This window comes from Salvia splendens, chromosome 5, assembly GCF_004379255.2.
Source record: "Salvia splendens isolate huo1 chromosome 5, SspV2, whole genome shotgun sequence".
Classification (NCBI taxonomy): Eukaryota; Viridiplantae; Streptophyta; class Magnoliopsida; order Lamiales; family Lamiaceae; genus Salvia; species Salvia splendens.
The window spans coordinates 16485701-16557789 of record NC_056036.1 but is presented as its reverse complement, the minus strand read 5'-3'; the positions used below and the strand labels follow the sequence as shown (position 1 = coordinate 16557789).

The 72089-nt window shown below is 37.1% G+C and overlaps 3 protein-coding genes and 2 pseudogenes across 3 annotated transcripts in view; 4 read left to right on the top strand and 1 right to left on the bottom strand.

Annotated features, from left to right (window-relative positions):
• LOC121803401 (putative clathrin assembly protein At5g35200) overlaps window positions 1-12 on the top strand; it is a 3495-nt gene extending 3483 nt beyond the window's left edge. The window contains exon 16 of the mRNA XM_042203069.1: window positions 1-12. This exon is cut by the window's left edge and continues 645 nt beyond it. The gene's annotated coding sequence lies outside the window, so the exon portion shown is untranslated.
• Window positions 13-32298: 32286 nt separating this feature from the next.
• LOC121802573 (transcription factor IBH1-like 1) lies at window positions 32299-33499 on the top strand. Its single transcript, XM_042202261.1, has 2 exons — window positions 32299-32462; window positions 32802-33499. The coding sequence occupies exons 1-2, from the start codon at window positions 32452-32454 to the stop codon at window positions 33343-33345; spliced, it is 555 nt and encodes a 184-aa protein (XP_042058195.1). The 5' UTR covers window positions 32299-32451; the 3' UTR covers window positions 33346-33499.
• A 9156-nt stretch (window positions 33500-42655) lies between these two features.
• On the top strand, window positions 42656-46217 carry LOC121805080 (mannosyltransferase APTG1-like). Its single transcript, XM_042204849.1, has 9 exons — window positions 42656-42983; window positions 43064-43181; window positions 43598-43702; window positions 43792-44078; window positions 44811-45092; window positions 45181-45370; window positions 45436-45587; window positions 45674-45836; window positions 45940-46217. Exons 1-9 carry the CDS (start codon window positions 42745-42747, stop codon window positions 46021-46023), a joined length of 1620 nt encoding a protein of 539 aa, XP_042060783.1. The 5' UTR covers window positions 42656-42744; the 3' UTR covers window positions 46024-46217.
• An 11758-nt stretch (window positions 46218-57975) lies between these two features.
• On the top strand, window positions 57976-60030 carry LOC121803908 (annotated as a pseudogene).
• A 7123-nt stretch (window positions 60031-67153) lies between these two features.
• Window positions 67154-68750, bottom strand: LOC121801999 (annotated as a pseudogene).
• Between the last annotated feature and the right edge of the window lie 3339 nt (window positions 68751-72089).

Genomic DNA, 72089 nt, shown 5'->3' with positions numbered 1-72089 from the left:
CATTCCAAATCACAATAGATCCTAACCTCATAATGGGATTTTTATTGTTGTTGATGATTTAATACGGACTAGGAAAATTGTTGTGATTTTAAGCTAAATTGAAATTGAAATTATTTATTTTTGATGTACTAATTTTTTTATGTTTTTTGTTGATTATTGTATGGATTTATTAAATGAAATTAGGTTTAGTAATGTGGAATTAGTTTGTTTGTATTGTCAAATGGCTAGGATGCTTTGTGGTGCGGAAGATCTTCCATATTATATTTACAAGGGTCGATTGTGGGAAGAAATTGTAGTTGAGTTTGCCCTAGGGAAGATATTCACAACAAGGCTCATCGGCCATTCTTCGAAGAAGAACACAAACAATTAAAATAAGAGGATGTGTATCACTTGCTCGAAACCACTTCATGTTTGGTTGACGGGAAAGTAAAGTTAGTAAGAAAAAATGATTCTTGGAAAAATGAATCCCGGGAATATAATTCCTAACAACTTTACTTTCATGTGTTTAAAAAATATCAAGATTTTAAATTTTATATTTGATTTAAATACCAAAATAAAAATGTACTTATTATTATTTTATTTATTAAAAAGAATAATAATATAAAATTTTTAATAAGTTAATAGTTATAAATGATACTAGTAATAATTATATTATTATATTTTTTATTACGATGGATAGTTTAAATATGGATCATCCATCATACTAATATGCAACAATATAATTGTAATTATAGTTATATGGAGTATTAAATCATATATAATTATAATAATAAATATGATTATTATTATTATAATTATAATAATTATAGATATTATAATTAAATAAATTTTATAATTTAAAATTTCACTAGGATTTATTGATTAATTATTAATTTATGAAATAATAATTATTATATGATTTATATTATATAATTATATTTTAATAATTTAATAAATTATTGTTATGATAATAAAAATTATAGATAAATATAATAATATAGTTATAATTATGATAATTTTAATTATAGTTATTTATTATACTGAAATTAAGTGTGATTTATAATTTTAAATTATTTTTTAAACATTGTAATTAATAATAATATTATTATTACTATATTGCATTAAATATGTAAGAATCCTAAAACTGAGAAAAAGAATATCTAAGAAAAGTTAGGATTCAGAATCCTGGAAAGTTTACTAACTTTCCTTATTCTCGAAAATCTGATTACTTTCTCAGTTTGATTAAAAACCAAAACAAACACAGGAATTTAAAATTTAAGGAATCAGATTACTTTCGCAGACAGAATCCTAGTAACCAAACATGACCTTAAATTTTCCGATGGTGCTGAATTAGGCGACAACCCCAAGAGAACGAAGATCAACGAGTCAAACATCCACACCAATAGCATCAGTCCCACTGGTGCACTTTTTATTGGCATATAATTTTTTTGCAAGTGTACTATGCAACTATATATAGTATATCCATCCCATAGACTAGGGGACTGATTAATTGCTAACTCAACTTTTAATTGCTAACTACAACAAATTTAAAATCATAAGATATGTAGAGATCTAGTGGTCTACAAATTTCCATGTGTAATTTCGTTTTATTATTATTTAAATTTAAAAAGATTAGAAAACTACAAGAATTAGAGTTTTTGATCAAAATGTCAATATATTGTATTAAATATATCAATACGATTCATTGAATATGTCAACACAATTTAGCATTGACATTTTTATATGTATTACATTGATATTTTATGATTAAACATATCAATACGATTCCTTGAATATGTCAACACAATTTAGCATTGACATTTTATATGTATTACATTGATATTTTATGATAGTTATATTGACATAAAGCTGATACTTGAAAAATACGAAAATTGAAAAAAAAAATCAAATTTTAACATCGGAACATGTGCAAGTGAGATCTCGTTAGAATCCTTATAAAATTATCTTTAATTTGATGTATGTTGTGTAAAAAATAATTTAAATTGGGATAGATGTACTCATTTAAAGTTTTGGGACATTTTTTAAAAAGTTAGTTATAACTAACTTTTTTTTAATTGAACTTAATACCCATAATTAACAGTTTTTGTACACTATATTGATATCCATGACAAAATGATCTTGTATCTTGATTTGATCCAATGCATATCATTTAGTTGTAGTTAGTAATTTAAGAATTAGTTAGCAATATAACACATCCCTAATACTAATTATCTAATCTAATTACTTGAATATGATCAACATCTCGTATAGGGATGGCAACGGGTGGAAATCCATCGGGTTTACCCTCTTCGGACCCTGATCCTTTAGAAAAAATTTCCACCCGTTGGATAACCCAACAACTGTCACGGGTGGAGTTTTTCACCCAGATCCAGACCCACCGGGTAAAATATACCCGTCGGGTACCTATACCCTCTAACCATCTTAAATTTTCAGCAGCATAACAATAGTAAATATGACAAAATACAGGAAAACAACAAACATATTTAGCAATTCAGCAGCACCACCATTCATCACTTAACATCAAGTACTACCATCAGTCTAATACATGATCAGAGAAGTTCAAACTAAATCATCAAGTCACAGCCACATGCCTCATGGCGCACAAAGACAAGTTATGCATAAGTTTTACAACCAACAGGTTACAAAAATGGTGCAATATGTGAACTAGCACATAGCAGATTGCACTTGCATCTTGCAAACAGCGCACAAGCATGGCCCCTTGCTGCAACAACAGTAAAAAAAAATTTAGAGGAGGAAGAAGGATCATCGGCCGTTGTCGCTGGTGGATCCGGAGAGCAACGCCATGCCGAAGTCCTAGGTCCTACCTCTCTCGTCGTCGCCTCGTCGGTGTCGGATGATAGGAGACCGAGAGAGCGAGCTGAGGGAGAGTGAGGCGGTTGGGATTGGGACTGGAACGCATGGGGCTAGGGTTTGGAGATGATTTTATATAATGTAAAGTTGGGCTATGTTGGGCTGGGCCTAAAGCAAAATGGGCTATCAGTGTATTTTGGACCGGGTCTCCACGGGTGACGGGTTCGGGTTGTGCTGAACCGGATACTGACCCGGCCCACCCGATGGGTGAGACTTTTCACCCATTAGTAGACACATGGATACAAGTTTTCACCCAAATCCTCCTCCTAATAGGAGAAAAATCTGTCGGGTCGCGGGTAATGGGCATCCGTTGCCATCCCTAATCTCGTACTATCTAAACTACCGAAAAAGATGGGTGATTATTAACTAATAAACTGGGATAAATATTAAACCAAAAAAATAATTAAATACGATAAAAAATCAGATACATATCATAATTGATTTGATCAACAATACAACAATTGTAATCACTAGTTCAATGTTCATCTCACTTGATTCCAATTCTGAATAATGATTCAATGAATCGATTTGAACAAACTGAGGATACGTAGAATTGAAGAAAAATCATAACATAAAACATAAATGAAAGTACATAACAATAACAATAACAATAACAATAACAATAACAATAACAACAACACTAACATAAACCATATATGATCCCATGATCGTTACTAGCTTATGATTTTACTTTTACTTTTCCACTCACATAACAAACCCTTCATCAACGGTTGTCACCCGATCCGGCCGTTGACCCAGTTGAGGAACCGGCTTCCTCGCCCGCACCTCCCCCTCCACTTGAGCTCGAACTCGAGCTTGTGCTTCCACCTCTTCAAATGGATATCGGACATGGTTAGGAAAATAGAGGAGAATAAGAGTATTTATTGTGTATTCCTTGATGATTTTAGTTCTACATAGACTGCCCCTTTTATAGGTATTACACAAGGTACATATATGGAATACTATTAATGGTATCAATCTAATTTTAATGCCATCAATCTACTCCTCTAATTATGTTCAACTATTTCTGCAGTATCATTGTGATTGATCCTCCTCAATCTTCCCCTGTTTAACACTCCCCCTCAAGTTGAGTGGTGGGATTTTCAAAACTCAACTTGCACAACACGTTCGTGAGACTTCTCGAGTTAACAGCCTTGGTGAGAATATCAGCCAGTTGATCTTCAGATCGAACAAATGGTAGCTCTACTGCTCCACTTTCAATGTTTTCCTTGATGAAGTGTCTGTCGACTTCGACATGTTTCGCCCTATCGTGCTGTACTTGATTTTCGGATATGCTGATGGCTGCTTTGTTATCACAGAAGAGTTGACTCTTTTCTAAAGTGAGTCCAATCTCCTTCATTAGTCTTCTTAGCCACAATATTTCCATTAGCCCACTTTTGATCCCTCTGAATTCTGCTTCGGCGCTGGATAATGCCACTACTTTTTGTTTCTTGCTTCTCCAAGTGACTAGATTACCTTCAACGAAGGTAAGATAGCCCGCTGTCGATCTTCAGTCAACCGGGTTGCTTGCCCAATCAGCATCCATGTATCCATGCACTCCTCGGAGTTCATTCTTCTTGAACATTATTCCATGCCCGACTGTTTCTTTAAGGTACTTAACTATTCTCAACGCGGCTTCATAGTGATCCTTCTGTGGTCGATGCATGAACTGACTCACGATTCCGACAGCGTAGGCAATGTCAGGTCTAGTGTGGGATATGTAGATGAGCTTCCCAACCAGACGTTGATATTGGCCTTGGTGTGCTAGCTCCGCCCCCTCGGAGACTTGCAGTCCATGATTAACTAAGATTGGTGTATCCGCGGGTTTGCAATCCAGTAGTCCTGTCTCAGCCAGGATGTCTAGTATATATTTCTTCTGCCTCAGAAAAATCCCTCCTTCAGATCTGAGTACCTCTATTCCCAAGAAGTACTTAAGATTTCCCAAGTCCTTCATCTCGAATTCTTGGGACAAACTTCCCTTGAGTCTTTCGATCTCTTCTGCATCGTCTCCGGTTATGATCATGTCATCTACATAGATGATCAAGCACGTAATCCGGCCTTCTCGCTTCTTCAGAAATAATGTATGATCCGAATGGCTTTGTTTGTACCCATACTTTGTCATCGCCTCAGTGAATCTTCCGAACCAAACCCTGGGGGACTGCTTAAGTCCATACAAAGTTTTCTTCAGTCGACATCCTTCTTCTTTCTTGTACCCATGTGAGAATCATGGTGGTGCTTCCATGTATACTTCTCTCCTTAGTTCCCCATGGAGGAACGTATTTGTGACGTCAAATTGATGTAGTGGCCAGTCTCTGTTCGCAGCGATGGATAATAGCACTCGGATTGTCACGACCGCCCTTTAGGGTTAATAAATACGGGCGATCGTGATTAAAAGGAATTAATAAACGCGATCTTGATTAAAAGGAATTAATAAACAGACGAAGGGAACTAGGGTTTCAATAAAGAGTTTGACCAACAATTAATATTTAATAAAAAAAAAGGGCCAAGAGGTTGACATTATCCAAATAATTAGGTTCAAAGCTAAATGAATGATGAGTAAAAACAATGTCTCAGCGGAAGCGTTCAAGAGAAAGAGTGACGTCATGTATGGAGACATAACGACACTCGTAGTTCACAACTAACCAATCAATACTTCAATTTTAAATTGCTCAACACCACCAATTGCTCGTCGCCGCTCAACCTGCACATAGGGAAAACACATGCAGGGCTGAGTACTATAAAATATACTCAGTGGGCTCTTGCCGAAAACATTTTCATAAAAATTATTATTATTTATCATGCCATACATAAGTAACCATCGGGGTTTAGCTTTAGAAAGGCCCGAGGCACTCAAAATCATTTCCCATTGTAAAAAGTCGACTGATCAGTCATTTTCCCATAGACGTTAGCCATATCTGCCAATACATGACAAGGAATGCGGCCGCAAACCAGGTCACTAGACCGGCCAGCCCGTACGCTAGCACACGGTCTACCATAGGTGTACACTAATCCAAGTAGGGTTTGCGGCCCTACGAGGACCCGAATTCGATTTAAATAATAGTGGCAAAAGCCACATCAGATAGGCACGTTAAAATCAAAACACGGCATGATAAACATAGTTGCATTCCCATTGATAAAATATTTAGGACATTGTCCTTATTTAAAAGAAAGCCCACCTCAAAGCGCTTAAGTCTCAACTATATCCTTTCCCTTGGAATCAAGTTTCGCGCGCAAGATATCACCTTTAAATATTGGAAATAGCGCATATATCAACACAATGAACCAAGTAACGAGTAAGATGCATGCATCCTAAGGCTTCAAGTATTTCATTGATACGATTATGAATTCTTCCCAATTAGGACTTGGTCTTTTCGATTAACTCCGGCCGCTCACGCCCCAACAAAAAGCAAAGAGATAACTCGACCCACAAGGATTTAATTAACTCCATTCCGACCTCAAGTGATTATTTTAAAACAGTTCAAACTTAAATAAAATTGGCCCAAAAATAGTTACTAAATTAGTCCAACAATATAACCACTCCTAACCATATTAAATCCAAGTAAGTAAAATAAACGTACAGCCTCACTTCCATTCTTAATCAAATACCCAAATTTTCTTTTAAGGAAATAGGATATATATATATATATATATATATATATATATATATATATATATATATATATATATATATATATATATAAAATACTCCCATTCCAACCACACGCATTCTGCCATTCCATTTTAAATCAACCCCAAAATAATAAGTATTTACAAAAGATGAACCTCAAGCATACAGCTTCAGAGAGAAACTTCCGTCGGCTCCCTTTCTCCCTCAACTCTCTCTCTCTACTGTAAATCTCAAACAAAGAACACACCCAAATCCCTCAATTTCGCCAACAATCAAAATGAATATTTCACAGGCACACACACAAATTCATTTCTCTCTCTCTCAATTTTTTTTCTCACAAGAAAACGAAAAATCCAAATTAAAGAGAAAACCCCAAAACAGCAACCGTTCGATTTCTCCGATTCGCCGCTGCCCCAGAGTCGACACCGCTGCTGACTCCAATTCGTCACCCGCGTCCACCGCCGTCGCTCGGCGCTGCAGCAGACGCTGCGTCGCCGCTCCGGCGGCCTCGACTTCGTCCGAAACAGCCCCCGTTTCCACCCGATTAACCCCGCAGATAAGTTCTTAATTTGAGTTCATGAATTAAAGCTCGAATCTTTGATTTAGATTTTTTTCAGATTATCGATTTGATTGAGCGAGAAACATGCTATGCAGTTCATGGATTGATGAATTGAATTGGGGAAGAAGATTATACCTTCAAAAGAACAAATTGGCTTTGAAAAAATTGAAGCTTCTGGCTTCTCCCTTTCTACTGCTCCCTCCGCCGTTTTTTTTTTCTTTTGTGAGTGGCTGCGAATTTATGTGAGGGAAAGAGATTAGGGTGTGAGGATTTATGTAGCTGTGTATTGAGAGTCATTTTTGGTGATTGATTTCACTTTGATTGTGGTCTAAAATTAGGAAAGATTTGCAAGGAGGAGGAGCGGTTATGAGCGTGGGAGAGGGAACGTAAAATAGGTAATTGATTCTCAAAATAATAGCAATTAAAGGTTGATGGATGGTTTATTTTTGGAGCAGGTTGAAGAAATGGAGGAAAAAAAACGTGTTAGTTGATTTCACAATTAATTTGGACTCTAATTGCTGCCTTTGACTAATTCTCAAATTGTATAATTATTTGCTGATTGGGAGAAGAAATAAGGCAGATTTGGAGAGGAGAAACTCTGCGCTTGGATCTTCTAATTTCTTGGAGTCATTTAGTAGGATTAATTTGTTTGGGCTCAACATCATTTGTATTTTATTTAAATTATATAGCCCACAATTTATTTTCTACCAGACTGGATTTTTTTGTATTATTTATTCAATTTATCGGATCCAGTACGAAATTGAGTCCAATAAATATTCCTCACGGAAAGGAATTATTTAAATTCGCATTGTGATTTACTTCCCAAATTTCTAGCTCTCATAACAAATTATCAATTATTCAAAAACAAATAAATTCACCCCACATCAATTATTCAAAACAGCCACGTCACATATTCAACGGAGTTGACTCGGTCAACTAAAAATCACAATTACGAACCAAAATTAGGTCACCAAAGGAATCACATAATAACTCGTCAATTAATCCACATACTTCACGGCATTAAAACATTTAATGCAAAATTTTAGGGTTCGAAAATTAGGGTTCAAAAAGTGGGGCGTTACATCCTACCACTCTTAAAAGAAATTTCGTCCCGAAATTTGGTACCTTCATGAGAAGAGTTCCGGGTACAATTCCATCATCTTGTCCTCAAGTTCCCCACGTGGCCTCTTCGTGCCCGTGGTTTCTCCACAACCCTTTTACGCTAGCATTCGATTTATTTTCTCAAATTCTGAACCTTTTGGTCCAGGATCATTTGGGGTTTCTCCTCGTAGCTCAAGTCGGAATTCAACGCAACTTCTTCGTAATGAAACACATGCTTTGGGTCGAACACGTATTTCCGCAACTGTGATACGTGAAAGACATTATGCACATCTCCGAGACTTGGCGGTAGCGCCAGTCAGTACGCAACGGGTCCTACTCCTTCTAGAATTTCATAAGGCCCGATAAATCGAGGTTTCAACTTTCCCTTAATACCATCCCTCTCGACGGGGATACTTTGAGGAAAGCTTTGTCGCCGGCTTGAAATTGCAAGTCGGTTCGTCGGACATCCGCGTACGACTTTTGTCTGTCCTGAGCTTCTTTGATCTTTTCACGAATTTGTCGAACAATTTTAATCGTTTCTTTAACTGCATCAGGTCCAAGTACTCTTCGTTTGCCAACTTCGTCCCAATAGAGCGGCGATCTACACTTTCTTCCATACAAGGCTCCGTACGGCGCCATGTTTATTGTTGTTTGGAAACTGTTGTTGTAAGCGAATTCGATCAGCGGTAGCACTGATTCCCCACTTCCTCCGCGGTCGAGCACCACTGTTCTCAACATGACCTCGAGAGTTTGGATCGCCCTCTCGGATTGTCCATCGGTCGGCGGGTGAAACGTCGTGCTAAAATTCAATCGAGTTCCAAGCTCGCGTTGCAGACTCATCCAAAATCTTGAAGTGAATTTCGGGTCACGATCGGACGTGATTGTCACTGGGACTCCATGCAGTCGCACTATTTCCTTTATGCAGATCTGAGCTAGCTTGCTCGATCCATGCGTTACGGGAATCGGTAGGTGAGTCGGTCTATAATTACCCATATGGCAGTATTCCTTTTTTGTGTCTTTGGCAATGCCGTCACAAAATCCATGGCGATGTTCTCCCATTTCCACTCGGGAATTTCTAGTGGTTGCAACTTTCCGTACGGTCGTTGATGTAGAGCCTTCACTTGCTGGCAGGCTAAGCAGCGCTCCACAAATGCCGCTATGTCTCTCTTCATGCCATTCCACCAAAAGGACTTTTTCAAGTCTTGATACATCTTCGTGCTTCCCGGGTGAGCGGTGTATGGAGTCTCATGAGCTTCACTCATGATCTCGTTCTTGAGTTCCACGCCGTTTGGTACGCACAGTCTCCCTTCAAAAGTGAGGGCGTTGTCGGACTCCTCACTAAAACTTCCAGATTTGCCAGTTCTCACTTCAATTCGAATTTCTTTAAGTTTCGTATCCATCCGTTGTGCTGCAACGATTCTCGTTCTTAGATTAGGTTCAACCACTAAGGTGGCAATTCGGCCTTCCACTGTTTCAGGTGCCCTTACCACTTCCAATTGCATTTTATTAAACTCTCGTATTAGACTTTCCTCTTCCGTCAGAAAAGCAGCTAGTTGCGAATGGTTCCTTCGGCTCAAAGCATCTGTCACTACATTTGCTTTGCCAGGGTGGTGGTTGATGCCACAATCGTAGTCATTTACTAATTCGAGCCATCTTCGTTGTCGCATGTTCAAATCTTTCTGCTCGAAGAAATATTTCAGGCTCTTGTGGTCCGTAAAGATTTCATATCTAACTCCGTAGAGATGGTGCCTCCAAATCTTTAGGGCATGCACTACTGCTGCTAGCTCCAAGTCGTGGGTTGGGTAGTTCAACTCGTGCGGTCTCAATTGTCGTGACGCTTAGGCGATCACTTTGTTGTTCTGCATCAACACGCATCCTAGTCCCACTTTCGAAGCGTCAGTGTATACCACGTAGTTCATTTCAGGCTCTGGCACGGCTAGAATCGGTGCAATAGTTAGCTTCTCCTTCAAGAGTTGAAAACTTGCCTCACACTTCGAGGTCCAATTGACTTTTACCCCCTTCCTGAGTTGTTAGGTTATGGGTCTCGCTATCTTGGAGAATCCCTCTATAAACCTTCGGTAGTATTCTGCCAAGCCTAGGAAACTCCGAATCTCGTTTGGTGTTGAAGGTGCTTTCCACTGTTGTACCGCCTCAACCTTGGCGGGATCCACTCGGATTCCTTCTGCCGACACAAGGTGACCAAGGAAGTTTACTTCCTTAAGCCAAAACTCACACTTGCTGAAATTTGGCGTACAATTTCTCACTCCTTAACGTATCCAAAGTGATTCGCAGGTGTTCCTCGTGTTCTTTCTCATTCTTCGAGTAGACGAGTACATCATCTATGATGACCAAAATGAATTTATCCAAGTACGGATGGAATACTCGGTTCATCAAGTCCATGAATACCACAGGTGCATTCGTTAGACCGTACGGCATCACAACGAACTCATAGTGACCATATCTTGTACGAAATGCGGTCTTCGGTATGTCCTCCCTTCGAACTTCTCAGTTGGTGATATCCGGACCTTAAGTCCATCCTTGAAAACACCCCGGCTCCTCGGAGTTGATCGAATAGGTCATCTATCCTAGGCAGTGGATACTTGTTTTTTTAGGGTCATTTTGTTCAACTCTCTATAGTCGATACACATTCTCATCGACCCATCCTTCTTTTTGACGAAAAGCACAGGAGCGCCCCACGGTGAGACACTGGGTCTTATGAAACCCAGGTCCATAAGCTCTTGAAGTTGTATCTTGAGTTCCTCTAACTTTTTAGGCGCCATTCGATATAGGGCCTTAGACACCGGTGCCGACCCTGGCTCTAGGTCGATTGTGAACTCCAATTGTCGATCTGGCGGTGGTTCAGGTAACGCTTCAGGAAAGACGTCTGGAAAATCTCGTACCACAGTGACATCCTCCACTTTCCTTTCCTCCTTCTCATCTCCTTGTAGATAGACCAGATAGGCAGGACGCCCTTTTCTCAACATCGTAGTGGCTTGGAGTGCGGAGATGATAGGCGTTTTTTTCCGTTCATCGTGATTCCGTGATACACGATTGGTTCCTTTCCAGGGGCTAGTAATGATATTTGTCTCTCCTTACCTCGAATCGTAGCAAAATTTGCAGTCAACCAATCCATTCCCAGGATTACATCGACGTCCTCCATTGCCATAACTTGTAAGTTGTGCGCAACTAACTTAAGTTCTCCCATAAAAATTTCTACATTCGAGCATGTTCGAGATATCTCTATTACCCCTCCCACTGGTGAGGTCACCATCATCTTATGTCAGATTCATTAACAGGCAAACTTAATGTGTCCACACATAGTTCTGATATGAAAGAATGCGATGCGCCCGTATCAAACAATACAACAATAGGTGTATCGAGGAGTTTGCACATATCTGCCAAGTTTCCATTCTCATGACTCCCTTGTTCAGTCTTAGGTTGTTTGGAACTCAACGCATATGCTCTTGCCTGGGAGGGAAGTCTTGGGCGGTGAGGTTGTGGTTGTCACGGGAGTTGATCATGATTCATCCTTGGTTTCGCCGGTGGTGCTCTCGACTACTAACGGAATCCTTTATTGTTCTGCCTTGACCCCATCCCCACATTCTTGCTTGGACACTCTCTAGAAAAGTGATTATATCAACCACGGTTTAAAAAAATGCGTGATAGTATTATGAATTCTACACTTCCCAAAATGATAGTACGAGCAAACGATGCATTGAGGGGGTTTGGGTCGGAAATCACCCATCTGACTCGGTGCAACATGTACTCCCCTATACTTTGGTTGGTTTTGGGTGGGCTGGTATCCCTTCTTTTCATAGGGAGCCTTAGTCTCGTCCCACTTTCTCTTCTCTTGAGAATAATGTGGTGGAGGCAGTGCCAGTGTACTGTTTCACATTGCCCTCTCCTTGGGCATAGCTTCATCCACGTCTAGTACGCGGGTCAACGATCCAGCGTATGTGAGTCTCCCAAGGTTTGCCAATGATATCCTTATCTCATGCCTTAAGCCCGAACGGAACTTCTCAGCCATCTTCTTATTGGTATCCCTTGTTCGGGTGCATGCCGAGCCATGTAGCAAGTGTGCGGCCATACTTTGTCACTGACATGCGCCCTTGTTTGAGATTGTAAAACTCGGTCGTCTTCGCCTTTCGGTAACTTTTTGGGATATACCTGTTGTATATCTCCGCCTTAATGTCCTCCCATGTCATTGTATCCACTTGCTCAGTGGTCATGGTCCTTTGCTTGTCCCACCAAAAGTCGGCCGAATCCGTGAGTTGGTAAGTTACACAAATCAAACGCTCTTCCTCAGTGCACTTGAAGAATTCGAAGATGCTCTCCAATGCGCGTATCTAAGTCTCGGCCTTTGCCGGCTCTCCTATCCCATTGAAGATAGGAGGATTTTGCTTTAGCAAAAACTATTCAATATGCCATTCTGGCTTAGGTGGAGGAGGTTATGGTGGTGGTGCTTGCACGCGTTTCTCCTTTCGATTGTTTCCCATTTTAGTTGATTCAATTTCGCCACTTGCTGGACGATTTCCTCTCGTCGACGACCTTCATTCGTATATCTTAATCTATCAAGGTGCTCGTACTTTCATTCCAATACTAGCGTACAGTGATGATCATATGCGACGATCTTAAATACACTAACTCACAACTTTCTGTTGTTATCCGTATATCCCTAAATCAAATCACCTACATAAATTCTGAGCCGCAAAACGTGATCATTTGGTTTACATGGCTTCTCTTAGCTTTCTATTTCTCAAGACCTAATATCTAGGTATGGCATAACGTTCGATTCTTCGGCCGCTTGCTACAATTAAGCATAGATGCAAAAATATTTGACTCCTCGTGTTGTTGATGTATCCCTTTTTTTTGTATGTGTCTCTTGAAACTTATTCCTCATATGTGTTTGCAGAGATCGAGCCATTGTCTTTCTTGAGAGTCTTGTATCAAGAATTTAGAAATCTATTTAACAGTCTTACTTGGATCAGAACGGGTTTCAACATGAGGAGCACTATTGAAATTGCCCTTGATTTAGAATGGCTCCGAAATTGACTCAAGAGGAACAAGAATGAGTCACTACTTTCATTAAAAGGAAACAGTGATGCATCACTTGCAAATTGCGGGTCAACCAAATGTTTTAAATTGCACGAAAAGAATACCATTGTCAAGGAGGTTCATTGAAAGAAATTTCTGAGAATCCAAGTAAGTACTGCCAATTAAATTCATCCATTCTAGCTACAACGGTGGCACTCCGTCGTTTCCAGAAGATAATAGAAGCGTTCTCGAAAACTCTAGATTCTAAGTCAAGAATCCTTGGTGTCGTTACAGCAATTAACTGTCCTTGAAGGTCACATCTTCATATTATTTTTGGCACATCATAGCGGACATTCTCATTAAAATGTGGTAATAACCCTCCTGGCCTTAACGTGTCATAAGTGTTGTCATATTTGTAATGCGTCGTCGCATTAACATGTTATGCACGATTGCATTCACTTTATCTGATTGCAGGCACAATTTCTCGTCGTTGTAAGGATACATCACCTAACATTTCTTCTTGTCCTGATCTCGTTAGAAACTTCTTTTCGTTTTGTTCTTATCATCTAGGTAAAACAATAGGCAATTATAATAATTCGTCTAGTTCGAAGTATATGTTTTCGTTTGTCCCATCACTCAGGAAAGTGATATTGCTGTTATCAATTTACAACTATGTTCGAGCACGTTCAGCCTAGAATACTTCTTAGGCACTCTATGTTTTTCAGACATAATTCATAGTCTCATACTTCAACATATATTCGATCGTTGCTTAATTCAAGCTTCATATGGATTCTACGTTTGCAACAAAGTTCAAAATTCCACATTTCTCTTTCATAATGATTCTATACGATACCTCGTACTTCATCAATCATGAATTATCATCACATAAAACGTCATTCATATATTGCGCAGTCAAACATGTTTATCCATATAAACCATTTGGCATTCCATATCATTTCATCCAGCGTATATTATTTTTTTAAAAATAGTAACTCAGTCAATCCATCATCCATGGAATCACATTTCATAATTCATACAGTTCATGGACATTTGTATCACAATCACAAAAGTGCAACTATGCACTCATCATGCTTTGCATTCACAGTTTCGTAATCATGCAATTTCGACCACATAGGCTTGAAAAAAAAAATCGCCGCTCAAGTAATCAACATGTATGTTCTTCAAGTTAAATTCGCAGTCCAAACATGTAATAACAAGTCCCCGCCTCAAGCATGCAATTCATATTCACACTTCAATATCCATCGCATTCAACACCTTCAATCACATACTCCCATAGTGTCTCACGTCTCCTATGACCACAACATTTTCCAAAATCCATAGCATTTACTTTAAATTTCCAATAGGCCCCAAAATTGCCATTTTCACCAGGAACCATTTTTCCATCGAATTTCAAAAATTTCAGTAATTCATTTCAAAAGTCACCAAAATATTCTCACCTCTTATTTCGTGGTTGGGCGCGACGAGTTGTGGTGTTGAGCCTTCGACGTTTAACACTTTAGTCTATCGTTACAAGGGTAGACTACAACTCAAAAAGACTCTTGGGTCCAGAGCGGAAAGAAACTGAGGCTCTGATACCAAACTGTCACGACCGCCCTTTAGGGTTAATAAATACGGGCGATCGTGATTAAAAGGAATTAATAAACGCGATCTTGATTAAAAAGAATTAATAAACAGACGAAGGGAACTAGGGTTTCAATAAAGAGTTTGACCAACAATTAATATTTAATAAAAAAAAAGGGCCAAGAGGTTGACATTATCCAAATAATTAGGTTCAAAGCTAAATGAATGATGAGTAAAAACAATGTCTCAGCGGAAGCGTTCAAGAGAAAGAGTGACGTCATGTATGGAGACACAACGACACTCGTAGTTCACAACTAACCAATCAATACTTCAATTTTAAATTGCTCAACACCACCAATTGCTCGTCGCCGCTCAACCTGCACATAGGGAAAACACATGCAGGGCTGAGTACTATAAAATATACTCAGTGGGCTCTTGCCGAAAACATTTTCATAAAAATTATTATTATTTATCATGCCATACATAAGTAACCATCGGGGTTTAGCTTTAGAAAGGCCCGAGGCACTCAAAATCATTTCCCATTGTAAAAAGTCGACTGATCAGTCATTTTCCCATAGACGTTAGCCATATCTGCCAATACATGACAAGGAATGCGGCCGCAAACCAGGTCACTAGACCGGCCAGCCCGTACGCTAGCACACGGTCTACCATAGGTGTACACTAATCCAAGTAGGGTTTGCGGCCCTACGAGGACCCGAATTCGATTTAAATAATAGTGGCAAAAGCCACATCAGATAGGCACGTTAAAATCAAAACACGGCATGATAAACATAGTTGCATTCCCATTGATAAAATATTTAGGACATTGTCCTTATTTAAAAGAAAGCCCACCTCAAAGCGCTTAAGTCTCAACTATATCCTTTCCCTTGGAATCAAGTTTCGCGCGCAAGATATCACCTTTAAATATTGGAAATAGCGCATATATCAACACAATGAACCAAGTAACGAGTAAGATGCATGCATCCTAAGGCTTCAAGTATTTCATTGATACGATTATGAATTCTTCCCAATTAGGACTTGGTCTTTTCGATTAACTCCGGCCGCTCACGCCCCAACAAAAAGCAAAGAGATAACTCGACCCACAAGGATTTAATTAACTCCATTCCGACCTCAAGTGATTATTTTAAAACAGTTCAAACTTAAATAAAATTGGCCCAAAAATAGTTACTAAATTAGTCCAACAATATAACCACTCCTAACCATATTAAATCCAAGTAAGTAAAATAAACGTACAGCCTCACTTCCATTCTTAATCAAATACCCAAATTTTCTTTTAAGGAAATAGGATATATATATATATATATATATATATATATATATATATATATATATATATATAAAATACTCCCATTCCAACCACACGCATTCTGCCATTCCATTTTAAATCAACCCCAAAATAATAAGTATATACAAAAGATGAACCTCAAGCATACAGCTTCAGAGAGAAACTTCCGTCGGCTCCCTTTCTCCCTCAACTCTCTCTCTCTACTGTAAATCTCAAACAAAGAACACACCCAAATCCCTCAATTTCGCCAACAATCAAAATGAATATTTCACAGGCACACACACAAATTCATTTCTCTCTCTCTCAATTTTTTTTCTCACAAGAAAACGAAAAATCCAAATTAAAGAGAAAACCCCAAAACAGCAACCGTTCGATTTCTCCGATTCGCCGCTGCCCCAGAGTCGACACCGCTGCTGACTCCAATTCGTCACCCGCGTCCACCGCCGTCGCTCGGCGCTGCAGCAGACGCTGCGTCGCCGCTCCGGCGGCCTCGACTTCGTCCGAAACAGCCCCCGTTTCCACCCGATTAACCCCGCAGATAAGTTCTTAATTTGAGTTCATGAATTAAAGCTCGAATCTTTGATTTAGATTTTTTTCAGATTATCGATTTGATTGAGCGAGAAACATGCTATGCAGTTCATGGATTGATGAATTGAATTGGGGAAGAAGATTATACCTTCAAAAGAACAAATTGGCTTTGAAAAAATTGAAGCTTCTGGCTTCTCCCTTTCTACTGCTCCCTCCGCCGTTTTTTTTTTCTTTTGTGAGTGGCTGCGAATTTATGTGAGGGAAAGAGATTAGGGTGTGAGGATTTATGTAGCTGTGTATTGAGAGTCATTTTTGGTGATTGATTTCACTTTGATTGTGGTCTAAAATTAGGAAAGATTTGCAAGGAGGAGGAGCGGTTATGAGCGTGGGAGAGGGAACGTAAAATAGGTAATTGATTCTCAAAATAATAGCAATTAAAGGTTGATGGATGGTTTATTTTTGGAGCAGGTTGAAGAAATGGAGGAAAAAAAACGTGTTAGTTGATTTCACAATTAATTTGGACTCTAATTGCTGCCTTTGACTAATTCTCAAATTGTATAATTATTTGCTGATTGGGAGAAGAAATAAGGCAGATTTGGAGAGGAGAAACTCTGCGCTTGGATCTTCTAATTTCTTGGAGTCATTTAGTAGGATTAATTTGTTTGGGCTCAACATCATTTGTATTTTATTTAAATTATATAGCCCACAATTTATTTTCTACCAGACTGGATTTTTTTGTATTATTTATTCAATTTATCGGATCCAGTACGAAATTGAGTCCAATAAATATTCCTCACGGAAAGGAATTATTTAAATTCGCATTGTGATTTACTTCCCAAATTTCTAGCTCTCATAACAAATTATCAATTATTCAAAAACAAATAAATTCACCCCACATCAATTATTCAAAACAGCCACGTCACATATTCAACGGAGTTGACTCGGTCAACTAAAAATCACAATTACGAACCAAAATTAGGTCACCAAAGGAATCACATAATAACTCGTCAATTAATCCACATACTTCACGGCATTAAAACATTTAATGCAAAATTTTAGGGTTCGAAAATTAGGGTTCAAAAAGTGGGGCGTTACACGGATCATGTTCATCTTCGCTACTGGAGAGAATGTCTCATCATAGTCTACTCCATAGGTTTGGGTATACCCCTTTGCTACCAACCGCGCCTTGTACCTTTCTATGGACCCATTTGGTCGACGTTTGATAGTGAACACCCATTTACACCCGACTGCCTTCTTCCCGTCTGGTATCATGCACTTTTCCCAAGTGTTGTTCCTTTCTAGTGCAGCCATTTCCTTTAGCATTGCCTCTCTCCAATGCTTGTGTCTCCAAGCCTCTTCCACCGTGCATGGAATTTCTTCCTCCTCATAAAGTGCTGTTTCAAATGCATGCGCCATTTCGGAGAGTTGCTCTTTAGCCATGTTGGCAATTGAGTACTTGGTCTTCTTGCCTAAGATTTCAGGGCTGTATCTCTTTGGTGGAATTCCTCGGTTGGATCTAGGTGGAAGTAACTCCTTCATTCATCTGTTCTTCCAGTAGGTCGCAGATTTCTGGTTCAGTTCCGTTGTCTGGTTCAGACTCATTATCTGTTTCAGGGTCAGTCTCACACGATGTAGGAACATTATCACCAATAGTTTGAGTATTCCCACATTCAGAAGGAGTATCTGGAGTACTTACAGCGGATATCAGTAAAGGGTTCTCCTGGGCGATGTCACTGATTGGTGGTGCGGGCTGTATTTCAGGGGACTGTACTGTTCCGTTGATGACTTCCTTTGGTGGGTCTCCTGCTAACCGACTTAGTAGGTCACTGTCACTCTCCCCCTGACCGCTAAGGTGGTTAAAGAAGTAGTCCGTTTCAAGGAAATCATAGTTCATGGTGGTGAACATGCGTCTAGATTTAGGGTCAAAGCATCGGTATCCTTTATGGGAAGCCCCATATCCCACGAAAACACACTTTATGGCACAAGGTGATAGTTTGGTACGTTCATGCTTAGGGATGTGGACAAAAACTGAGCATTCAAACACTCGAGGCTGAAGAGTTAAGGGTAAAGGGATTTGGGCTTGTGTGGAAAGGACTTCTAGTAGTGTTTTGAGATTTAGTGTGCTAGAGGGTAGTCGGTTTGTGAGATAGACAGATGAGGCAATAGCTTCGGGCCAAAAATATCTGGGGGTGTTGGATTCAATTAGCATAGCACGTGGCATTTCTAGAAGATTATGGTTCTTTCTCTCAGACACACCATTTTGTTCCGGGGTATATGGACATGTAGTTTGGTGGACTAGACCCTTATCGTGACAAAAGGTCTTCATGCTCAAGTTTACAAATTCTCCCCCATTGTCGGATCTAAGGGTCTGTATGTTTTTCTGAAATTGAGTTTGTACCAGGGTGTGAAAGTGTTTAAAATGTTCAAAGACTTCATTTTTGTGTTTCATAAAGTAGACCCATGTCATGCGAGTGCAATCATCTATAAAGAGAATAAAGTATTTAAACCCTTGTCCCCCTGTAACCGGAGATGGACCCCACACATCAGAGTGGACTAGAGAAAACAACGAATCAACTTAGGTATTATTGGGTTTATAAGAGTGTCTATGACTTTTGGCCAACACACAAGTTTCACAATACATTTCTTGACTAAATTTAGGAAAGAGAATTTTTAAATAACCTGAGGATGGATGTCCTAAACGACGATGCCAGAGCCAAGCTTCCCTCTTGGACGATCCACGAGTTAGCAAGGCAGTTCCCTGTTGGTCTATCTCGTCCACATAATACAGCCCGTTCCTCTCAGTGCCACGTCCAATGATTACCCCTGTTCTGATATCCTGCAAAAGGCAAAAGTTAGGTTGCATCAGGAGAGTACAGTTGAATTCTTTTGTCACATGGCTAATTGATAATAATTTGTGTGACATGGAAGGAACATATAAGCAGTTGGATAAAGTCAAAGCAGACGAAATTCTGACAGTTCATGCTCCTTCCACAGAAGTACACTCTCCACTGGCCGTTTAGATATGAGTTTTTGGTGCCCTATGCATGTTAGAAATATCAGCAATATCATAAGTAATCGTGTCGGTGGCTCCACAGTCAAAAATCCACTTGTCATTTTTATTTCCAGAGGAAGCTGATTGGGCGTAAGATGTGGGCAACTGTTCGAGGACCTAAAATCTATTTTCACAAGGTATATGGGCTGTTTGGGAATATCTGGAAGTTGTAGGATTAGATTTGGCAATATTCGAAATTCTGGGCTCGATTTGTAGTTTTTTAAGACTCTGAGGTTTCTTTTGCAATTTTCCAGGATCATGGGGTTTTTTTTGCAATATTTTGTCTGTGGGGTTCCTGGTGTAATAACTTAGAAGATTGAGGGCTTGGGAATAAATTTCCAACCCTAGAATTACCTCCGTCTAAGTTCATCGCCTCCACTTCTGGATCGGCCTCTCCTCTGGCGATCGACGTCGTCCCGACCGCCGCTCCCTCCGTTCCATTCCGGTTGGTAGTAGCAGCGGCGGCAGGGATCCCTTCTCCTCCGGCCACGGCTGCAGCTGCCCGACCCCCTTTGAACGACGCTTGAGAGGAGTTGCTCTTTGACTTTCTCTCATGCCACCATTCCGGGTAGCCTTGTAGCTCGAAACACGTCTCTCGTGTGTGCTTTCGCTTCCCACAGTGAGAGCATAGCATCTTCGATTTGTCTTCCTCTGGTCGTCTGTTCCAATTTCCGCCATTCTCGCCGCTTCGTTGAGGGGGGTTGCGGTGTGCTGCCGGGATTTTCCACGGCTGGGTTACAGCCAATCCAGCCCCAATTCCTTGTGCGCCGGAGTCTCCAATTTGTAGGGCGGCGGATCTGGCGTCTTTGCTCCGGAGTGCAGCATATGCGGCCTCCACCGAGGGAAGTGGTTCTTGCCTCAATATCTTCCTCTTTATGCCCTCATACTTGCTGTTTATGGCTACGAGCAATTGGAACAGCCTTTGTTCTTGTTTCTCTTGGTGGTATATTTCAATGTCTTCGGTATACTTCATCCGATTTGGTTGTCTCCTGTCAATGGAGATCCATAGATCATTCAACGTCGTTCATATGTCCTCCAGAGATTCTTCTTTCTGTTTTAATGTTATTGCCTTTGCGTACAGGTCGTACACTTGAATCTTGTCTCCTCCGCTTGCATAAGTGATCTCCAAACTAGTCCAGATATCATTGGCCGTTGGATACTGAGTCAGACGACTGACTAGCTTTTGTTCGACATTTTGAATCAACCACGTAAAAATGCAGTGGTCTGCCTGCTGCCATCTCTCGAAGGCTTGGTCGGTCCTTGCGGGGGGAATTGGGACTCCTGTAAGGTGAGATATCAATCCCCTCCCGCTGACTGCCGCCTTCATGACGACAGCCCATGTGGAGTAGTTTTCACCGTTTAGTTTCTCTCCTATAACTAACGGTGATGAATCGATTCTGTGAGGTTCAATCTTTTGGTTTGGTGAGGTATCTGTGGAGACTATTTCTTTATGGCTGTGCGCAATACTTGTGCTCATGAATTCGGCAAAGATTCAAGCAAATTGCTCTGTTTCCGATGGTTTTGGGGGTTCATCGTTTTCTGACATGGTTTATGGTTTTGGCAGGATCTGCCGGATTTTAGTCGAACGGTTCGGGATTGGTCCGAGACAGTGATGAGACTACTCTGAGTCTCACCCCTACTCTGATACCATCTTCAAATGAAGATATGACATAGATGTAAAGTTAAGAAGCATGTGAGGGGATAGCCGGATAGTCACAGTTTTTAATTATAACATGGTGCAGTCCCACTATTCCACAAGCAGTGGCATTGGAGATCAGAGAGATCTAGAGCGAGAAGCAAAACGAATGTAATGTGTGGTGGAGTATTTGTTATTATGAACGGACAGTATTTATAATTAAAATGTGAAATACTGTTATTATGATCGGACAACATTGATAGTTGTAGTTACCAGACAATCATACATAATACGAAGTACTAATGTGATACTTACTCCTTAATCCTCTTTAAATTCTTTCTTCAAAGACTAACTAAAGATACAAGTGGATGGGCCAAACAAAGCAAATTATTAAACATTTCAATAATTGAAAAAAAATATCTTTAAAAAAATCTTTAAAAACAAATTGAAACAGGTGACGCTGCCATATCATTAGTCGCTCACAAACACGCATATAGGTCCGCATCATATCAATCCTATTTATGGACAATATAAATTTTAATAAAGAAACTGGTAAAACAAAACAGAAAACGAAAAAAAATGCTCTTTATGGACAATACAAATTTTAATAAAGAAATTGGTAAAACAAAAGAGAAAAGGAAAAAAAATTTGATAAAGCAAAGATATATGGAGAAAAAGTGGATTTAGAGAGGAGAAAAAGTGGTTTAAGTATAAGAGAGAAACTATCCATTTTTGAAGTAATTTTTTTTTTGATATCCTAAAATAGCAAAATAAAACCATTTTCATAGATAAAAAGAATACTACTCCCCTGATCGCACTGAAAATGACTCACGTTCTTTTTTTGTTTGTCCCAACCAATTAGATGACCCATTATTTAAAATGGAAACACCTTTATTTCAATTTTTTCCTCATCTCTTAGAGCATTAGCAATGACTCCCGTCCCGGTGGAATTTCGACCGACGTGCCGGAAGTCCGCGCGGGACGTCCGCCATTGTGCAAGGGAGGCACGGATACGAACATCCGCTGCGGACACCAGAGTTCCGCGGATATCCGTCGCGACGTCCGTGCGGACGTCCGCCATTGAGTTGACTCCCACGGACGTCCGCGCAGACGTCCTGATTATTGCATTAATTTCTTTTTTTAATAATTCTATAAATACGTATCGTTGAACTTCATTTCATTCACACCACTTGTAATTTTTTTTAATAATTATGTACTCCCTCCGTCCCGTGCTACTCGCACGTTTGCTTTTCGGCTCGTCACAAAGTCCTTACACTATTTATAATTTAAGTTAGAATTAATGCATTTAATTAATATGTTAGTTTAAGTTAAGAGCTCTTTTAGTAAGTGATGTCTCATTACACCTAAAATTCTTTTTTAATTACACAAAAAAATCAATCCCAAATTTACGGCCTAAAATGAAAAGTGCGAGTAGCATGGGACGGAGGGAGTATTTTTTTTAATTAAGTATGTTTTTTTAAATAAAGTGGTTTCATTTTCCCCGTATTTGTATCGAAATTTTAATTCCGTAAAATGTTTAATTTGTGAATTTTTATTATGGAAAGTCCGTCGGTGTCTTTGGGGATGTCCACCACTGTGCAGTGGGATGTCCGTATGACGTGGCATCCGCAGTGGGATGTCCGTATGACATGGCATGAGGTTTTTGGGATGTCCGCGGGGATGTCCGCCGGGACATCCGCACCACTGCTAATGCTCTTACTTTACTCTCTCCACTTAACACATATATAAAATTGTATAAAATCTCGTATCGTTCAAGAAAATGGTCATCTTCCTTGGGACAAAAGATGTACTTATACACACGTAGGGGTACTTCTTTTTCTATTGAGTGAACTACATAAATGGTACCTGATCTTTCACTTTCGCACATAAATGGTAGTATCTGATCTTTATTTTATATCGTTTTTGGTATCTATAAATCACATTTTTGGTACCTGATGCTATTTTCTTCCCCAAATGTCCTCTAAACAAATACATTTTCCTATTTGTGTCATAGAGGATATTTTGGGCATACACAAAACTAGTACCAAAAGTGATATTATAATATCTTCTCTCATTCTCCTCACTCTTTATACTACTCCCCGGCCTAAAAAAATATGTGCATTTGGGACGGCACGGGAATTAAGAAAAAATGGGGAGAATGGTATAGGAAAGTAAGAGATAGGAAGGAGAAGAATGATAGTTAAAGTAGTATTAGTGGATAGTGTGACCTACATTATTAAATTGATATAACTTTTCAAAAATGGAATGCACATATTGTTGTGAGATGGACGAATAGAAAGTGCACATATTTTTATGGGATGGATGAAGTATTATTATTAATCAGTATTACTATTATTATTTTGATATTATAAATTAATAATTAATTTATTTTTTAATATCATTCAAATCTACTTATAACAATATTATTGTTATAATGCTAAAAAGTAGTAGTAATTAATAAATAATTATAGCATAATTATATAAATTATGAATCATATAATATTATATAATAATTATTGTATATTATTATTATTTTATATTAAATTAATAACTAATCTCTATCGGCTTAGTAAAAATTTAAAATTGTGAATTGTATTCATAATGATAAAAAGAGTTAGAATATTTTTAGTTAGGTGTTTCAACCCTAAAATGAGTATAAAATAATATAATAAAAAATATATAATTGATTTAATTACTTTAAATAATTAATTTAATTAGGTATTTTGTTCTTTATTTATATTATGAATGCAATTAGTAGATGTATGCACAAAACATTAAAAATAAAGAAGAAAAGAAGAGAAAAGAAAAAATAGGAAACATAAGGTAAGGAGAAAAAAGAAAGAAGAAATGAAAGGAAAAAAAACACATGTTTGGTACTATTTAATTGAAATTTCCAAAATATCCTTCATAACAAAAAAATCACATATTTGAAACATATGGTTATTTTTGTCACGGGTACTAAAAACGATATAAAATAAAAATCAGGTACTATTTATGTGGGAAAGTGAAAAATCAGATATTACAATTTATTTAGTTCACTCTTTTCTATTAATATGGAGTATGGAGTACTAGCTAGGATGGTGCCTAAGCTGTACCAACATTTTTTTTTCATTTTTATCTACCGCTAAATTTTTGAAAATTTAAAAAATTAATCATCACCCTTATCAAATCAGTGCTATAAAAGACTAAATTGCAAAAGTCAAAAGATTGAATGATATATGACGCTAAATTAAATTTGTGATTTGCAGATGTGTGTGTGTGACTGTTTATTAGTACATGGGAATACGCTATTTGTAATAAATAGTCACACACAGACGCTGTTTGTCAACAAGCATCCGAATCTCAAGGTTCATGGGAATACGCTAACAGCGGCCGTCATTCTGAATGAGATTCGTGAGCATGTGTCGGAGGTCCGAGTTTTGGTATATAACTCCCATTCAACCATGCTTCATTTGCTTCTCTTTTTAGTTCTACCAATAAGATACCTAACTCCATCTCATTTACTTGGCAGATGCTAACCCTTTCTACCGAGAGATTCAAGAATATTCAAAAAAGAAGCGCAAGATTCCTAGTCCAAGTTACAAAGTATCATCCTGCACTAAATTGATATAAAATATGTGTTCTTATCATGTTTTACCTTATACGTCTTTCCTACTAATCGACTTTTCTTATGACTGTCAGACATGGATTGTAGGACAGTGGATAACGCTGAGAGAGCAAATGTTTGCACCAAGTGGGACCCATTTCCCACCAATCCTCCAATTTCGAAGAGACTGCACCTACGGTGATTTCGTGGCCATGAGGCTGCCCCATCACTTGTGATGCGAGGTGGATGGAGTAGCCTATGATAACTATTTTAAATTGATAACTGACAACTATGTCAATTACCTACATTGTGAATGTCAACAGAAGACATACGTATGCCAACTATATTTAATTGACATAAAAATGTGTTCGCAAGATCAATTATTTGCAACACAATATATTTTATATTTAGATTATTACTATATGTCTTGCTTCAACTCCCTCAATTCTACATCGGAGTTTAGCTTGATTTCATTTGTTCATGCTGTTTGGATTATGGATATTCAGCATTTCAAATGTGGATTTTATTTGTTGCCCAATCATCAATGTGTCCAGAATTAGGTTTTCTTTTGAAACCATAGGCCCAAATTGGAAAATGAACAAGTAGCTAAAATTCCCTTGTTTGGTGGGAGTTTGCATAAGTGAATTACTCCTCAACCAATTTGTCGAGTTCGGCCCAGACATATAGTTCATCGTTGTCGGCCCAAGGAGAACAACAAATAGGCCTACTCTCTGGACTCCAATAAACGTGATTTTGATTTTTTTTTAAAAACAATTATATGAACACATTTTAGAATATCAATCTCATTTTATATAACATTTCCCAGTTTTACATATTGTGGAAGGTGAATTCAATAATTAACGAACACATCCTATTTTACGGCCATAGCAACCTTAGATCACAAGTACAGTACTAATTTTAAATCCTTCAGTAAGATGGCTAATGAGGTACTCCCTCCATTTTAAGAAAGATGACCTCTTTCTTGAGCAATACAAAAATTTATGAAAGTTTATTTTATATATTACGTGGAGAGAATAAAGTAGGAATAAATGTATTTCAACCTTAGATCACAAGTACTAATTAAAAAGAAAGAGTTTATATTTTTAGAAACGAATTAAAGATGAAAGAATTTATAATTTTTAGGAAATGAAAAGAATATAAAATAAATAAATAAATCGCGTTAATTTGTGGTTAAGCAAACCATATCCCACATCGGAGAATGGACAAGAGTTGCAAGCATATAAATGGGCTATCCCAACTCCATTAGTATGAGGCCTTTTGGGGAGTACCCCAAGAGCAAAACCGTGAGGGCTTTTGCCCAAAGCGGACAATATCATACTAATGTAGAGTTCGGGTGTACACCACCGATACCCAACAGTGGTATCAGAGCCCTGGTTCAGGGGCTGGGCCTGTGTGGCTCGGGGTTCGGTGGGTTGCGCTTGCAAGTTCTCCGATATCTCTGCGTGAGCTCGACCAAGACCTGTGGTGACCTGGTGACCTGTAACATGGGGCACAGACATGTGGTCTTGGTCTGGTGGACTTGGTTTGAGGGGAGGATTGTGGTGAAGCAAACCATATCCCACATCGGAGAATGGACAAGAGTTGCAAGCATATAAATGGGCTACCCCAACTCCATTAGTATGAGGCCTTTTGGGGAGTACCCCAAGAGCAAAACCGTGAGGGCTTTGCCCAAAGCGGACAATATCATACTAATGTGGAGTTCGGGTGTGCACCACCGGGACCCAACATAATTGATCAGGAAATAAGAATTAAATAAGCTTCTATTTTATTGGCGACTTTCAACTTTGCTTTCTTACTGAATCTACACAATTTGAACAGCTATGTCTTCTTGAAGACCTTAATCCGTTAGTTCAATTTTCCTCTTCTTTGTAAATTGATAACCATACCTTTTGATAATCTTCAACATTAAACTATTTAAACTACGATTAATTTAAACTACGATAATCTTCAGTAATAGACACTTTTGGGAATTATAGTTTTTAATACAAATTTGATAGTAAGAGAGACAAAGAAAACATGCAACAAAAACAGTGTTAATGAATAATATGAGCATAGATTAATTTTAATTTTGTAGGACAAAGGAAAAAAAAAACTATTTTCAGAGGCGTAGATAGTATTGTTTTCCATCATTGCAATCCTTTCGTCTTAATTCAACTATATAATTTTCCAAAAATATTGTGGCAAATATACCTCTGTCATGCTCTAAATTTGGGGAAAATGACCTAAGTAAAATAAAAATCTGGGCCGTTTGATTTAATAATCCTATCAATCAGATTTGATCTTTAGTTATATACGATGATTATATCCCATGATTAAATTTATATTATATTTGGTTCATGAGATTGAATCTCATCACTTAGTTCTATATGGTGGATAGTCATGTGATAATTAGTTATAGTCAACCCCCTCCTACTAAATAATATCAGAACTTAATCCTAGATTATATCTTACTACTATTTTATCTAATAAACCGAACACCGTCTTAATCTTAGTTATACAGAATAAAATAGTCTATCAATAAATTTTATGTTCCTGATTAGGTTAACTATATTTATCGAGTGTAGGACCATTACAACAATCTCACATGGATTGGACCAGTAAATATGCAGCCCACGAAAAGGCCCGCCAATTTGATCCGTTTGTTGTTTAAAATCATACAGATATTAAGCTAAAGAAAAAGAGATCCTATTTTCTTAGAATTTGATGACATGAAATCAACTCAACTGTATAACGAATTTGAAGAATCTAGTTGGGATCTCTATATTTGTAACTAAATAACCCTGAATGTACTATTCAAAAATAAATCGAACATCATTCAAATTGCAATTACAAAATCACCATTATTATGAAACACAATTTAATAGGCAAGACATTTTTCGCCAATTAATAATCTTTGAATTTACAAAGAATGGTGACACGTGTCGACTGTACGATCTTTGAATTTAAAGATTTGATTAGGACATAATCATGAATTGATAGTGAAAGACTGAATTGTCCTCTGAAATTACATTAGTTTTGTTGAATTTAATGAGGCACACGTTCAATATTTTTTGATTGGTACAACATTTTATGTTGGTCTACATTTTAGGTTCATAGCCAAACATATGGTTGTGGCCATAACTTTGTGATAGTTGCAACAATGACAATGATGTGGTTTAATTATTTAGACGCATAATTAATGCCATCGTTGCTATTATAGTATATAGTGTATAATTATTACTAGCCATTTCTTGCAAAACAAACAGGAGGTTAGCTTATAGCAGTCCACACTAAAATAAATTATTTTATAATTTTGATTTCTTAGTGCAATAATTTCGCTATGGGAATGTATATTAATTGGGTTATATCTCTAGTCTTCAACTCACAAATCATAAAGATCTACAATGTATATTTAACACCTTTATCCATTTTCAGATAATATGCAGTATCTGCAAATTTATGTATGGGTAATTTGAGATTTGGAAAATGAATATTGAGATGAGAAAAGAAGAATGTGTTTGTTTGTTTTGATGATGATGATGATGATGATGATGATAGGGTATACAACAGTGCTTAGCTTTGTTAGGACAATAGAATGGCCCATCCATGTGTGCACATGTATGCCTGCTCCTATCCTATCTCTCATTTATTTCTCTTAATTGAGTGCGTGTGTGTGTGTGCTCTTTCTCTCTCTCACACACACCCGCATGTATGTGTGCGTGCCTCTAATTATTTCACATCCCCATTTATTTAGTACTATAGGTTTCCATCTGAAGTTCTCATCCCATTGATTTAGTAGAAGATCAATGATCTTCGTTGTCAAATCATATTCTTTAAATTTGAAAAGTTTAAGTTGACTTGAGTTCAGCAGTTAACCAAATTCTTAACTATTCTAGCATGTGCTTAATTTGGTTTACTTACTAGTCATCTATTTATCTCAATTTGTTTAATTGTGTAATCGAATCATTATTCATACAAGTATTACTATTTTTTTTTGTTCCATATTATGTCTGTTAATAAAGAAAGGATTACAGTTCGAACAACACTGAAAATTCATATCAGCTCATAATTCATCAAATTGAAAAACATGCCATGCAATTCACTTTTCGTTCAATCACAAAAACTCTCTTTGGTTGTTTCTGTTACATTTTAAAATATATTTTTTTTATTGGCATATTTGAATCTTAATCAAACTATGTTGCCGATTATAACATGAAATTAGGATTGAACTTTCCCCATTCAAATAATATAACTTACATAGTGGTGTAATACTATAATTTAAAAGTAGCTCACATTTATATATATTTGATCATCTCCCTATATATATATATATATATATAGACATAAAAGTGTCACAATCTCCGTACACGAGGAGGATTTAGGAGGATGAGAATATAACCGTAATTCCCGGGGTTCAACCGCTATTGATGATGCCAATTGCCAAACACTCCCCAATTTCTATGAACTACCCAATGTTATTGTGAGCATCTTAATTAACCCCAACTTGACACACACACACACTTTCCAATTCCATGTTATTTGTCTACAACAAAACAGTATCGATGGGCGTGATTTCGGGTATATCGTGTAAAATAGTGTATTTATCAAAATGTTGCATTGAGCATATTTGTTATCCAACTTCGTCCCATTACTTTTTATCACAATTTTTTCGACACAAATGTCTTGCTAGGATAAGTTAGGCTTAATTAGAAAAAAAAGTGTAGGATTCACATGTTTAATGTTTTTCTTAGAATAAAAGCTAGCTGAAACTTTCATGTTTTTTTTTATACTTAGCTATATTTTTTGGTTTTCCATGTATTTATACAGCCAAATATTCGAATATTTAATGAATTTCTACTTGAAAGTTATCAGCTTCATATTTATTTGTAAGTGGTGACTGTTGAAATTCAATAAATGGCGCCATTTTTAATTTGTCAATTTATCGTTTATTTGAAATATATATAATCTAAATTTTCGACAAAATTGGGGATGAACACAAGGGTGAAACATCTTTATATAGTTATGCAAGTCACAAAACATACCCATTGATTTCAAATAAATAGTGCGAAACTTTGTTCAAAATAAATTAAAATGAGAAAAAAAATAGATGTAACTCCAGCCAGCAAGCCATAGTCAAGCCGAAGAAACATCTCCTCTCATTTGCGCTAATACTTAATTACTAGTACAAAGTATGTAATGGATGAGCAAAGAAAATACGATAATATTACTTCTTCTTACATTGAGTTTAGAGTTCATCATATACAACTAATTGTTCGGTTCAAAAAACACGCTCTTTAGTATACCAACTCTAACACTCTATGCATCAGGTTAATGTCGACCACACACCAAAACCGATTCCTCATTCATAATTCTCACATATTCAAAAATGAATACAGTACTTTGTATTCATATGTATCAATTTCATATTGTATATGTTAAAACTATTGCTATAATAGTTATATATTGAAATTCTTGCCTTGGCAACTTTGTTTCATTTTGTCCTTGTATTCAACCACGTTGTGAAATCCCTCGTTCACAACAACATTAGGATCAAAACCAGTTAAGGATTTTTCTTAAAATGTGTATAGTTGCAACTATTTATAAAAACATGTCTAATACAAATTTTATCAAAGTAGAAGGATTTTTTAAGCATCCATTCATTTGAAACCGTTAATATGGATGCTAAACTATACCAAACAAAAATAAACTTTCATGCTAATCGTTTAGGGTGCGATCAAAGTAGTATATGATTTAACCGGTGAGAACAACTAATTCAAATTAAGTACTATAATTTCACTATACTATTATACTTTAATTTAAGTGGTCGTCGCTATGGTGACATAATTACATGTGATTGTGAACATGAATATGAATATGACAGAATAACATATCTCCTAATCATAGTCTATGTATTAAAAAAACACTAAATTTAAAGGCTCAAGAAGCCACTTGGATGCATGCCCATTGTTATATACACATAAATGTCGAAATAAAAAACCACCATATGATTATAATTTAACATAGTTGTTTTAACTATCAAAGTACTTATCAAATAAACAAAAACCAAGTCACATGGAAAGGAAAATAACCTTAAGCACTCCAAATTCCTAGGTAGGTAAATAGAGGCCCATACAAACAAGTGATGTACATAAGCTACGTCATATATAGTTGAAACTCTCTCTCCCTCTCTTGTTTGAGAAAGCTATCACTAAATCACAGCTCACTATGAGATTTTAAATATGTGCATGTGGAGACCATGTGACCACTTCTTCCAAAATCAATGCCCTGGGAATATTATTTTTCTTTTTTTAATGTGCTCCTCTTCTTCCCCATGTTTTACGGATCCTGCCATTTATTTATTAATTTTAATTAATTTGGCAATCCTTAATTTGGCTTATTCTACGTAATAAAAGTCTAAAAAGTGGTTGGATTAGTAAAATGACATTATTTTATATTTTTACTCTTTGATTTGTTTTTTTTCATTCCGTACGTTGTTTCATTTTTTTTACTAATTAAACACCATTGTGAGTCATGGTGATTTATTGAAATAATATATATACACGTATGTATATTAGTATAGTAATAAAAATCGGAGAGCTCCGAGAGGATAATCACAACAACACAAGATAACAGAATAGCAAGATTTTTTTTAAAGAAAATACTTTATTTATAAAGGCTCGTGAAATTGAAAACGAAGCTCGGATACTCGACAAAATATATTATGAATGTCAGGCCTAATATTGCACACGCAAACAAACTTGATAGTTTTGGGGGATCAGAAATGTAGTAATACTTTCTTTTTTTCTTTCTTTATAATAAATTTCTCTTATTTCACGCAGGGAGTTTAGAGATTGAGTGTGCATTATTATTTATCCACAAAATAATCAATTTTCTTCTTTTCATAACCAACTACTAATCATAAATTAGATATATAACTATTTTATCAAATAATATTTATAACGTATAATAAAGAAATATATTAACTCCATCAAATTCTTGTTCCATTACTATTATCATTATTTGACATGTTGCCATAATTTGTGGACAAAATTATGGTAGTTATTGGCTCTTTCAATCTCTACCCTATCCCAAAGGAAAGCTGCAAATACAATCATGACGATGGTTTTTGATAAGCTTACAAAATTTTGTTTTGTTGCAACCCAAACATAACATCTGTGTTAGGTTAACATTTGATGATGGGAGAAGTAGAGTTATTAATAATGGTTGTCCTATAATAAATATAGAGGTATAATCCTCCCAAATAAAATTTGGATATATATATTCTCTTTTTAGGGTTTTTGACATGCGGGCCATGAATTTCCATGTGCCGGCATGTGCTGTGTCTTTCTCTCTCTGCCCCACCACCATCTCTTCTTTCACCAAATAAATGGGCTTTATGCAATTTCTCCCTCTTCTCATTCCTCTCTTTCAGTGTGTGCTCTGCGTGAAAATTTTCTTGGTTTCTGCTCCACTTAGTTGGATCCCAAGATACTCTTTTCCCTCTCTTACACTCTTCTGCCATTTCTGTATCTAATTTAATTCGCACCTGAAAATCTGCTGTCTAGTTCAATGAAAGCAAGGTTGGTTTGGTACCCTCATTTTCTCTTCATCATATGCAACTATTTTCTTTTTCACTTCAAAGCAAATCTCCCATTTTCAAAAAAATCCAATCTTGATTCCAGCAACTAAATTTCCTTGAAATCCTTTTTGAAAATTTCCCATTTTCTTGAAACAAAAAAAATCATTCTTGATTTTGTGCGTTTTTGTAATTGTTCTTGAAACCCTTCTAGCAAATCTTGAATAAAAATGCAATCTTGATTTGAGCAATTGCCTGCTTTTTTGAATTTTCTTGAAGCCCTTTAAGCAAATCTCCAATTTTCTTAAAAAAATAAAATAAAAATCAAATCTTGTTAACGCAGAATGCAGATGTCAACATCAATGGTGAGGCAAGAATTCTTCAAGAAATGGATAAAGGGCATGCAGATACACAGCGCCTTCAACAAGGAGATGACGATTATGGAGAGAAAGAGGGCGATCAAGCTCTCCGCTGACGTGGCGATCGCCTCCACCAGAAGCACCGCCACGCAGTGGAGCAGGGCCGTGGTGGCCGGCGTCTCTGCATCTGCCGCCGGCGCCGCCAGAGCCGCGGCGGAGGAGATCCTGGGGCGAAAGCTGCCGGAGAGGAAGGCCCTCGCCGCGACATGCAGCAAGAAAATCGTGAGGAGGAGCCGCCAGCGCCGGAGCAAGGGAGTTGTACGTTCGAGCGCCGCCATTGCGGAGAAGCTAGTGAGGAATCGGACACGCGTGCTTAAAGGGCTTGTACCTGGTGGAAATAAATTGGATGAGATTTCTTTGATTAAAGAAACCCTAGATTATATTGCTTCTTTGCAAGTGCAGGTTGATGTAATGAGACATCTTGCAGCTGCTGCTGAGAGCTTGGACCATCAACAAATCTCATTTTAGTATTTTTAAAATATATCTTATTATCTATTTCCAGTTCTTTTTCTTTTTTCGAAATAGTTCATGATGATGAAGAAAAGAGAGCATGTAACTCTTTGTACAGAGAGCACTGATTTTAGCTTAATTAAAAGGATTATATTAAGTTCATTGATATTTATGTTTTGTGCCGCCTAATTTTGGAGTTTCCGACCAATTCAGTTGGAGATTTTGGTCTCTTTTTACTCATGTTTCACTGAATTTTTTTTGGTAAATGCTTTAAATAAACATTGCCAAAATTGTCTTGTTATTGGAGGAAATTAATGTTAGGGCGATGGGAGACAACCGTTAAAAATTCAAAGTCATGCCGTTTCTTTTTTTGTTAATACATCATTTTTATTGGCCATTTCTTCATGTTTTCAACAGAAACCGAAAGCTTTTGCCGCTATAAATAGATGTTTATTTTGATTAATGCGGAGATTAAGGGTAACCCCAATGAGCATGAATAGAATTACCCTGTACAGTGGAATTTAGCTAGCTTTATTTCAAAATTGTATTTCAACATTAATCGTTTGTTTGTACTATATTGTTATGACTTATGAAAATGCCTTAAGGTATATGAGAAACCATGGCATGAGACTGACTATGAGTAGGACAAAAGACATATTGTACTTGGTAGTTTTCAAGTTAAGTTTTGAAGATGCATGCAACCAAAGAATACTGCAATTACAAGCTGGATTTAAATTCCTTGACACAGGTGAAAATTTCAATTTTAGTTGCAGTATTTATATTTTAGTTCAATACTGTATATTCCGTGACACAGATAGTCACGTTGTATATATGCTGTGTCTATATACATAAATTGTATTAAAATTAAAATAGAAATCATCGATAGATTAGTGGCCATTGTCGCATAGTCTTCCTTCAGGTATGTGAAGGTTCAATCTTCCATAAAACACCAAATTCAATGTGGATAAAATTTGCGTGAAAGTGTAACAGAGAATAACACAACACAGCCTTGGGAGAATTTGACCTCGTGGCTCTAGGAAGAATGGCGGAAAGTGTTGGTTTCTGGGATTACAAGAGATAAAAGCGGGCGTGACCACGGGCACGGGCTCGGGCGGGCGGCGGCGGCGCGCGCGTGTGGGTTCTTTCACCCATCTTGGTCCACTATAATTATTAAGTAACATAAAGTCACTTAATTTAAACATATTAAAATATGTGTTACTTCTCCTATGTGGGATAATTAACACTAGTTAATTATTCCCTAAGCTCCAACTCTAAGCTTTAATTAAAAGCTAATTATGCCCAACTTTAATCCACCAGTTCTCACTCACCGGAAATCGGATTTGAGAATGTGAATATACTACATTTATCTACGTAAAATGTAGATCGATGCTATATCATTTAATTTCACAAAATTAAATGTCTCGTCACTTTTATTATTTGGTCAAAATCCATTGACCGGGCATATTTAATCCATGATTTTTACAATCCCCCACATGAGTGGAAATAGTCGAATGCATATGCATGCAGACACAAGCTCAACCCTCGAGAGGTATATAAGCATAAGGATAGGTAGTTGTTGGCTTTGAACCCTCCATAGTCGACACCATCGGATACACAGGCGGCTTAGTAGCGCGATGCTTTGAACTAATCCCCCACAACGTGCACCGAGACACTGGTGTTAGCGCTTAAACACCTCAACCTCATCCGTTCTCACGTTTTGTGTCCATTGCGGTCTTGGACATCACTTTGGATTCATAAGTTCGTTTTATGAAGTGACCACACTTCGCACTCACATAGGTGATTCTTAGTCTAGTACCTTGCCATACTTGGTCTCTTTGAGAACTCCATCTCTTTGAGATCATTAAGAACCATTAAAAGTCATAGACTTAGCCTTTACCACTAGGCAAGTTCTCCAACACTCTATTGCTCTCTAGGGAATAAATATAGTTGAGTGTTTCTCATGAACCCTCATAGCTTAGTTGTCCCTTTGAACCAAGTTCTTGGGATCTCCAGTCATCATGGTTGGGTTACCACTATGATAATTCTTTAGTTTGTGGATTTCAAACCCATTCCCTCTAGCAACTTATTCATTTGATCACAGTTTAACCCTTTGGTTAGCGGATCTGCTAGATTATCTATTGACTTCACATAGTCAATTGTAATCACCCCTGTTGTGATCAAATGTCTCACGGTGTTATGTCGCCGACGTATATGTCGAGACTTACCGTTATAGAAACCATTGTTTGCCCTTCCAATAGCCGCTTGGCTATCGCAGTGGATCAGCACTGGTGGCACTGCCTTAAAAACCAACATGGAATATCTTCAAGGAAGTTCTTAAGCCACTCGGCTTCCTCACCAGCCTTATCTAAGGCAATGAACTCCAATTCCATTGTTGATCGGGCTATACATGTCTGTTTTGTAGATTTCCACGATACAACACCTCCCCCAATAGTAAAGACGTATCCACTTGTTGAAAGTGAGTCTCTATTATCGGATAGACAGTACCCTTCAAGTACCGGGGGTATCTCGAGAAGTGTAGCCCATGATTTTGAGTATGTTTTAAATATCTCAAAACCCTCACAAGAGCTCTCCAATGCTCTTTGCTTGGATTGCTCGTGTAACGACTCAACTTGTTCACGGCACAAGCAATGTCAGGTCGAGTGCAATTAGTCAAGTACATAATGCACCCGATGACCCGTGCATACTCTTCTTGTGCAACGAGCTCGCCTTTGTTTTTGCTCAAGTGAACGTCGAGTTCAATTGGAGTCTTAACCGGCGCGCCATCATAGGCTTTGAATTTATTCAATATCTTCTCAACATAATGTGATTGTGTTAAGATGATTCCATCAGACGTTCTTAGAATCTTCATTCCAAGAATTACATCGGCTAGACCCATGTCTTTCATGTCAAAGTTTCTCTTTAACATGGCCTTTGTATCGTTAATTACTTGAGTATTGCTCCCCAAGATTAACATATCGTCAACGTATAGACACACTATAACATGGCCGTTATTAGTGCTCTTGATGTAGACACATTTGTCGCACTCGTTGATTTTAAACCCATTTGATAACATCACATTATCAAACTTCAAGTGCCATTGCAATGGCGCTTGTTTTAATCCATATAAGGACTTTACGAGCTTGCATACCTTTTTCTCTTGTCCAGGTACTACAAACCCTTCGGGTTGTTCCATATATATTTCATCTTCTAGTTCACCATTTAGAAACGCGGTCTTTACATCCATTTGATGAATCTCAAGATTGTGCAATGCAGCAATAGCGAGAAGCACTCGGATAGATGTAATCCTTATTACATGTGAATAGGTATCGAAGAAGTCATGTCCTTCCTTTTGTTTAAAACCCTTTACTACTAATCGGGCTTTATACGTATTCACTGTTCCATTGGCCTTAAATTTCCTTTTAAGTACCCATTTGCAACCTAGCGGTTTCGCACCTTCAGGTAGATCTACCAACACCCAAGTGTGGTTTAGCAAAATTGAATCTATTTCGCTTTGAACAGCTTCTTTCCAATGCAACTCGCCTAGGCCATCGAAGGCTACTTTTATAGATGTTGGTTCTTCATCTAACATAAAAGCAATGTAGTCAGGACCAAATGTTTTTGGTGTTCTGACTCTATTACCACGTCTTAGTACTGTATCCTTTGGATCGGGCCTTGCACGCTTGCGCGATTCAGGTTCCTCATCCGCCGATTTAGAACTAGTGGCTTCTTCTTCCACTGGTTTAGAACTAGTGGCTTCTTCAATTCTTGTCTCAGAATTGATTGAGACTTTTTTCTTGTCTTTGCAAGGAAATGTATTTTCGAGAAATACAGCATTCCTCGACTCAATTGTTGTTCCTACTGTGATAGTCGATATTTCAGACTTGTGAACAATAAATCGATATGTACTACTGTTAAGTGCATATCCAATGAAGATGCAATCAACCGTTTTAGGTCCGATTGTAACTTCTTTGGGCGGAGGAACCATCACCTTTGCCAAACACCCCCACACTTTGAGGTATTTGTATGATGGCTTCCTTCCCTTCCACAACTCATAAGGAGTAACATCTTTTCCTTTGAGAGGGATTTTATTCAAGATATAGTTGGCTGTCAAAACAGCTTCCCCCCACATGTTATGTGGTAATCCTGAAGTCAGAAGCAATGCATTCATCATCTCTTTTAGAGTTCGATTTTTGCGTTCTGCAACACCGTTAGATTGTGGTGAATATGGAGCAGTTGTTTGATGAATTATACCACTTGCGTTCCATAACTCCTCAAACGGGGCTACATATTCACCTCCTCTATCGCTTCGAATCGTTTTGATTTTACAACCAAGTTGATTCTCAACTTCGTTCTTATAATTTTTGAACGCTTCTATTGCTTCATCTTTACTTCTTAAAAGATAAATGTAGCAATACCTTGTGCAATCATCTATGAAAGTGATAAAGTACTTTTTACCACCTCTAATTTGCACCATCTTTAAATCACATGCATCTGTGTGAATTAATTCAAGGGGTTTTGTGCTTCGTTCAACTGAGTGAAACGGCAACTTAGTCATTTTTGCTTCAAGACAAATTTCACATTTATCTTGGGTATCCACTTCATTAGCCTTTAGTAAATCTAAATTCACTAATCTTTTAATGGCTTTTGAATTTACTTGTCCCAATCTACAATGCCATAAATTTGAAGACTCGGTCAAATAAGAGGAAGTAGATGCTTTATTATTATTAGCCAATGGCTTTGCAACACTGCGAGTTGCCACACTAAGCTTGAAAAGCCCATCGGTTACATAACCTTTTCCGAGGGATTTTCCAAACTTATACAAAGCAAACCTATCAAACTCAAATACAAGTTTAAACCCCTTATTAACTAGTATTGATCCTGACACTAGGTTCTTGCGGATGTCCGGGACATGCAGCACATCCTTCAACGTTATTGTGACGCCAGACGTCATCATGAGGATCACATTTCCGATGCCAAGGACTTCGGAGGATGCTTGATTCCCCATGTTGATCTTCCTTCCTTCAACCGCGGTGTAGGAGGCAAACTTGCTCCTATCTGAGCAGACATGAGTAGTAGCGCCGGTGTCGATGTACCAGCCACCCTTGTTATCAACAAGGTTAACCTCTTCAGTGATCACAACAATAAGGTCGTTCTCGTCCTAGTCCTTGAACTCCTTCTCAACGACGTGGGCAGCCGGCTTCTTTTTATTGCTGCGGCAGTCATTTGCAAAGTGGTCTGGTTTGCCACATTTGTAGCAGTCGCCTTCAAACTTCTTTGAAGGCTGCTTTCCCTTCCCCTTGTCATTTGGACGGTTTGGGCGAGGGCGTTTGTTGGAGGGACCGCCCTGCTCCAATAGATTGCCTTTGGCTTCATTTGGGGTGAAGCCCTTAGCCTTTTGGTCACTTTTGCGCACATCAGCCTCAATGCGCAACTTCACGATCAAGTCTTCAAGGGTCATCTGCTTTCGCTTGTGCTTGAGATAGCTCTTGAAGTCCTTCCAGCTGGGAGGAAGCTTGTCAATGATCGTGCACCTTAGGAATTTATCGGGCAAGGTCATCCCTTCAGCCACTAGTGCGTGGATGATCATTTGGAGCTCTTGGACTTGCTCCATGACAGGTCGAGAATCGACCATCTTGTAGTCCATAAATTTAGAAGCTACAACTTGTTCAGTCCCTACAGTATTATCTATGCTATACTTCTTTTCTAGGTTTTCCCACATTTGTTTAGATGTGGTTACGTTGGAGTATACATTGTAGAGGCTATCATCTAATGCACTTAAAATAAAATTTTTACATAGATAATCCCCTTTTCTCCAAGCTTCATAGTCCGCCATGACTTCGAGCCTAGTCTCTTGGTCGCTTGGCGCAGACCGCTCGTTTTCCGTGAGGAAGTTGGCGACGCCCAATGTTGTCAAGTAGAACAACATCTTTTGGTACAACCGCTTGAAGTCAGATCCTCCAAACTTTGGTGGTTTCTAGGCAGGTGGCATCATTCTTGGTGCCAAAGGTGCCACACTTGGTCCATGGAAGGAACCAATTCCGTTGCCCCCGAAGGAGCCAACAACATGGTTAGGCATAGAGCCCCCACCATTCATGTTGGGCATAGAGCCCGCCATGGTCGTACCAGCCCCGAAGGGACTAGCACCCGCATGAGACCCGAAGGCCCCAACATTCGTGTGAGACCCGAAGGCCCCAACACTCGATCCATTAAAGGATCCGAAGGAACCACTAAAAGTGGAACCAACCGAACCACCAAAGGTGGAACCAGTGGATGCCCCGAAAGGGTTGTCCCAAACCCATGGGACAGTTGAAGAGGCGGCTGGGAAGCCGGGGGTTGGCATCATCGAGGAGATCGATGAAGTGTTGACCGGTTCAGTGGTCGCCATGGTGGAGGAAATGGCGGCGGCGGTGGTGGTAGCAACGGTGCTGGACTAAGTCGACATCTCCAGCAAAGGTGTTAAATGTTTCGAAAGTTTTTAGGTTCAGTTTAGTGTCCAAATTCCTTCAAAAGCAAGTTTTATCTCGTCTTGCGATTGTTGGTTTCAGGGATTACAAGAGATAAAAGCCGGGCGTAATACAAACCCAAAGAAGGAATACAAAAGGAGAAACTGAACTAAAAATTACAACTGGAAATGAAATAGTAACCGTGAATAAGTTTAGCCGAGTCGAGGAGGCCTCTTCCCGCAAGACGAGATACGCCCGGTAGTGCTCTCGGTTTGGCGTGTCGTCCCCAAAGATAAAACGGCTACGTCTCTGGTGATGCAGCACCGCAATCAACAGAGCTCCGGCGAACTGGATGGAGGAGAGGACAGAGCTTCGACAGAAAGACAATGCAGAGAGAGAGAGAGAGCTTATGCTTGTGTAATGTGTGTATAATGCAGTGGAATGGCTAGCCTATTTATAGGCCAAACCACCATGTAGGGGTCAACCAAGTCATGAATGCTCATCATGGCAGATTCGTAACCGCCGACGGTTACGAGCGTGTGGCAGGAGTGTGCCTTTCGCGTGCGGAGCGTGTGCTTTTCTCACGTGGCAGCTCTGACTGTGCCACGCTTGACGACGTGTCAAGCCACTTAGATTGCTGACTCTGCGGTGGTATAAAAAGACTAAGTTTGGCCTAAGCACCAAGCCCAAAGACCAATTGTCAAGATCCAAGTCCAAGATCAAGATCGGGATCGGGACCGGGCCCGCAGCCGCGGCCGCGAGCACGGGCACGGGCGGCGGCTCGCGTGTGCGCGCGTGTGGGTTCTTTCACCCATCTTGGTCCACTATAATTATTAAGTAACATAAAGTCACTTAATTTAAACATATTAAAATATGTGTTACTTCTCCTATGTGGGATAATTAACACTAGTTAATTATTCCCTAAGCTCCAACTTCATGCTTTAATTAAAAGCTAATTATGCCCAACTTTAATCCACCATTTCTCACTCACCGGAAATCGGATTTGAGAATGTGAATATACTACATTTATCTACGTAAAATGTAGATCGACGCTATATCATTTAATTTCACAAAATTAAATGTCTCGTCACTTTTATTATTTAGTCAAAATCCATTGACCAGGTATATTTAATCCATGATTTTTACGGAAAGTCAGCCACCAGCACTAACCGATGAATTCATATCATATGTGAAACTTTAATATATACTACTACATTGAAAGTTACGATTTGTGGGGGTTCCACATATTACACATATAGTTAGAGGTGTTGGTTTATATAGCATTCATACTTGTACAAATAATAATAGCACAAATAGTTAGAGGTGTTGGTTTATCAATAGTTTTATTTAGAGCTCAGTTGATAATAGCAACTTCTATCTGTTCCACATTTTAAACTTTGATCTTGATGGAAAATATGGTAAATATATGTTGGCAAATATGCTAAAAAAGTGAAACAATCTTTGGCAATTTTACTTCCTCTGTCCCGTAATAGATGTCACACATTCCTTTTTAATTTATCCCACAAAGATGTCGCGTTTTTTTTAAAAAAATTATCTCACATTTGTATAAATATAGTACTATTTTTTCACTCCATTTAACACCCAAAACAACATTTTCTAAAATACTGTGTCATTATCCAAGTATGTCATTTATTATGGGACGGATGAAGTATTAATTAGTCGTCAAATCATTGTAATAGTAGTTGATATTTATATGTAATTTATATACTATTGTAATCGGTTCTCCTTTAATCCCTATTTAAAGTAGAAGTAAACTTCTTTGTAATCTTATCAGATCCCTAATAGCATCTCCAAATAAAGAATTAAAGTTTTACAACTATCATATTTATCTTTTTTTCATGAAAAATCAATTTTCAATGACAAAGGTATTATACATTTTTCTTATTTTAAATAGGTATCTTTACCTCTCAATCAATGGAGAATTAAAATCTTTTAACTATCATATTTGTCTTATTTTTAAGAAAAATCATTATCCAATGAGAGAGGTATTTGAGAAGTTATTATATTTTTATGTTTTGGAATACATCTTGTACTTTTTTATTTTTAGAAAATAATTTATCTTTCTATATACTTTTCCCTTTGGAATTTGTTACTTTTAAAAAGGGTATATTTCCCTTTTTGAAAAGGTAAATAGAAGATATACATTTTTTATATACCTTTTTCCCTTAGAATATCTCCATGGGGAGAGGTATATGAGAGACAAAGTCTTATAACTACTATATTTGTCTTTTTTTCATGAAAAATCATTCTAAAGGGGAATGTATTATACTTTTATGTTTTAGAATGCATCTTGTACTATTTTTTTTATTTTAGAATATAATTTATTTTTTTATATACATTTTTTAAAATTTATTACTTTTTGAAAGGGTATATATCCAATTTCGAGAATGGTAATTATATATACCTTACACCTGAAATGCTCTAAATCATACTTCCTTTATCTCAAGGTAGTTGAGTCTATTTCTTTTTGGATTGTTCCAAGGTTGTTTGTTTTTTTTTGGCAAAAACTTTTTCCTTTCTCATACTTTACTATTTTTTCATCTTTCTTACTGTATTCCCTTTCTTACATTATTGTCCTCACTTTAAACTTTAATATATTAGTTTTTTAAATCTTGTGCCCGGAAGAAATGCCTCAACTATCTTGGGACGGAGGGAAGTGTAATAGTAATTCTATGTTAAATGCATGAATTGATTTTTAAAATAGCCTGATATAATGCAAAAATAAAATTACTACTCCCTATTAGTATGATGAAAAGAAAAGCAACTTTGTGCAATCGAAATGACCATCACGATTAACGAACATAACTAATCGCACATAAATATTGAAGATTAATTTGACGAAAGCCAAATATTCTCAAGAAACAAATAAAGGACAAACAATATCTGAAATAAAAATCCCATTCGGGCGACGTTTTACGATCCAATCAATCGGTAAAAGAGAAAATTAGGAAAAATGAAGAGAAGGAAAAACTGTGAAACCCATTCATCCGTTGAAGAAGAAGAAGAAGAAGAAGATGACGATGATGACACCAAAAAATTCTCCTCCAAAAACCCTGATTCGCAACGATCTCTACCCAAAATATTTATTTTCTGTTTGATTGCGCGCATTATCAATTCGTTGCTCGTGCAGACGTACTTCAATCCGGATGAACACTGGCAAGCTCTTGAAATAGCCCATCGAATTTCGTTTGGGTAAATCTCTCTCTCACACACAACTACACAAGCATAAATTTCACAGTTCTTCTCTTTGAATTGTTGATTGAAAATGTTAGGTATGGGCATCTGACATGGGAATGGGAAAAGGGAATAAGGAGCTACTTGCATCCACTTATCTTTGCTGCTCTGTATAAAGTTCTTGCCTTTCTTCATCTTGATTCTCACTGGTTCATGGTACACTATTAATTTCTTGCAATTCAACATTTTGCAAAACTTCAATTTCTTTTTCGTGTTACATACTCCCTTCAACCCATAGAAATAGGCTAATTGAGGGTGGCACAAGTTTTAATGCGTAATTGGTAAATTAAGAGAGAAAGAGAAAAAGTAGTTGAAATAATTTAGCAGATGGTAGGACCTATAAATGATAAAGTTAAAGAGAACGTGAAAAGGTTTCCATAAATGGATATAAACTATTTCTATGGGACGGACGAAAAAGGAAATTCAGCCTATTTTCTAAGGGACGGAGGGAGTATTGCGTTTTACTACCTTTTACTAGTACTGCAGTATTTTTTTTATTTTATTGGTTATTCTACATTCTGCTTGCACTGGTTTTGTTGTAAAATGTGTGGCATTGATGTGATCTTGCACAGATAAGGTCTCCTCGGCTGTTGCAGTCGATATTTGCTTCTTTTGGTGATCTCTACGTGTACAAATTTTCTCGAGTTCTGTTTGGTGGTAGTGTTGCTGAATGGGCTGTATCCTTGCTTTGCTTCAATGGTTTTTCTATGCTTCCAAAACTGTTTTTTAATGGAGTACAGATTTGTGCTACTTAACTCTTTGACAGCTCTTTGCACAGCTAAGCAACTGGTTCTTGTTTTACTGCATGCCTCGTACCTTTTCTAATAGTTTAGAAACCGTTCTCACAATTGTGAGTTTATACTACTGGCCCTGCTTGAGAGGGACAGCCACTGCACTTCCATCTGGTTCAAGAAAGTATGCCCTGGCTATAGCGGCAATAGCATGTGCCGTTCGCCCTACAAGTGCTATCACATGGATTTATGTTGGCTGTCTGGAGCTATTTTCAACGCGTAGTAAGCTAAAGTTTCTTCTTCTCGAGGTTGTTCCTATTGGGTAAGTATGCTAACAACCATACATGTTTGTTTTATGTTTCTTTGTGCTTAGATCTTAAGGGTTACTATAAAAGCTTTTGCAAAATAGTGCTTCTTATTTTTGGAAATAGCTCAATTATTCTTCAACGCACCTCTACATGGGAGATGCCATAGATTAGTGTGTTCATATTGAAGTTTGGATTATTGCCCTGTTGCTTAATCACATAATGTTTTTGAGAGAGAGCCTCTCGTTTTGGAACCATGTTAAACAGTTAGCGGCTGTAAACTATAAAGGTGATTGGCCATTAATCATTTGGAACCATGTTGGAGATCATTATGACACTACCGACATTAATGAACATAAAGACAGCATTCTGCGATTAACTCTGGATTATTATGTTTTGAGAAAGCCGACTTAAGTTACAGACTTACAGTATCTTTGGACGTGATCAAGATACTTCGCTATGAGATGTTTAGAGCCAAGTATTAAGATAACTTATGTTAGTTTATGTTTTGTCTCTCAAATGAAGGTTATTGCTACATGTCTTTTGACATCCGAACTGTGTAGATAACCGATTTGACTTTCCTGTTGTTCTTGTCCTTTTAAGCACCACCAGCAGATGCTCATATGTGCGTAAACCACTTATAGGCAATTGTTTTGAATTAAATTCTAGCTGTTTTATTTCTGTGATTATCTTGTAAAGAAAGGCCTTCATGTTTTCCATTTATTTTGAAATCGTTATCTTTGTATCAGGGGGATTGTGCTTGGTCTTACATTCTTATTGGATTATCAGTTCTATGGGTCAAGGGTGATTGTTCCTCTTAACTTTCTGAAGTTCAATTTCTTGTCATCTGGTGGAGACTATTATGGAACGCATCCATGGCACTGGTATTTGACACAAGGATTCACTGTTATGCTCTTTACATACATACCGTTTACTATTGCGGGCATTGTTAAGTCCAAAGAGTGGAAGCTTCCTGGATTGGTCCTATGGCTTCTGGGAATTTATAGCCTCCTTGGCCACAAAGAGTTCAGGTACCTTTGTTTTAATGACATTTTGCGATCGCATCTAAAGCGCTTTGCCCATTAATGCCTCTAATTATCTTCAGACTCCAACTATCAGGTTTGTTCTTCCTGTGCTTCCAGTAGCGTTGATGTTCTCGGGTTATTCACTAGCCAAGCTAGGACGAGCAGAGATATCAAAAGGAGATTCAAATTCCCATATTAGGCGCACCCCGAAGCTGGAATTGGCAGTCCTTTTCCTGCTTGTAACTAACGTCCCAATGGCGTTATATATGAGCATGATCCATCAGGTACGTCGATGTTTCTGTCACTGAGGATGGTTTTGCTTTTACCTGCTAACATCCGCAGTCCGCAGAGAGGAGCTGAGGATGTCATGAACTATCTCGCGGAGGAGGCCATGAAGAATAATGTCAAAGGCATCCTTTTTCTAACGCCTTGCCATGCTACACCATACTACTCCACTCTGCATCGCAACCTTCCAATGCGTTTCTTGGACTGTACACCAAGGTGAGAATGTGAAATCCGAAAGTTCGAAATCTAATACTCTACTCACATGCAACTCTCTTTATTTACTCCACCATTGCTCTGAACAGTGATGAAAAAGGAATCTTGGACGAGTCTGAACAATTTTTAGGGGACCCCGCTGGTTTCGCTACAAAGTTGGCCCAAACTTGGAACCGACCGAGCCACATTGTTGTATTTGATGCAGAAGAGAAGCCATTGAAGGAGTTTCTAGCGTCACATAATTTCAAGAAGGTCTGACATTTCAATGAGTTCTATTGTCTCATCTTTCTTAGATATGTCTGACTCGTAGATTTGGACGTTTTGAGGTTGACAGACTGAACTCATAAACTTGCAGATTCGAAGATTCTTTCACTCTCATTTTAAGGTGGATAGAGAGTTGCAAGCATCTGTGGTTTTGTATGGTTTTCATGGCCATTGAATTGGTGATGGTGGCTGAACAAGTCAAGAATTATTGGTGATGGCCACTTTTTTTGGGGTGATTAATTTGACAATTTCGTCATTTTACAATAGCTGAATCCAAATATTATTCTTTTTATTTTTCCTACAAATCGATTGTAATTTTGAATAATATTGAAAGTTATATATAAGAGAGCCATATACTTAGATTTTCAATCTATGCCCATAAATCTATATCTATGCCACTATAAAAAGAGTTTATTTTACAAAATATATCAGTATCATATACTCCTATTTAGCGATCCAGGAATTTTAGTTCGGGGGTACGAAGTTGTACAACAAATGATTATGATATGAATAAAATAGCATTAAATATTAAAATAATTTAAAATAGAAAGAATTTTTTTTATTTGAGGTACAAGTTGTACTAAACGTAATAATATATAAAATGATAAAAATAATAGTATAATATAAAAAATTCAAAGCATTTAATAAAAGCAAGATTATTTTTATTTAAAGTATGAATTTTACTACAAATAATATCACATAAAATGATGAAAAAAGTAGTAATAGAGTATATTATAAAATCAAAGCAATTAAAAAATAATAGAGCATAATATGGGAAATCAAAATCATTAAGGCAGTAGTAAACAGCCTAATATCTATAAAAGAAAATAGGACTTCAAATAATTACAAAACTAAAAAAACCAATTACAATACAAAAAAAAGAAAATATGACTACAGAAATAAAAGAAAATAAGAGTGCAAATTATTAGTACCAGGCTAACTAATAATAACATAACTGGAAAGGAGTGATAAAAATATAATAATGCAATGCATACCACAAAAACATTGAAAAGGAGAATAAAATTTCAAGGAATGTGCGCCTCAATAGAATCGAACCCGGGATAGGAGATAGAAAAAGTAAGGCAGTTGCCACCCGACCACCAAAGATTTATCGAATTGAATACTAAAAATAGTATTAACATTAGTATGAAGTTTGGGGGTACAGTGCCCCTTGTTCCCACTTGGATCCGCCAGTGCTATTTAGAGTGTCCACTATGGGACACCCGCGGCTATAGACGCGGGTTGGGGCGGTAGGCGGGCGAATTATAGTGGGGGAGTTGTCCGCCCCGGAGGCGGACGTGGGCGGGGTGGGCGGACGGGCGATCGGCGGCAGCGGGGCGAGGACGCGGGGGGGGGGGGGGGGACATAGCCGCGCCTATAGGCGCGGCGACTATAGTGTGATTATCCGCCGCGGCTATTGCGGCGTGATTTTAATTTTTTTCCTCTATAAATATCACTCCCCACCACCTATTTTTCACCATTTTCACAAAATCCATCCACTCACTATCTACACAACCACTCTCTAAAAAATGCACCGAGTAGACGGTGGCGGAGTTTTGTAGTTGTATTTTATTTTAATTATTCATTGTATAATTTTACCCCTTTGCAATACAACGAATATTCGGCCCTAATTACCTCGTATTCTAGTTATTTACACTGCGATTATTTAAATTACACTCGATTGAAACTAAAAAATATTTAAAAATGAAAATTGATTATAAAATTTGGGGGCTATTGGAGGTGTCCACTATAGTGGCGGAAATAGAATTTTGGAGCTATGGACAACAAAATTGGGGCTATGGACAAAAACTGGGGCGGGGCTATTGGGCGTGTCCGCCTTATAGGGGACACCCTTAGGGGCAATAATATGATACTTTTCACTGTTCCAAAATAAGAGTCTATTTTTGTAAAATAAATATGCCCATAGTAAAAGTCATTTTTAGTTTGAGTAAAGATTAATTAACAAAAATTGTATTTACAAAATGCCCTTAAATTTTAAAGCGGTTTTCTCATGACCTATTATCCCTTTACTTAATTGTCCTTTTGCTATATTTGCAAAGTTAATCAATATCAAATTACATTGATTATATATGGAAATGGAGTATGAAAATATTAAATACGGTCACTTCAAAAAAAGGTGCCATTTTTTGTAGAGAAATAGCATAAATTAGATTACACTAAGAAATTGGATGATAACACTATTATTTGCCTAAAGCATTAAGAAATACCATTTCCTTGGATGACAAAAGAATTAAGAATATAATAATAGAATAATTAAATGAAAAATACTATTATTATTTTGTTGGATGATAACACTAAAAAATTAAGTATTTATATGCATGTAGTCATTTTCATAACTTAAACTTTTAAGAATTATTTGATAATAAATTGATTGAATGTAAAATACTATTATTACTTTTTTAGATGATAACACTAATAAATTAAGTATATATATATATATATATATATATATATATATATATATATATATATATATATATATATATATAGGGATGTATTCATTTCCTTTTCCTATATTTCCTCCCTTTTCCTTCTTAATATCAGCCATTATATTAGAGAAATAGACGGTCAAGATCAACATTGGGTAATTAATCCCGTGTTGCATTATTTGTCCTATTTTGTGCATTATGAGGGTACAATAGTAATCTAATAATGGCTGGAAACCGCTACGAATAATGCACCACATGGTCACGAGTAATGCATATAATTGCCTATATAATGCACAATATGTGAACTGCAATGCATACGAACAAGATGTGTTGTGTTATGATGTTTGACACACGTTTCTTGTTTCCCCTAAGGGTTTAATAAGCTTAGGGGCTAGGGTATAGTACGTAGACATGTATGTAATCTTCACATGGTAACGAGTAATGGATATAATTGACTATATAATGCACAATTTGTGAACTGCAATGCATACGAACAAGATGTGCTGTGTTATGATGTTTGACACACGTTTCTTGTTTCCCCTAAGGCTTTAATAAGCTTAGGGGCTAGGGTATAGTACGTACGCATTAATAACAAATTATAAAACGATACGAATAATTCACCAAATTGTCACGAGTAATGGATGTTATTAACTATAAAATGCACAATATGTGAACTGCAATGCATACGAATAAGATGTACCATGTTATGATGTTTGACACACGTTTCTTGTTTCCCCTAAGGGTTTAATAAGCTTAGGGGCTAGGGTATAGTACGTAGACATTACTAACAAATTGTTGTTATTGGAATATACGTATATGCATTATTTGGTTTAGGTAGTGCATTATGTAGCTGTTAATTGTCATTATCTCAGTATATTATGCATTATTAGAGGTATTGTGTATATGGGTTAATCAACGGATTGAAGATTACATACGTGCATATAGTGATGTCTACGTACTATACCCTAGCCCCTAAGCTTATTAAACCCTTAGGGGAAACAAGAAACGTGTGTCAAACATCATAACATGGTACATCTTATTCGTATGCATTGCAGTTCACATATTGTGCATTATATAGTTAATAACATCCATTACTCGTGACAATTTGGTGAATTATTCGTATCGTTTTATAATTTGTTATTAATGCGTACGTACTATACCCTAGCCCCTAAGTTTATTAAACCCTTAGGGGAAACAAGAAACGTGTGTCAAACATAATAACACAGCACATCTTGTTCGTATGCATTGCAGTTCACAAATTGTGCATTATATAGTCAATTATATGCATTACTCGTTACCATGTGAAGATTACATACATGTCTACGTACCATACCCTAGCCCCTAAGCTTATTAAACCCTTAGGGGAAACAAGAAACGCGTGTCAAACATCATAACACAGCACATCTTGTTCGTATGCATTGCAGTTCACATATTGTGCATTATATAGGCAATTATATGCATTACTCGTGACCATGTGGTGCATTATTCGTAGCGGTTTCCAGCCATTATTAGATTACTATTGTACCCTCATAATGCACAAAATAGGACAAATAATGCAACACGGGATTAATTACACAATGTTGATCTGGACCGTCCATTTCTCTAATCTAATGGCTGATATTAAGAAGGAAAAATGAGGAAATATAGGAAAAGGAAATGAATACATCCCTATATATATATATATATGTAGATAGTCATTTTTATTATTTAGAATTATAAAAATAATTTAATAATAAAATAATTAGATATGAATGGCTATGATTATTTCGGTTGATGGTACACTAAGAAATTAAGTATATATACACACGTAGCCATTTTTGTATTTATTTAAAAATAAAATAATTGGATGTGAATGTCTATGATTAAATTGTTGGACAATGACACTAAAGAAACTAAGTATATATGCATGTAGTCACTTTTATAACTTATAATTATAAGAATTTAAAAATAATATTAATATTTCATTGGATGATAAAACCAATAAATTAAGTATATAATCATGTAGTCATTTATAACTTGAAATTTTCATAATTATTTATAATAAAATAATTGGATGTAAGTGACTATGATAATTTTGTTTGATGGTAACACTAAGAAATTAAGTATATATGTATTTAGTCATTATCATAATTGAGAAATTTAAAAATTATGTAATAATGAAATAATTGGATGTGAATGACTATGAATAAATTGTTGGATCACAACAATAAGAAATTAAGTATATATGTATATAGATGTTTTCATAACTTAGAATTTTAAGAATCATTTAATTATAAAATTATTGTAAGCGATATACTTTATTATGGAAATTTAGTATATACGCATATAGTCATTTTTAATGTAATATGGAAATTTAAAAATTATTTAATAATATAAAAAATACTGTATAAATTAGATGTGAATGACTATGATTATTTCGTGTGATGATAATACTATGAAATTAAGGAATCAACATAAACACATGAACTTAAAAATTAAAGAATCAGATTACTTTCCAGACAGAATCTTGTCAACCAAACATGACAAAAGAAATTAAGCATATATCCATGCAGTATTTTTTATAACTTAGAATTTTAAGAATTATTATTATTACTTTTTGGGATGATAAAACTAGGAAATCAAATATATATACATGTAATTCTTTTTATAACTAAGGATTTTAAAAATTATTTAATAATAAAATAATTGAATGTGAATGATGATTATTATTTTGTTGGATGATATTACTAAGAAATTAAGTATAAAAATATATTTAGTTATTTTAATAACTGAGAAATTAAGTCTACATGTACTTGTTTTTAAAACATTAGAATTTTAAGAATTATTTAACAATAAATAATTGAATGAGTATGACTATAACTATTTCGTTGGATGATACACTAATATATATACATGCAATCTTTTTTATAGTTGAATTTTAAGAATTATAAATAATTGGATGAGAATCATTATGATTATTTTGTTGGATGATAATACTAAGAAATTAAGTATATAAACATGCATTCTTTCCATAACTTAGAATTTTGAATATCATTTAATAACAAGGACACGCATGATTATTATTATTTTGTTAAATGATAATATTAAAAAATTTAAGTATATATGCATATAGCTTATTTGTAATTTAAAATTTTAAAAGTTATTGCATAATAAATAATTTGATGTCAATAACTATTAGATGAATAAAGTTAAAATTTAGTATTTTATCACATTTTACACAACGCAAATAATAAATAAACTTTTGTATTAGTTTTGAATATTAAATAAAATTCAGCATTGAGGTAAGTCAATTCAAATATTTTTAGTATTTTGCAAATTTGAAGGGATGAATTTAAATTTTGATAAAATGGTAAAGAAATATACTCATTCTTGTTGTTGGAGAAATAATTATGTAACGGTTAATCTACATAATTAATTACTAGTGTGATGTAGTAAATCATTCCTTAAATGTATATATGTTGATTGAAAACTTAATCTTTAATGATCAATAAAAGGGTAAGTATGTAATACAATACTTTAATTAATAATTATAAATGCAAAATAGCTAAAATGTCCAATTTTATATATACAATTTTTGTTAATTTATCACTACCTTTTTAGTTTCAAGGCAATGGGGAGCAATTTTCATGCTCTATTTTGAGTTTTGGAGTACTATCGGAGATGGTCAAAGAATATCTCTAACTATTTATACTAAACTTAAATTTATTTTAGTGTAAATGTAACTGCAAATAATAATTTTATTCCAACAATTTACACTAAAGTCAAACTTAAGAAAAAAATGTTCTCTATCCACTTAATTACTTTTTATACTCACAAAATTTGAGAAAGTTATTTAAGTTTGTTTTAGCGTAAACTAGAAAATGAGTATTTTTTGTTCAAAAACCCACAATGGCATGAGTTTTGCAGCTCTATTGGAGCTATTTGCCTATTCTATTTTGAGTTTTAGAGTATCATTTGAGATGGTTTAAGGTCATCCACAACTCCATTTTTTCATTACACTATTCATGGACTCCATATCACCTTTTATCTTATTTCTTACTAAAAAATTAGCTCACAAAATCTATCATTCATTCACTTAACTTTTTATGGATCCCACTTATTTGATATTTTCCTAACACCATGTCAATCATTTTTTTTCTCTGACTTTATATTTTAAGAATTTTCTAATTGTTGCAACTTATTTTGAAATTATGCGCAATTAGTGAAAAGTACTATCTCCGTTCCTGAAGATGATCCACTTTTCGTTTTAGTTTGTACTCTCTAAAATGATTTATTATTAAAAATAAAAACTCATTTACCTAACACACAAAATAAAATCACATAAATCTCATACCACCCAAGGAATGGGTCATCTTCCTTGGGACAGAGGGAGTACTTGACTAACATACCTATTGTGATTTTTAGGGTGCAATTTAAGTACACAAAACAAGTAATAATTCCCTAAAAATACTACTTCTGCAAGTATACAGACGTGCAATGCAGTATAAAATGAGTCGAATCCATAGGGAGAAGATTAATTGCTAAAACTAGTAAACCTAACTAAAAGCAGTACAATAGTTTAATTTTGGGTTTTTGATCAAGAGGCGAGTGAAGGACGAAACGAGAAGGAAAAATACAAGAGAATCATGATAAAGAGGGAAGACTACTCCTAACTTGTTCCGGGTTGCTTGTTCACATGAATCGTAAAGTCTAATTACTTTCCATTATTTATCGGGATCGTGTTGATTTTACGCTCTCACGCAGCTGATCACTGATCGTGAAATTTTACACCTATGTTAAGCTGGTCACGCTCTTAGGCTCTACTCACCAACCCGTCACTCCTACAGTAGCATAGTAAGCTCGGGATTGGCTTCCAAGAACGTTCAACACACAAGATCCACCCCGGACTATCCCTTGATCAATTTTAGCCTAGGGTTCCTTATCTATGCTAGCTCCCTACTCCAAGTTAAAGAGACATTGAAGTTAAGGCCATTACCAGATTAAGTTTCCTAGAAAAACCCAACACGGATTGAAGTAAACACATAGACAAGAACCAAAATACGGAAATCAATCAAAACACAATCATGGATCTATATTTACAAGCTTCCCTAACTAACTAGGAGTAATCCCTTAAATTTAGCTACTCATAGTGGGCAACAATACAAGAAAAAAAGTAAATGCTACCATATGGGGAAGATTAGGGAAGAATTAGCCTCAAGCTTCTTCTTCTTCCTCCCAAAAATGGACTCCGAGCCTCTTTCTCTCTCTAAAAATCACCTTCAGCCGCCAAAAGATGCCTTGGAAGTCGTGCCCTAGCTATTTAAATAGTTAGGACTTAAAAAACAGGCCCAATACCATTTGCCCGATCGGGCGATCTGCACAGTGCAAAATACCCGGTCGGGCGTTTTGTCTGACTCTCGACATGGTCGCGCGTTTAAACGTCCGGTCGCGCATTTTTCACTACATTACGCAGTCTTTGTAAAATAGATGTATCTTCTTCTAACGGGCTCCGATTGAGGCGTGCGAGGTATCCACGCGAAGCTCTTTCGAAGGTGAATGCAATGGTAGACTTGTAGAAGTATTTTAATTTAATCTTCAAGGGCTGATTACTGATCAGATTCAGACCTTTTTCCTTTCTCCTCTCTCTCTTTTAGAGCTTGGTCTTTTGTCGTATAATATATCAAAATGAGTCCATTTTTCACCTTAAAATGTGCGTTAAAATAATACAATAAAGGATTAAAATTTGATTCACATCAATACCCTTCAGAGGTTTGAAGGTATTTCAGGCAAAAAAATGGCCATAAAATGAAAAAATACTTCAAGTGATATTAAATCCAAATTGAAGGACCTTTGATGATATTTTTAAAGTTTTAGTATCTATTAAGTAATTGATATCAACCCATAGTTGAAGAACTAAAAAAATTGTTCACTCTGCATAAAATTGTACCAAATCAAATTTGCACAATATTAAAGTTGTAATTCAAACCCAAAATGAAAATATTTTTCTTCTACAATTTTTATATTTCTGAATTATGAAAATTTGATCATCATAATAGCACTACATGACAAAAAAAGAGATGAGAGAGAAGGGAGAAGACAGAGGAAAAAAGAAAATCTTTTATGCACTTTTATGGCTAAGGGGTAAAAATAAAAATTAAGGAACTTATAATAATATGCTTTCTAATTGAGAGACATTTGACGATAAATTTTTCTAATTCGAGGACCTAATAAGGTGCAAAATATATTTCCAAGGACCAAATTCAAAATTCACTTACGTTAAAACTTGTATTGTCCTTAATTCTTTATTTCCGAGGACATAAAGAGTACTACATTCTAACTTTCTCATTAATATGGCAGCGGAAGGTGGTGGTTGGATGCAGCGGCGGATGCAGGTGGGGTCGAGTGGGGTCGGCCGACCCCACCACCGGCCGTTGAGTTCGGGCGGGAAGCTTCTTTCATCAACTGCCGACCCCACAATGTTCACGTCTCCGCCCCAACGCAGTGTGAGAAATGAGAGCAGCGACAGCGACGCACCTCCGACGGACCTCAACTAGCCGATGTACGAGGATGAGAGTTCCGGCACACCGGTGTCCTCCCGGCGTCCCATTGGCAACAAGGCTGCCAAGAACAAGGGCAAGGCGAAGGCGACGACCTCACAGAACCCGGCCCAACCGCTGCCCCGACCCCGGCCCCGACTTCGGCTGCGGCACAAGCCTATGGGGAATTGGTGAGGGCCGGCAACCAGAGGACGTTGTTGGACACGCACAACGCCCTTAGGCTGACCGACGACTCGGATGAGGCCCAATACCTCAAGAAGATGATCGATAACCTCCAGCGGCAGTTGGGAATGCTTTAGACCAGCCTTTTATCCGTAGTGCACTTGTTTTTTATTTCCACTTTTATAACTTTTTTTTAATTAAGTAAATGAAGGATTTACCTTTAAATTGTGGTGCTGTTTTATTTATTTTGCTTGACATATTTGCAAACATAAACATTAAATACAAAATAGAAGTGAAAAGTATAGGGCGGACTATAGGGCATCCCACTACAGATGGAAGGGTAAGAGGATAAAATGCTGATGTGGCAAATGATAGAGCGCCCCATTGTGGATGCTCTAAATATAATTAAGTGAATCCATAATTTTAAATTAGTATATTAAAAGCTGGATTAATTATGGATTTATAAAATAATAATAATAATAATACAAATTACACTCCATTGAATACTTAAATATGTAAGAACCCTAAAATTGAGAATAAATAAAAAAAGTTGAGAGTCATATGTTGGAAAATTATTGTACTACTACTATTTTTTTTCCTTTCTTTTAGGATTCTGATTTTTTTTAAAATTTTGATATAAAAATTAAAAATAAACACTAAATTCTAAAAATTAAAACATCACACACACACACACATAAATATATATATATAGAGTAAGGGTATCCACTATAGTATAGCCGCGGCTATAGTCCCGGAGGGGGCGATCGCGGGGCGGCTTATAGTGGGGGCGACGTCCGCCCCGAAGCGGAAAAAAATAGGGCGGAAGGGCGAGCGGCGAGATATGTGCGAGGACGCGGCGGTCGCCCATCACCGCGCCTATCGACCCGCCGGTCGCCCCCTTCAATTTTTTTTTCTTTCGAAAATTAATCCTATAAATACCACTTCTCCACCATCCATTTACACCATTTTGACACACTCTCCATTCATTCACTATCTACACTTTCAGTCTCTAAAAATGCACGATGGAGACGACGAATCACCCGGCTCGCACGAATCGGGGTATGGCGGCAATCCTTCCCAGCCAACGGGATATGGCGGATATCCTTCTCAGCCGTCGGGATATGACAGCTATTCTTCTCAGCCGTCGGGATATGACAGCTCTCCGTCTCAGCCATGGAATTGGAGTCAATCTCCCCCACTGTGGGCATCGAGTCCAACTCCTCCCCCATCTCAGCCGTGGAGGTCTTCTCCCACGCCCCAACCTTTGCAAAGGAATCTGAGCCGCTCGGCGTTTGGAGATTACAGACCCAACCTCGACGCCCTTATCCATCCGCAACCGACCCGTTCAACAAGGATATATACTTGAACCTCATACGTCGGATCCAGCGCCGTCTACGATTGGCTGATGAGGCTCCTGGGGCAGCGGCGGCCGACTCAGCCACCGATTAGACGGTGGCGGCGTTTTTATTTGTATTTTGTTTGAAATGTTCGTTGTATAATTTTACCGTTGTCAATACAACGAATATTCGGTCCCAATTACCTCATTTTATAATTATTTAAATTCCAATGATTTTAAAATTAAAGGAAAAAATTAAAATGAAAATTGGTTTTAAAATTTCAGGGCTATTGGCAGTGTCCGCCTATAGTGGCGGAAACCTTATTTTTTGGGCTGACAAAAAAATTGGGGCTGTGGACAAAAAAGAGGGCATGGCTATTGGGTACGTCCGCTTACACTGAATACTCTAAGGGCTAATTGAGGGTAGAGAGTAGGCATGCACAAACCGACCCGGCCCGCGGTTAACCGGCGATTCGGAACCGCCGGTTCATGAACCGGAACCGGGCCCGAACCGGCGGGTTGAACCGGCAGAAGGGTCGCAGGGTCGGAAGGGCCGGTTCAGGTTCGGCAATATATTGAACCTGAACCGGCGGTTCGAACCGCCGGTTCAAAGGGTCGAACGGCATAGGGTTCGTAGGGGTTCGTAGGGGTTCAAAGTAGGGATTGGTATGAACCGGCGGTTCGCCGGTTTTGGGCGAAAACCGCCGGTTTTGGAAGAGAAGTTCCGACCAGTTTCCGCCGGTTCCGGAAGCTTTTCAGGCGTAGGGGCTAGGTGAGGTCAGAAACCGGCGGTTTGTGTCGGAAAACCGGAAGCTTTTTCAGGCGTAGGGGCTAGGTGAAGCTTTTATTTCTTTTTTTTTCCCATTAATTCCTACTTTAAAAATATGCAAATACAATTACATAATTGTATTTGTATATACTCTAGTCGATGAAGTATATTTCTCTATACGGCTAAATGAGGGAAACTTTTGACAATTCTACTATAATTGTTGATTGTTAGACGAAACTCAACATTTAAAGTTGAATTGCTAAAGGTGTCCTTAATTTAGTTATGTAGAAAGATCTTCTTCGCCGGTTAAGAGTATATATATAATACACTTATACGTTCAAGAACTTCAACGTCATTTCTTGTCATTTGTAATTAGTTCTTCACTAGTAGTCTCATTTGTATTTAAATTTTGTTTAAGACTTCAAGACCGCCATATGTTTTCAATTTGTAATTGTTGTAACTTGTCACGTGTAATTTGTAAACATGCAATTTCAATAAAATTGCAACTTTAGCCGTATTTTTTTCAATTTTTTATACTCACATTGCATACAAAAACAAACTTGAAAAGTGTAAATTAATTTGATTAAAATTGAAAAGTTGAAAAATGCAAAAAAAAAAAAAAAAAAAATTCGTCGAACCGCCGAACCGGCCCGGAACCGGCGGTTTTGAACCGCCGCTTAACCCGCCGGTTTTTTGAACCTGAACCGGAACCGCTGGGAGCTAGGCGGGCCGGTTCAGGTTCGGCATTTTCTCGACCCTTGAACCGCCGGTTCGGGCCCGGAACCGGCGGTTTACGACCCTTGTGCATGCCTAGTAGAGAGCAATGGAGTGGAGAAGCATAGGTGATGTACTCCTATTATACTTGCTGATTATAATGGTGAGTTCGTCAGCAATTAGTATTAATGCAATTGCAGAGGAACATGATCTTGACCACATAATAGCGCTTCTGGGGCAGCCGGCGGTCAAGTTCTCCCAATATTCCGGCTACGTCACCGTCCGTCAACCAAGAAGAGGGCCGCGCCCTCTTCTATTGGCTCACCGAGGCTGCCGTTGATCCACACACTAAACCACTTCTTCTTTGGCTCAATGGAGATTCCTTCTTTCTTCTCAATTTATTCATTTTATTATCAACACAATTTAATTAGTCATGAAAAACATTATAGTAGTACTCCATCCGTCCCAAGTTACTTGAGTCGTATATATTTTGGGTTGTCCCAAGTTACTTGAGTCATTTCTATTTTTGGCTAAAAACAAAACATCTAATCTCACATAATTTACTTTTTTTTATTTTACTCTCTCTTCTTTCTCTTACTTTATTCTCTCATCTACTTTATTTAACTCACTAAGCACAACTTTCTTAAATTTCGTGTCGAAAATAAACGTCTTAAGTAACATGGGACCGAGCGAGTATTCATTTTTTGAAAGCCACTGCACTAATCCATAATGAGGGTATATTAGTATTTAATTTCTATAGTAGTTTTTGTAAAATATATAGTGAAACTGCTAATTGTGGAGTAAAAATTGGGGACATGGTACCCTAAACCTTCTATCCTATTCGGAGAGAAAAGCCAATGTTAAACTTTTTAATTCAGTGACGTTTTGACGCAACATTTTCAAGACATGTGTGTTTGGACCATAGTTCTATTCACTTTGGATATATGAGCATTAACTAATTTAAAAATAGTCTTTTTTTTGTTACTTATTTGGCATCTACTTATATCAAAGAATGTTTCTGAATTTAACAGGACCAGGAGTGGCATATGGAGCATCAGAAGAAATACGGCCATTCAGAATCAACAAAAATGGTTCATCTCTCTATCTCAGCTGGCAAACAAGATATATGATTACAACAACCATTCCTCACAACCCATCATCAATTTAAAAGGATTCATTGTAAAGTGAAGATTTATATGTCGTGCAGGTAGGAAACGCAGATACAGACAGCATATACGACTACATTGGAACCGTGAACTACTGGTGGAGCCACGCATTGCTATCGGATCTCACATATAACTCACTTTTGAAATTATGCAACAACAGCTTCAAAAACACTTGCGTAGACATTCTGATATACGCGGATCATGAGATCGGGAAGATAGATCAGTACAACATATACACAGAGGCGTGCAATGTAACACAAGCCGGTGGAGGAAGAAGCAAACGCTTTCTACATTATTTACAAGAGAGTTGCTCAGTACGACCTCTGTACAGAGAGCTATACTGAGATATACTACAACAGGCCGGATGTGCAGAAGGCGCTGCATGCAAACACGACCGCCATTCCATACAAGTGGACAGCGTGCAGGTAATACGCTAAATCATGAGCTAACAAAGAGTATACTACAATTAACTGCTTAAATATATCATATGAATGCAAAACTACAGTGATACACTTTTCAACAACTGGAAGGACGCTCCCGCTTCAATGCTCCCCGTGTACACAAAATTAATCGCTGCAGGCCTTCGATATGGGTATTCAGGTGCAATCTATTAACAAATTTCATAGCAAATATGCACAAAAGTGGAAGATTGTTTTAGAAAGTAACCCTGACATTTTTCTCTGCAGTGGGGACACAGACGCAATTGTTCCTATAACTGCAACGAGGTTATCTCTGAGCCATCTCAACCTCAAAATCAAAACTCCATGGTATGCTTGGTATACTGGTGGCAAGGTAATGAATGAAATTCATATAAATTCATATATGAATGAAATTCATATAAATTCAGCAGATATTATTAGCACGATACGCGGTGAAATGAAACAAGAGGTTTTTATTTACAGGTGGGAGGATGGATGGAGGTGTATGATGGGCTAACGTTTGCAACGGTAAGAGGAGCCGGGCATGAGGTTCCTCTGACTCAACCTGTTAGAGCTTTCAAGGTTATAGAATCATTCTTGTCTGGGAAAGAGTTGCCGAAATCTGAGTAAGATAGTGCAGATGTAGTTTGAAGAAAGTGGGACAAGGATATTATATCTACAACAGGTCTTACAAAAAAGAGGAAGGAATGGATCATTCAACATTGATTGTATCTCAAGTTTAGATGCTATACTTTTCAATAAAGCTATTCGTTCATCCTTCTTTTAAGACAAGAGAGATTATGTATTAAGTAAAAATTTATGAGGGCAAAACTTAATAAAATTATAAATTATCACACTCTTATGGTGTGCATCTTTATACTCGTCACTGATCAACAGCGAAAGTTTCTGTCCAAAGAAGAAACCAAACTTAACCAACAAATCAACAATATCGAAAAAATATGGATTAAACCGAGAAGGATGAGAAATGCAGCTAAAGATGGAAGGATCCAACTAAAGGTGGGAAATAAAGGAAAACTTCTACTCCTCCTTCACAGGGGTTTCCTTGAAGAAAGTCAATTAAAAAACATACTGCAACTCTATTTCTCATTGTATGGTTTAATAAATCAGTTGTACACCAAAAACAAATTAGTCTCTATCTAATTTTAATAAGTTTTTTTCTTTAAAGGTAGAACTATTTTCTACTAGCCATACTTCTATCTCACACAGACTCCCACGCTCCCACTTTACCAATTTTGTGTACTTTATCCATCCAATAAAAATATGTGCATTTTATATTTTGGTCCGTTCCATAAAAATATGGATATTTCCAATGGGTTGCATTAGTATGCTAACTAATTTACAGTAATAACTAATAACTTTCAATCATGTGTATTAAAATTATCAACACAAAGACATTATTACATCAATACAACATGTAAATTTAAATATCAACACAAAGACATAAGTTTATCACCACAAGAAGATTGATAAATTTAAGTCTTTGTGTTGATATTTTAACATACAAAATTGATATTAGTTATTAGTTATTACTGTAAATTAGTTAGTATTTGATCACACCTATTTCAAATTATTGAAAGTTGTCCCCAACTCATTTCTCATATTGTACGTCAATTTATTTATAACTTATACAACTATGACCCACCATTACAATTCAAACTAGGCCTGTCAAAATGGATATTGGATATAGGATACCCGATATCCAAACCAAATCCAAAAAATTGGGTAATTGGATACCCAAAACCTGATTTTTCGGGTTTCGGATCGGGATCGGGTAGTGAGATTTTTGGATTATCGGGTAACCCGATAGCCGATTGGGTGTACCCGAATTATCCATTTTTTTTAAAAAAATAATAAATTATGTATTTATTTTGATTTTTTAAAATATAAGCAATTAAATATAATTTCTTTATCTTCTTTTTATGTTCAAAGTGCTGAACATTATTCTACAACGCTATATTTATTCAACAAAGTGATAAATTTATGATAGATTTTTATGATCAAAGTGATGAAAATTAAATTGTTAATAATTTTTATTAATATAAGATGTTAATCTGTGATTTTATTTTTGTCAATGGTGGCAATGCACGGTATATCAAAGTGGCAATGGTGCATTGCTCAGGTAATATATATAGCTACAAGTTTAAAAATAGTGGCACTATATAAATTCTGGTCAATTTTGAAAATAACTTGTTTTATTTAAATTTATTTTAATAGGTTATAACTTATTAATTTTATATTTCTAAAAATTTGAAGTTATTTTCTCTTAAATTCGAACTACTTCAAGAATTTTGTATTTCTAAAAGTTTGTTGTTATTACCCAAGTCGGGTAATTGGATATCCAAAATCAAATTCGGATCGGGTATCAGGTATTAGTTTTTGGGAAATTCAGGTTCGGGTACCCGAAATTTTCGGATCGAGTATCCGCGGGTACCCAATTTGATAGGCCTAATTCAAACACTAATAATAATGTGAATCTTATTATCCACGAGCATTATTTAACTACACTTCTTCCCTTTTTTATTATTTTATTAATTTTGCATTAATTCTTGTGATATTTCAATTGCATATACTTTTATAGAATGGAGGAAATATTAATAATATATTAAAATAATAAAATAAGAGAATTTTTTTTAAAAAAAATGGAATGTTTCTATTTTTTAAATGTTTCTATTTTTTAATTTAGAGTAAAAGCCAAAATTGATTCTGAACATATGACAATTTTATGATTTTGTTCCTAAACTTTATTTTTTGGATTTTTTGGTCCTGAACATATGGTCATTTTACAATTTTGGTCCTGGACTAACTGCTCCGTTAAAAACTAACGGTCAACGGATTTAATCCCGATTTTGACCAAGTTAGACTTTTAATTCTGATTTTTTATTCCCTAATTAATTCCCTAATTATTTTAATAAATATCCATTTAAAATCAGAAATAAATAATCTGAAAAAATAAAAAGAAATAAAATTGCTCTCCTTCTCCGTCCACTGAGACTCCTCCTTCTCCCCCAAACCTTGTGGATCGCTCGTAACCCTCCTTCAATAAAAAAAAAACTAATAAATAAATAATAAAAAGGGCAAGGAAAAAACTAACAAGATACATAATCCCTAAGAGCATCTCCAATGAATTCATTACTTATAAAATCTATACGATCATAAATATTACTTATAAAATCTATACGATCAAGATATAATAATGTTACATGAATTCATTACTTATAAAATCTATACGATCATAAATATTAATGGCAAATTATTTAATTTGACTATCATAAACTGTTTGCTTATGATTCTTCATTACTAGATGTTGGAAATACAAAACATAAATGGCCACCCACTACTTATTATTGTGGAAGTTCCTAGAGTACATTCAATGTTGTATTGTTCCTAGCAAAGTAGAGTTCCAAGTATGTATTTGAAGAGTCTCAATATCCCTATAAATACTAGGGGGATGAGTAGTTCAAATATAACAAACATTTGCATAAGAAATATATCTCTACTTCTATCTTCTAATATGCCTTACCAATCTTGTTATGCCTCTCTCGATTACCATCTTTAAGATGGTATCAAAGCAGGAAACCAACAAAAAACCTCCAATGGAGGGAAACCAAATATCCACTCTCGAGCTGTTGATCGAGACAATCTCAAATCTAATTGATTTGTACAAATCCAACACAAACCAAAGCCAAAATTTCTACCTACCGAATAACCTCAGCGAAGGATTGAAACGCACTGCTGCAACACAGGCGAACAACCGAAGGAGTAACGTGTCTGCAGCTCCACCCGTCACAGACAGCAGCGTCGTCGACGACGGCGGCAAAAACAGCAACATCAGCCGGCGTCCACATCGGCAGCAGAATCCATCTGAAGCAGCGTCGCCGGGTGAGCAGCCTCCGGCTGAAGCGGCGGCAGCAGCGGCTAGAGCAGCGACGACAGCTAAAGCAGAGGCGGAGGCAGCGCCTGAGGCGGAGGCAGCGGCTGCTCCTGAAGCCGCGTCGGAGACAGCGGTGACTGGGGCAGCGGCGGAGGCGGCAGCCGCAGAAGCGGAGGCGGCGACGTCGGATGAGCAGTGGAGAAAGAAATTTGGGAGAAGAAGAAAGAAATGTGGGGGAAGAGCCGCTGATGAAGAGTCTTGTGTGGGATTTTCTAAAAACCCCCTCCACACTTTGCAAAAAACCCCCCAAACTTATACACTCTCCCAGATCCGACCCCACTCCAAACATTTCTCACAAAATTTCCCTCAAAAAAATCTGAAAATGTCAAAGCCACCTAAGCAATTTCAGAAATTTGCTAACTCACCCCAATTGTCCGAAATATTATACAAAAAACCCGCATTTGTCCAAAAGACCCAAGTAACATCCCCAAGTCTCGAAAATTCTGAAAACAAAACCCAAATTTTTGAATTCCAGCCCTCAATTACTTGTGCAAACACTTTCCAAGCCCTTGCGTACTCTTCATCCGCCAACATAGGACCCAAAGACTATTACTGGATCTTTGATTGTGGGGCAACCGATACCATGTCCTTTGATGAGTCGGATTTCCTTGAAATTACCCAATCCACAAAACGATATGTCCAAACAGCCAATGGAGAGTTAGCACCTGTGCAGGGGAAGGGCACTATCACTGTCTCACCAACTCTTCGCATCTCAAACTGTCTTTATGTTCCGTCATTATCCCACAAACTCTTATCTGCCAGTCATGTCACAAAAGACCTTAATTGCAAATTACTAATGCAGCCTCGGTTTTGCATGTTACAGGATATCAAAACGGGGACGATAGTTGGGCGTGGCACTAAGCGGCATGGACTGTACTATGTGGATGAGATAGCCCAACAGAGTACTGCGATGCTGACTCACGGACTGACTGACAGACAGATTTGGCTCTTGCATCGCCGGTTAGGACACCCATCTATAGGTTATCTTCGCCTACTCTTTCCTGAGTTAGTTTCATCTTCGCGTGTCTTGAATTGCGAAACTTGTGTTTTGGCCACAAGTCGTAGACATTCTTTTAAGTTGAACAACACTAGGGAAAAATCTCCTTTTGCCTTAATTCACTCTGACGTGTGGGGACCTGCCCCGGTTACTGGGGGACAAGGGTTTCGGTATTTTTTGTTATTTATTGATGATTTCTCTCGTATGACTTGGATTTATTTTTTGAAAACTAAATCAGAAGTTTTTGACAAATTCAATGAGTTTTACAATCTTGTTCAAACCCAGTATAACTCCAAAATTCAAATCCTTAGATCCGATAATGGGAGGGTATATGTGAATTCTAAGATGCAATCTTTCTTCTCCGACAAAGGTCTTGTCCACCAAACCTCTTGTGCATATACACCAGAACAAAATGGGGTAGCCGAGCGAAAAAATCGATATATTCTTGAAATCACCCGAGCTCTCTTAATCAAATCCAATATCCCAAAATCCTTTTGGCCAGAAGCCATCGCTACCGCTGTTTACCTCCTAAATCGTCTTCCCACAGGAATACTCAACTTCAAAACTCCCCTAGACATATTCTCTTCCATAAACTCGGTTCCGTCCTCCGTACATCTCGATCCCAAAATCTTTGGTTGTACAGTGTTTGTTCATATTCCCAAACATGATCGTGATAAATTCTCACCTTGTGCAGTCAAATGTGTCTTCTTGGGATATGGAAAAAATCAGAAAGGTTATCGTTGTTATGACCCCTTAACAGATCGCATGTATACCACTATGAATTGCGACTTTGTTGAGAGTGAATATTTCTATAGCCAATCTAGCGGCCAGGGGGGGAGTGAATCGGAAAATTCGGGATGTGACGCCCTAAATTGGCTACCTCTTTGGGGAGAAACCATTCAGGGGGAGAGGGAAAATACACAAACTGACATGCCTGGCCAGAACCCTGTCACAGAAGTCGGTCCAACAGAGGAAGTTAGCGGTACCACCAGGCCGTCAGACTCCCTAGAACAGAACACGCCGCTTCAAGACACTACCGAACTATCTGACCAGTCTTTGAATCCTGAGGTAATTCTTTCAAATCCCGAAATTGGTAATGCAATCGAAACATCTAACAATGACATGAGCCATGCAGATGAGTTGTGTACAGAACAAAAGACATGGCACTCTGAATTACCCCATAGAAGCACGAGAGGTGTTCCTCCAAAAAGATATTCGCCAGACTGGAAAGGACGGAAATCTCGGTACTCTGTTGCAAACCTAACACAAGGGCATCTCACTGAAATGGCAAGGGCATTTGAGGCGGCACTTTATGAAGAAGAAGAAATTCCGCAGTCCTTCGAGATGGCGATGAAACACAAACATTGGAGAGAAGCCATGAAGAAAGAGATTGATGCCTTGATAAAAAATGAAACATGGGAAAAGTGCACTCTACCTCCAGGAAAGAAACCAGTAGGATGTCGTTGGATCTTCACCATAAAAAGACGTGCAGATGGTTCAATCGAGAGATACAAGGCAAGATTGGTTGCTAAGGGATATACTCAAGTATATGGAGTAGACTATGAAGAAACTTTCTCCCCGGTGGCCAAACTAAACACTGTAAGAGCTCTTCTATCTGTTGCTGCATGTAAGGAATGGCCATTATATCAGTTTGATGTTACAAATGCCTTTCTACATGGAGAACTTGAGAAAAATAAGGAAGTATACATGGAGGTTCCCTCGGGCTTTCACGAAGACTTTGGGAAAGGGCAGGTGTGCAGACTAAGAAAAACCCTATATGGGTTAAAGCAATCCCCCAGGGTGTGGTTCGGAAGATTTTGTCAGGCAATGGTCAACCAAGGATTCAAACAGAGTCATTCAGACCACACGCTATTCCTAAAGAAGAGGAACGGAAAAATGACATGTCTAATCATATACGTTGACGACATGATCATAACTGGAGATGATGCCGAAGAAATCCAAAACCTGAAAGAGAATCTTTCCAAGGAATTTGAAATGAAGGACTTGGGAGATCTGAAGTACTTCCTAGGAATTGAAGTGTTGAGGTCAAAGCACGGAATATTTCTAAGACAGAAAAAGTATGTATTGGACATGCTAGCGGAAACAGGTCTACTAGACTGCAAGCCCGCCGAAACTCCAATGGTGCCCAACCATAGACTGCAGATTGTGGATGGAGCTAAGCCTACAGACCGAGAAAGATATCAACGGTTAGTAGGAAAACTTCTTTATCTTTCTCACACTAGACCGGATATCACATATGCAGTTGGAGTTGTCAGTCAATTCATGCATCAGCCTCAAGAAGACCATATGGACGCTGCCATGAGAATAGTAAGGTATCTTAAGGGTACAGCCAGTTACGGGGTCTTCTTGGAAAAAAAGGAAAACTTAGAAATTGATGGGTACACCGATGCTGATTGGGCAAGCAATCCAGTTGACAGAAAATCCACTAGAGGATATTTTACCTTTGTTGGAGGTAACTTAGTCACTTGGAGGAGTAAGAAGCAAAAGGTTGTAGCCCTATCTAGCGCTGAAGCCGAATTTCGAGGGATTAAAAGTGGTCTAATGGAGATATTATGGTTAAGAACGTTGTTAACAGAAATTGGCTTTCCACCTACTCGGAAAAGTCAACTTTTTTGTGACAACAAAACAGCTATCAGCATCTCAGAGAATCCCGTCCAGCATGACAGAACTAAACATGTCGAAGTCGATCGTCACTTCATCAAAGAAAAACTTGAAGGAGGAATTGTCGAATTCCCGTTCGTCCGATCTGAGGAACAACTTGCAGATATACTGACCAAGGCACTCAGTCCAAAAGTTTTCAAAGAATTTCTTGGCAAGTTGAGTATCGGAGATACCGTTGCTCAACTTGAGGGGGAGTGTTGGAAATACAAAACATAAATGGCCGCCCACTACTTATTATTGTGGAAGTTCCTAGAGTACATTCAATGTTGTATTGTTCCTAGCAAAGTAGAGTTCCAAGTATGTATTTGAAGAGTCTTAATATCCCTATAAATACTAGGGGGATGAGTAGTTCAAATATAACAAACATTTGCATAAGAAATATATCTCTACTTCTATCTTCTAATATGCCTTACCAATCTTGTTATGCCTCTCTCGATTACCATCTTTAAGACTAGATAATGTAAACATACATACTATTAGGAATACACATGATACACAGGGAAAAAATATGAAAGAATTGTATATATCTATTGATAATTTGCAGTGAAGTTGTAGTGCATCATTCATGTGTGTTTAATCTTGTTCATGCTGTGGTGTTGATGGTGCATTCTGGAGGGAAGCCTTGTGGGAAGCGCTTAGAATCAGAGCAGTAGTTGTATATCATGTAATTCTGCTGCACCCACTTGAGTCTTTCCTGGGTCGTCTTGTCTAATTCTGCGTTCAGCCACGCGTTTGCAGATGGATCGTTGGTGCACGAAGACGAACCAGATGACCAAACACACGCGTTGGCAACGAAGTTCCTGTAGGAGGCTGTGAACGGAGCGTGGCTCCAGTCTGTCTTCACAAGGCCTCCTCTCGTGGCCCAGTCATCCGCGTTCCAGAGGCTCGAGTATATCCTCATTGCCTGGTTTTTCGGATACGCAACTCCTACTGAGTCTGGGTTCTTGTATTCTCTGATGGGAGTGTCATCTACTGAAAATCTGAAACCCAACCAAAATGTCATGAGTTGCATAATTAATTGAATTTAATGTATATTTCTGTCTCATGCTTTATTCACTCTTTTACTTTATTATCTATATTTTAACCTTTAACATATCAATTTCTTAAATCTCGTGCCCAAAACAAATGTCTCTTCTACTTACATGATTCTATGAGGATTCCAGAGGATTGAGTAGGTGTGGAAGTCCGTTGTTGGGTCGAACCAGAGGTAAAACTGCTGCTCTCTGTTGCCCTTCCCCTGGCTGAACACATTAGTGTGTAGAATGTAAGGGTCGCCGCTTAGGTTTCCCAGGAACTCGAAATCTATCTCATCGTGCGTCGCCCCTTGCGAAGAGAGCTGCCAAGGAAGAAGAAAAATTAATTTGAGTGTTGTTTGGTGTTTGGTATGGAGGAGGATGGAGGCGGGAACTTACATAGTATGCGGTTACAGTTCCGGCTGAGTTTCCGGGGACTGCATATCGATCTTTCCAAAGAGGAATTCGTTCCTGGACTGGAAGCCGGAGCCTGAAGCCTTGTCGAGGGAGAGGGTGAGAAGCTCGCCGTTGTTGAGGATCTTGGCGCGGCCGTCGCCCCATGTTATGTCCATGTCTTGGTAGAAGTTGGCAGATGCTGATGCAAACAAAGTGATCACCAACACCAAAATAGGTATGATATTGATAAGGGCCATTGCACAAGTTTTGGTACAAAATCTATGTTTTTGTGCTTTTGATTGAGAGATGATTTTTCTAATATGCAACTCTAATAGGTGTTGAATTGTATAGATTTTGGTTCTTTTTTGGAAGTTTTATAGGAAGCTGCGTTTAGTGGAATGTCAAATCATTTGCATGGTTGGACGCAGTTGGGGTGGCCAATATCTTCCTATAGTAGTTCTTGCAATTTTATTTAATATTTGACATAAATTGTGCTATGGAAAATTAATCATAGTCTCAATTATTAATCTAATCCATTTCGATCAATTATAAACAAACAAAGAAAGTAATTAATGTGATTTCTAATAGTGATTAGTGATAATTGGAAACCGCGTTTGTGAACAAAAAGGTGAAGTAAATAAGTAGGTGGGAAGTTTTGAAATGTAAAATAATTCATAGCTGGAAACAGATGGCTAATAAAATGAATGGATAATTTGAATAGTGATGAGTGAAGACGTTATTACACGCGGTTTTGAAAGTTTCTACAAAGCACTACTAGCCGGTGTGGTTGTGGTATGGGAAATATCGTCTCTTTTTGTTTTGTTTTCTTTTGTTTTCTTTCTTTCTCTTTTTATTAATTAATTATATTTATTTTGATAATATTGAATTAATTATAGTTTAGTGAATCAAGTGAACTTTCATGGAAACGATTTACTAATCTGTATTTTTTTAATTGAAACTAGTTTGAAGTGACTGATAAACTAGCCGATTGATTGAGGAATCGTAATGATCTTTTATAACGTTTACTATATGGTTTGTTGTATAGTTGTATATTGATCCAGAGTAGTTGATTTTATTTGTGATTTTTTAACGATGAATTACCGAGAGTTTATTGGTTTGATTTGGTGATTTTTGGTGTAGAATTCAACTGTTGAATATTAGTAGAGATTTGTGCGATTATAATGGGTATTAGTTAAAGCAAATCGGATTTAGTTGAGTATCCATATTTTGGTAGATTTGCTATAATAAAAAAAACTCAGTTGTTGAATTGGGTATTGACATTGAGTGGAATCCCATTTCCGCAATTCCTCTATGAAAAATAGGCATTCTTGTAATAATTAACACAGAATAAACATAGGTAGACAATATGATATTACTCATTTGAAAGTAGTAGTATATTTTAGATGATTTATCTTTTGTATAACAATATACATTAAATTTAGATAAATTTGAACACTATAGAAGAGAGAGAAAAAAATCTTTAATAGGGGCTTGAGCTCCTTGTTGTCTTAATGTGGATCTGCCCATGCTCCCGGGTGTAAGAGCATCTCCATCCATGCTCTTAGGCAAGAGCACAAGACTCACACTCGCCATTCTATTATTCAATTTAAATAAAAACATTTTCATAATATTAAAATGCATTAAAAATACCTGTAATACTATTACAAATTACAAAAAAAAATTAAAAAGTACATAATTAAAATCCTAAAAATTAAAAATTACATAATTACAGACGGCATTATATCGAGCAACGCCATGCCGTCGGCCGCGAGCACAGCGGCGGACACAAGTGTGTCGCGCCGTCGGCACGGACGTCGTCCGCCCCATCGAGCAGCAATGGGGATGCTCTAAGAGATTGATATCGGGATCGAGTAGAACAAAGAAATGATCTGTCCACTTAAATTAGGATGAAAAGAAGATAAAGATGAAAGCATGTAACCAGACCTAGTTTCGCACGGTCGCACCTGCACCATAGGCCGAAACCTCCAAGTACTAGGCGCGCATTTGCCTCTAAAAAGAGTCTCTTGACTATGAAGAAATTGGAGCTCGGAGCATAGTTTAGTTCCTTATTGATTTTTATGTACTTAGCAGTCTAAAATATGATAATGACGCTGAATTTGTATCATACTCCATATCAATAGACAATCATACCACAACTCTTTCCTGCAACTCTTTTACGAAGAGCACTCCAAGATTGGTGTGCATGATATCATGCATTGGAAAATTTATACCATGCGTACACATTGGAAGAATGCATAGTTCTAATTAGTCAATTTCAAACCTAATACCTGGACACACAAAAATCACAACAAAATCAAATACTAGTACTATATATTCATCAATAAATAAAATAAAGAACATTAATTTCAATATCCAAGAAAAAACAACATGATTTTGACACTCTGCTTCGACCATTGAAATTCCAAATCATGACCAGAAACATAAATGATCTAGAACGTACCGTGCAAGAATATTTGAAAACACGAAAAAATTTATTTATATTGTCTGTTATCAATTTATAAAATATTCATTTTTTCAATAATTCATATTGCAACTAAATTAATTTCAAAATAAACAAAAGAAAAAATAAAATAAATTTACCTAAACAAAGAAAATTTAGTTAAATATTGAAGTCCGTAAAAAACCTCTTCAATCAAAATTTTTAATATAAAGATTTAATATAACATAAAATTGTAAAAAGACATCATAAAACAAAATTAATCACTATAAAAATCCCATAAAATTAAAATTTGTAAAGGGATATTAGTAAAGTACTCTTGATGTGGTTCGCTATATTATTAATATATATATATAGAGTCGTGATCATATGATAACCCCTAAATATCGTAATAACCCTATAACCAAATCTGGACCACACATATTTCTAATCATGCGGTTGAGATTCAAACTTAGATTTACTTCATAAAAAAAAGCGCGGGGTAAAACTGTCATTTCTCTCATTTAATTTCTGAATTTTGCCAAATATCACGTAAAATGATAAAATGATAAAATGATAGGTTTATTGCATAGAATGATAGTTTTGAGATTCAAACTTAGATTTACTTCATAAAAAAAAGCGCGGGGGTAAAACTGTCATTTCCCTCATTTAATTTCTGAATTTCGCCAAATATCACGTAAAATGATAAAATGATAGGTTTATTGCATAGAATGATAGTTTTGCCGGATAGAATGATACTCTGAGTTGATAAAATGACACTTTTAACTGACTGATACAATGATAAAATGATAGGTTTATTGCATAGAATGATAGTTTTGCCGGATAGAATGATACTCTGAGTTGATAAAAGGATACTTTTGACTGACTGATAAAATGATAAAATGATAGGTTTATTGCATAGAATGATAGGTTTGCCGGATAGAATGATACTCTGAGTTGATAAAATGATACTTTTGACCGACTGATAAAATGATAAAATGATAGGTTTATTGCATAGAATGATAGTTTTGCCGGATAGAATGATACTCTGAGTTGATAAAATAATACTTTTAGCTTATAAATGTTAGGTTTACTGCATAAAATGATAGTTTTGCCGGATAGAATGATACTTTCAGCCGATAGAATGATAGTTTTGCCGGGTAGAATGATACTTTCATTTGATAGAATGATAGGTATTTTTGGTGTATAAAA

Bases quoted from the DNA above. Each gene is read 5' to 3' on its own strand.
- LOC121805080 (XM_042204849.1), top strand. From the start codon at position 42,745: ATGAAGAGAAGGAAAAACTGTGAAACCCATTCATCCGTTGAAGAAGAA. The intron at 42,984-43,063 runs GTAAATCTCTCT...TGAAAATGTTAG, and splicing joins GCCCATCGAATTTCGTTTGG to GTATGGGCATCTGACATGGG. The intron at 45,093-45,180 runs GTACCTTTGTTT...TCCAACTATCAG, and splicing joins CTTGGCCACAAAGAGTTCAG to GTTTGTTCTTCCTGTGCTTC.